The sequence below is a fragment of the Humulus lupulus genome, chromosome 2 (assembly GCF_963169125.1).
Source record: "Humulus lupulus chromosome 2, drHumLupu1.1, whole genome shotgun sequence".
NCBI classification, from domain to species: domain Eukaryota; kingdom Viridiplantae; phylum Streptophyta; class Magnoliopsida; order Rosales; family Cannabaceae; genus Humulus; species Humulus lupulus.
In genome coordinates this window covers 12,549,050-12,609,997 of record NC_084794.1, presented here as the reverse complement: position 1 = coordinate 12,609,997, position 60,948 = coordinate 12,549,050, and the positions used below count along the sequence as shown (strand labels likewise).

Sequence of the window (60,948 nt, the reverse complement as noted above, 5' to 3'; positions counted from 1 at the left end):
AAATTAGAAGATGAGAAAAAAAATAATTAATGAGATATGGAAATGAAGCATAAGAAGAATCAATATCACTATTGAGAATAAGAAGTACAAAAACTACACTCTAACCTCACCAATATTTCTAAAATAATTCACTCATTTTTGTCACCTAAAACAAGCAAAATTAAACTAGAAATAAGAAAAGAAACAAAATAATAAAGTGTATTTTTCCCACTCTACAATCTGATGATTTTTTCTCTACATTTGGTCCTCTATTTATAGTGAAAATAGGACCCAAAATGTGTAAAATCATGTACAATATAGTGGGAAAAAGGCTCAAAAAGCTGATGAAAATGGGAAGTGGCTGCTGGTAAAGTGGGGGACAAGGACTGACGACAGGGACAGGTGGCGACTTCTAGTTGGCTCGTCAGGCGCGTGTGTCAGGCGCGTCAGTCGTGGTCGGGCACGTGGGGAACAGCGGCTGACGAGTGGGACAGGTGGCAAGCTTTGGTTGGCTCCGCAGGCTGGCGCGTCAGGTGGTGTGGGACCGTGGCAGGCGTCAGGCTGGCAGGCATGCGTCAGGTGTGTCACCGGCTTGGATTCGGCGTGGCTTGAATTCGGCGCGGCTCGGCTCGCGACAGGCGGCTGGGTTAATGGCCTGCTGCCACGTGGCAGCGTGGCAGCTTCTGAAAGCTTGGGCTGGGCTCCGTTTTTGGGCCTAGTCACCTTCAAAAATACCACTTTATCATCACTTTCTTTCAATTATTTTTCTTTTTTTCTTCTTTCTTTTTGTTTGTGTCAAAAGTACATTTTATTTCCTGAAAATTAAACACAAATTAATCCATAATTAATATTTTCAAATATGAAATATATGACAATAAATCCATGAAAATGTTATTTAAAACTTAATTAATTTTACACTTTAAGATTAATAAAATCATACTTTTGAACACTAATCAGTCTCCATTGTACCTTGGATAAAATCATCTAGATAGTCTCAATTAATTGATTTAATCATCAATTAGAATTATCAAAGTTGGCCAGGTCAATTTTGGATAGTTTCACAGAGTTATGTAATTTTGAGAAGAAAGGAGAAATTATGGCAGATTTATTAATTAAGATAAATTGGTATCTAAATTAATAAATAAATTTAAATCAAGGTTCAAATTATAAATAATTAATTTGATAAAGGATTTAAATAATTATTTTATTAATTAAATCAATAGAAGATAATACAGGCCTTGATTTTAAGTCCAATGAGCTTATAATCAAATGGGAAATTTCACGGGCCTATAGCCCATGATAATTTCGACCTAGGGCTTCAAAATGACTATTATTTTATTGATTTTTTAATTAAATTAAATGGCCTAATTGAGTCTATAAAATGAGTGCTTAGAGAGAAGTCAAAACTTAAGTCACAAGTCAGATTTTCTTATAGTTTTAGATTCTCTCTAAGCACAAGTCATTTTCTAAGCCTCTTTGTTATTTTCTCTTCTTCTCTCGATATCTATCCCATGTGTTGAGAATTGCCCACACTAGTCTAGGTGGTTCTAAGGATACATTGGAAGATTGTGAAGAAAATAGAAGATCGGTTCAGTTTCTTGATAATACTCTGCGACAGAGAGGATACAAGAGTTAGAGAAACTGAAGGAAGGACTCTTTAATTCCGTTGCGTATACTGTAAGTATTCTATTATTTGTTTCTCTTTGAATTCAATTTTAGAAGCATGTTTTAGGCCATTTCGTATTAATTTGTTTAATATTAGATATACATGAAAATAAATAAAGATCATGTATAAGCTAATCCAACATTTAGCACATCCTGTAAGGTGAGTCTCAAAAAAGACAGATTCAGATATCTCAAAATCGACCCCAAACACAGAACTTCCCTCAACAACATGTCAAACTCTTAATCAATTCCTTTATCATCATCTTCATCATCATGAAAAGACTTCTGCCTCCCAATCATTATAAGCTCAATCAACAACTTCATTATGCCCCAACAGTGGTTGTTGGATGGCACACAAGAAATTTATGAAAAATATCTTGGAAGCTGCCTCACTATACTATAACAAATTGTGAGAATCAGACAATAGAAGTTAGATTCAGAACATAAGTACAACTTTTGAAACTGAAACGATATTTTTGTTGGTAATATCTCCATTTACTTTTTTTATTTAAAAAATAATAATGAATTTATAATTGACACTAATATTATGAAAATTGATACTTCTTTAGTCTTAGAAAGAGGCACTAGTATTAGTATAAAATAACAAACATAGTAATAGACACAAATTGAAGCACACCAGTAGCCAACACAATGACACCACACGATTAATAATATTGAAAGTAAATGAAGAAAATGATGCAAGAATATTCATAATAAGTTGAGAACAAGATCTACAAAAGCACATGAATCCAATTAATTAAATAAAAAGATAACTAGTTTGGTCAAATAGAATTTCATCTTTGTTCTAGGCACAATAGAATCAGAAAGTCCTTGAAAAACAAGATAACAGCCAAAATATAATGAAACCAACCAAGAAATTATATCATATTTTGGTCAATTAAAGATGCAGTTGTCACTCGTAAAATGGGCATATGAATTTAAGTAGAGGGTCTGGAAAAGAATTAAAAAAGTTTACGAAAATAGAGAAGGTAAGAGAATCAGTGTACTGAATAAGAGACTCGTAGAATACTCAAGTAATTTATGACTTTGGGTGTGCTTCAATTGATAGTTTGTTAATTTCAGCATTGTTATCTTTAACAAGATTATGTTCACAGTTGTCACTAGATGGAAGAGATATAGTCATGGTGTACTATGAATGTGTCATCATTGGAAGCTAATTGATGATAAACTGAAATAGATAACTCTGTGAAAATGAGTACAAAAAATAAAATAAAACACCATTGTGGAAAACTAATGGCCATGCATCAGGTCCTAATCACAAGAAAATTAGTTATTGACACTTTATTTGAAAATATTGGATGCTACTTGAGATTAGCTCTAGTGGTGTGTGTGAGATTAAGGGGCAGAGTTAAAGTCTCTATAAATATATCTTATTGAAAAAAGGAGAATAAAAAATTGTTAACCTGTTTTCTGTCACCAACTAAAATGTTAGAAGTAACATATAATTGACTTAATTGGTTTTGGCAACATCACTCAGTGGTAGTTTCAGCAGTTATTGAATATGTGACGCCCCATGTCACTATGGCGGCTTCCTGGAATGACGACTGGCCCTACAAACCAACACGAGTCTTTCCAGCGTGCTTTGTCCTCATTCGCACGCTTCCTGAGAAAACTTCCCAGGAGGTCACCCATCTTGAGATTACTCTAGGTCAAGCACGCTTAACTTTGGAGTTCTCAAGTGATGGGCTACTGAAAAGAAGATGCATCTTATTGATATAGGTAATACCCATCAATCCATTTAAGCCATCTTCAACTGTGTAGTCTCATACCTACACAGTCTTAGAATCATCACACTTGACCTTCCCCAGGCGGTGTGGGATTGCACAGCTTTACTCAGTCTTTCCCCTTACGGATCACGGGATTCTGACTATCACATAATCATTGATAGTTTACTTAGTCACTTCTGTGATAGCTTTTAAACAAATGTAATTAGTTGACCGAAGTATTATTTTTTTCATGTTAAACAACTAATTTTGGAGGAAAATATAATCAACTAAAATGTGTATACACCTTACTTATTGTGTTCAAGTTTTTGAGAAATTGGAGTCGATTATATTTATTTGCCAGGTTGTTGTTGTACTGAAATCTATTTTGTCTAATGCACTACCACTCTATTAACATCTTTGTTTAGAAGTATTTAAAATATAAAAAAATCTAAATGTTAAAGCATGACAACTATTCTTGTAGCACGGAGTATATTAATTATAATACAAGGTAGAATTTATTCCAATCAAATAATTTGATTTTTTATGTGTGGTGCATATCTAGTTAAACTATGTGATAACTTAAAAGGACTCGGGAGTTCCCAAGAGTTGTTTCATTCTAATTACAGAGATGGCTAGGTTGTTTACGTAAGTGCATAGGAATGTTTACTTAGCGTTAGTTTAGTTCAGCCTATAATTTTTCGGTTTATATTATTACCATTTTGATTTGATTTAAGCAACATAGTCACGAGTACAATGTATAGTGAATGTTGGAAGAACGCAGAAGCTATTTGTTTCCTTTGTCATTGGTAAATTTTATGATAGCCGAATGGTATATTTATTTTTATGAGTTTGTAAATCTTAAGTCGTGTTTGAATAATATTTTTCCCTTTTTTATTTGGCAGGTTAGTTTGGACTGATTAAAAGAATTAAAAAATGGCTAAAGAAAATAAATTAGATTATAGATGCTCACCTCGTAGGGTGTTTTCTGTTATTTCCAACCTCAATGGGGATCAAAAGGAGGTAGTGAAAAAAATGGGATTTGGGGCACTTTTGGGGATGAAAGATTGTGTTGTAAGAAGGAATCTAGTGACCTGGTTGTTGTCTAGGTTCAACACCCAGGACGGGTCTTTGGAGGTTCATGGGAAACATTTTAAATTGAACAGTCAAATATTTGGTGCTACGATTGATGTTAAGGACGGTGTTGAAGATTTATTTCATGATAGCAGGAAGAAGCATTCGAAAATGAAGGTTGAAAGCACTGCTGTGCAAGTTCTGGAGGAGAAATTGATAACAGGTCAATCGGCGGACATGTCCTTCGTTCGAGACTTCTTGCTCTTTATTGTCTCTGTATTCTTGATGCTTAATACGTCTATAAATGTTGCCCGCGAAGTGGAGGATCCTATAAAGGCCATAAATGACATTGCAGCGGTTTGTCGTGTTAACTGGGCATCACTGTTGTACAATTATCTATGGAAGGCCCTTCGACGGCATCAGAAAAACAAAGGCATGTTTGTAGGAGGATGCATATATTTTTTACAGGTACATGTTCTTTACACTTAGCAAATGTAATTGTTTTATGAGACACTGTCGTATAACAATTTATGTTTCTGCATGTTGTAGTTATTTTACTGTCATCACGTTGTTTGGAAGGAAGGATACGTTGATAGATCCCTCTGCCCTTTAAATGTGTGGTCTGACGATGATTTCAAGGCTATACTGGATTGGGTACAGGAGCATGGGTGGTTTGAGTCAAATACAGTAAGTATATGATTAAGTAAATAATTATTTCTTGTTTGCCAAATATTTTGTTTGGTTGAATTAATAATATTTTCCCATGTTTTTTAGATTCTAATGATAGAGTTGTAAGACAGTGCTGCAGCATCAAAGATGCCCGCCACGCTCGCCTCTTTGTGTGATAAGGTTGAATCGATTGAGAATAAATTGATTGAAAAGGAAACAGAAATGGTAAAATTTCATGAGGAGTTGCAACTGGCCATGGAATTCAAACAATTACGTAAGAGTTTGAGCGGCGGAATCAGTTCAAGGGTGCGTCGTGGTGGTGTTCCCAAGTATAGTAAGGGAAAGGAGCCTCGGGATTCAACCATGTTAATTAATGACCCTATCCTAGCAAACATGCATATGGATGAGAATAGGATATTGGAGAAGGTTTCGATTAGGAATGACCCAATGTTGTTGGAGTGTGGTATAGGATTTCAGATGAACCTTCTTATGGAAACTACTTGTAACGCCCTGGTTACCCCAGAACAGTTACGGTGAACGGTGGACCGGAAATTTGACTCGCTACCCGAGTCCTTTGGTCAAAAACGTGCTCTAAGTGTAATTAACAGGTTAAGGTATAAAACCAATAAAAAAAGGAAATGGATATTTTCATTACAAACTACTCTGCAGAGCTAATCAAAACATTTACAAGTTGTTCTCAGTACAAAATGGTCATTAATGTTTTAAATTTACAACCCTGCCGACCTAAGCGGAAAAAATAGGGTAAACCCCCTAGTTCCTCTGAGAACTCCTTGGCCGTGGTGGTCAAGCGGCTGCATATGTACACATCACCACCTAAGCTCTCCACTCAAGGCTAGGTGAGTTTTTCTTTTCCTTTACCTGCACCACATAGCACCCATGAGCCAAAGCCCAGCAAGAAAACATAACACTATACATAAGCATAATCAAATGATTATCATCATAATCACACTGAGCATAAAGCTTTCAAACAAATGAGTGAACATCACATGAGGTCCTAATAAACCATACTGAGTGACTGACAAGCAAGTCACTAATTCAAATGGAAGAGTGGATGCTAGGTAAGCCACTAGCCTTCAACAGGTTCTGGCAAACCATACTGAGTGACTGACAAACATGTCACTGTTTCAAGTGGGAGAATGGCTGCTAGGTAAGCCACTAGCCTCCAAGCGCTTATTTCATTCATCGACCCTCGGGGTCGGTCTGGCATTAATGATCTTTGAGTCATTCAATGCTGATAGTCGATTAGATCTAATATTTATTGGCTTGCGTTAACACTCTAAGGCCGTCTTGACTAATGAGTCAGCTCAATGTGACCAGTGCCCAGTACCACCGCCGAACCTGACTAATAAGTCACAGCTTCACAGTTGATACTAGCACATTTTCCAAATCTGACTAATGAGTCAGTACCATGCACAAGTGAGAAACATATGCTAAACATTCTATATTCAATCCAAGTCCATATTTACACAACCAGCATGCCTCATGAATATCCATGCATGTCACACTTGGGGTGCAGTTTTCTTACCTCTGGTTCGAGCTAGAACGAATAAGAGAACGACCCTTGAGAACGATCAACCTTTTGGTCTTTTAGCGGTTACCTGGTCATAACCAATTATGGGATTCCATCAATAAAATGAATAATAAAAGGTTCCCAACCAAAACCTAACCTCCGGGACCCCAAACACTACTCAACCGGGTAGTAGGTTCAACCCCGAGGCCTTAGACTTGAATCCCCAAGATAAAAACACTAATCTGACCAAAATTGCCCTGTTGGGCCGCGACTCTTCCCAGCTGCGCCGCGGCGCGCCCCCAAACAGAGGCGGCCACATCCTGATAGGCACCATGGGCCGCGGCTCACCTATGCCAGTCCGCGGCTCAATATGCAAAATAGCCCAGAATTCAGCACGCACTAGCAAACCTCCTCTTGCGTTTTCCCTTGGAACCAGCCCTTCAAACCAACCCAAAACCTTCTCCAAACACTCAATTTAACCTCTAAACATCACCCATAACTCTCCCTCATCAAAACCCAAACTAAACATCAATTAAAACCTCTTCAAATCCACACTTCCATCAATAAATCAAAAGCTGAAACTCAAAACTAAAACAGGGTATAACCAGAAATTACTGACTAAAACTCACCTTAGACCCAAGTTGAACCTCCTTCAATGGCTGAACTAAGTCCACCAACCCAGCCCTTGGATTTCCTAGCTTGAAACCCCTCTTAAAGCTCAAGAACACCAAAGAAGAAAATGGAGAAGAGTAGTGTACGGGAAGGAAGTTCTTGCTCTGTTTTTGTTCTGTTTCTACAGCCATCTAAAACTTCACATATATCCAAGTCAAATGACCTAAATGCCCCTAGGTCATTTAAGGCTTCTAAAACCATTTCAAGGGTAAAATTGGTACTTTCCACCTATCCCGTTAATCATAATTAACGCTTCCCAATTCCCGCTAATCTCAATATTCTTAAACACCAATAATTCACATCCCGTTACCCTTTAATGCCCGGTAACACTCTAATCATTAAAACACCCCGAGACTCACCCTGAGCTTAAGCCTGTTATGACCAAACCGATAGTTAACATACCATGATCGTCTCATGCCGAATGGCTCGAACAAACCCACATCATAATGTGGTCTCAAAATATATCACCAACATGCATCCAAATAAACAATTTACCCTCAACGGGCCAAATTACCATCACACCCCTGTAATTAGAAATATGGACTCACATGCATGCATTTCACATCATATTATAATATAATCAACATATACATGCATCTTATCAATTAACAACATAATTAAGCAAGTATGGCCCTCCTGGCCTACTATTCACGCCGTTAAACACATCGGAGAATTCGGGGCATTACCCTACTCACCTTCCTTCAACAAAAGCAACTGGGGGGAAGTGAAGCATGACTTCATTCATTTTGAATTAACATTTTCACCACCGAAGGAGTTCTTCAATGAGGTCGCAGCAAACACCGACCCAAATGATTTTCCCTGTGAACCATCTAATTCAGAGAATGAGAAGACCAAGGTTGAAATGGACAAAGATTTGAACGAATCTCTTGCTAAACTTAGACCTCCTGAGAAAGAAAAGAAGGAGGTGGAGAAAGCGAAGGAGAAGGATATTGTAAATGAAGTCACGATTCATGAACCTAGTATCCAGGGGATCACGGTTGATCATGTTGTACATGAAATAGAGGAAGATGATAATGAGAAGATCGATCCTCCCACTCTAAGGAGAGAGAAGGAGCTATGCAAATTGGACAACTTGTTTCAGAATATGATTCATACATATAATGAAAGCAATTACTACCAAATTGGAGCCTTCAAATTGCGAAGGCCCTTGCCCCTGGCCAGTTTCGAAATCGCACTTTTCATTTTTGACTTCAGTTTGTCTTTGAGGTATGTGATACTTTCCCATCTTAAATCAACCATTTTTTATGTCTGCCATAATTTCTACATTTTTTTTATCAATTTGAAAAGCAATCTCTTCGTAACATTTTACTAGTTTTTTTTATACGTCACCGTCTCTTTTAGGAATTTCTTTTGTTTTATCAAAAAAGTCATGACTGAAATTTTCGATCATTTCCGGTTAATGTTGGCCAACTAATTTCATAGATTAATTAATTCGAATTGAGATATCAATCACAGGAGAACAAAGACATGTAACGAGTTATAATATAACCATAATATATAAAATATTGTCCCGTAACTAATATAGTTGGTGATTCAATCATCCTAAATCACACAAATAAAACCTTTGCACGTAAATAAAATAGAATAGTCATACTGAACAATTATAAAGTAGCAGTTTTTATTACGGGGTAAGAGTTATAAGTTACGCACTACAACTTTCAAATTACTTATCAACTCTTACCCGCTAACGTATCTTCCTAATATATGTATCTGACAATTTAAAAAAAAAATTGGTTTTAAAGGCCTCAAAAATCGTAATTTACTTGGCAATTCACTCATTCCATCTCTTATAGTGATGCATTTATAATACATATCTGAGATGATCAATCCTTAACGTATAATATTGGCGTAACATCATGGATCCTCAAAATTACCATATGAGAGGATCAACTAATTATGATCCTCAAATTACCATATGAGAGGATCAACTAATTATTGTAGTACTTATTCTCTTCGGTCAAACAACACAAAAATTTAACCTTATTTGGTATTAACATAGTAATGATTATTCTTATCACAAATCAGCTAGCCTAATCTATTGTACTACTTCTTCTCTTCCTAAATTGATCTATGAATGTAGGTCCATTTTTAGCTGTTGCTTATGTTTGGCCCAAAATCAGCTGGGCTGGACTGATATTCCTGGAAATTGGCCAATTTGTACCCACAAGTTAACCTGTTAAGTGTTTACGAATTTAACCTATGACTCAGTTACCAAAAAACAACGGTACATGCATCACCCACCTATAACACGGTCAAGCAATAAATATACATTTACTTTCCTCGCCAATTGTTGCCTTCTATATCAAATATGAAAATACTTCAATAAATTTTCGTGTACAACGGGATGGAGTTCGTTCACATGCATAGCATGGTATGTGCTTCTCCTTGATCTTCACCAAGAAATAACGAATTCCAGAATAGATTCCTCTCTTCAGTACAGGTAGAAGTTGTCAAAAGTTTCTGCTGATTTGTGACAAACACGACAGAAGTGGTGGATCAATTGATGTTGCTTTCTATGCACAGTAAGTAACTAGTTCATACACCATTTTCATGTTTTATTATGCACAACATCTTTTGAGAACTTCGCAATGTACTCAAGAAATTTTTCCATAGTCAATCATAAAATTAAACACCCAACTCAGTTTAATTATGAATGTCCACAAGTAACGGTACCTATTATTTTCTATACCTCACCACTTGATGTTTGAAAATGGAATTTCCAGGAATATCAGTCCAGCCCAGCTGATTTTGGGCATTCAGTAACGGTATAATATAATAAGGTTTGTGTAGAAAAATTTCAATAGTTTGCTCATTTAGCTTGCTCACTAACTACTTAATGAGTATAATATAAAAATTCAAAATACTAACAATTAACCTTATTATATGCTTGTAGTTTTCCTACGTCATTCCATTAACTGAAAGTTTGAAGGGTGTTTATAATCTCAACCTCTCCTCCCAAATGGCAGAGCCACAAGACATAGAGTTGGAAACAAAAAATATTGAAATAGTTGCCAATATCAAAACTCAGAATTGTGCTTACGACCCACAGAAAAACAAGACCCCAACACATTTGTTACGACATGTTTCTCTTGCAAAGCGTCATATAGAAGCAATACGGCTCCCATTTCCATCAGGGAGATATTCAAAATTTACAAATGCAGATGGAAACCTTGCCATTTTTGTTTTCGACGAAGGACTATGTGGTATATACGATATTCTCACAGGTTCGGTACGTCCTTAAATTCGTAAATTAATCCAAATGATTAATTGAACTTCTAAATTTTTAATACAAATGAACTCCACTCATTTTTACAATGATCGTTACCAAGTTAATTCATTATCGTTTTACTATATGATTAATAACTTATAAATTGTTCACCCTTTTCATGTTGTAAAATATAGTTTATTTCAAGACGGTACTGCACTGGTAAAATTCTTCCCTCTGGAATTTGGAATCAAGTTACGATCACAACAAATTGATATTCAGATCGATATAAACGTGTCACAATGTACACGAACAGTTTCCACAAATTTGGAGGATTTTCCAGCTGGGAATACCATCTGTTTCAATGCCTCTCATCATATGTACACAAAAGCACTAAAGAACAAGAACAACAAGATAATGAAACATATCACTGCCATGTCCCAAGTCATCATCTACTGCTATATGGAAACAACGAAGATAGTTTCATTAAATTGTTTGATCTTACAAATAGGACTATTAAAATGAATTGTGATGTGGGACTTCTCTTACAACCACTTTCAACATCAATTTCCTGAAGTAGCAATGAAGGAGTCATTCTACATCCAACCAAGGGACTAGAACTATGGGATATAGGCCAACCTCAGCCAGTTCAAATGAGCCATCTCCCATCAATGGGAAGGCATGTTAGGGCCTTTACCACTGTAAAAGATTTCAATGACAACCAAGTACAGTGCGAAAACAGGTCATAATTATCTTTTACCCTAGTCTCAAAGATACGTGATCATAATTTCTTCTTAAAATAAATAGCTTCATTCATCATAATTAAACTTAATCATATTTGTACTTTATGAAATATTAAGGGTAGCAATGAATGGTGTCAACGCGGCATACTATACTAGTCAAGGTTTGTTCTTGTTCGACTCTAGAAGTCCGACTGTTAAAGTTATTAACTTACCCCAACAAATTGAAGATGTATTCAGCATTAGCCTCAACGGATATTCAGTCCTCCTTGTCATAAGAGCTTCATCTATGTCAAAAGATATCGGCAACAAGACAAGGTAATGGATACATACTTATCCCAAAATAGTTACAATTAGATACAAGAATTAAGCAAGTGTGGTCGAATGGTGAAAAAGTATTAGCACTAAACCATATGAGTGTATACGTTTTTTATTACTACAACATAGATTACACAAGCATGGTTGGGGACGTTCTACTACCCCCAATACGACTCACTCATACAATCGACACTTCTCAGTTGGTTGAACCAATTTTTCATGCAATTGATAAGAAAATAATAATTTCCTCATCCACTAAGCCACCAATGTGGTCTTCACTTTAAACCTATGTATTAAGAATATTTCAACTAAACTTATGATATTGTATTAAGAATATTTTAACACTTAATTTATGTAAACACTAGTTGCAAGATATTAACATGTTTGTGTCAAACATATATCAATCAAGCAAGTACTGACTCTCCTAATTAATCAACCATCTAAATAACATGTTTCCATACCTAATTGAGTTAGTGATTTATTCATCCCAATATTGAATAAATGAAACTTCTCTAGGGAAAAAACTTTAAAAAATCTTATAAAACACTACAAAATATATATAAGTTTTACTTACGTGGTTATTGTTGCGTCTCACTCAACATAACATATAAATCACTTGGCGGAAGCACAATGCTTACGTTACCAAAATCGTAAATATCTCTCAAATTCATATTAAGTTTATGATAAAGTCCTCAACTATACATATTTTTGGGTAGGGAATTACTTTTTTGCCCCTAATTTTTATACCCATATCACTAGCAACTTTCCAACCGGTTCACACAACCGGTCATTGCAAGTCAAAAACAAATGTGAAAAAAAGACTTACTCCTATAAAATTTGGACAATTGGCAAAAAACTGGACCCCACACTGAAGGACTGAGTCCTGTGAGGGACTGAAGAATTCGCCTTTATATATATACATATATAAATGATGTGCTTACGCATTTTGGTACGAAATATTGTCACCCATTAACAAATCATTTAATTAATCAAAAGAAAAATTAAATTATATAAACTAATTTATTGGAAGAATTGATTTTTTCTTAGGTTTATACTTTTTTGGACCCTGTGTTTTTTCCCATTACCTGTTTGGACTCTGTGTTTTGATAAATTACTTTTTGGACCCTGTGTTTTGTAAAATAGTTAAAATAGAACCCTAAACTCAATTTTGATGAAGAAAACATTGAATATAACAACACAATTTTTAAGCATAATGATTTTATTTTTGTTCTGAATTGTTAGTTTGGTAAATTATTTATGATTTTAGTTGAGAAAACATTAACCAAAATCAGATTTAGGGTTCTATTTTAAGCATTTTACAAAACATAGGGTCCAAAAAGTAATTTGTCAAAATACAGGGTCTAAACAGGTAATGGAAAAAAACACAGGGTCCAAAAAGGTATAAACAATTTTTTCTTTATAGATCTAAAAAAATTAGGGCTTGGTTTCCATTAGTAATGAGGATTCAGAATATCACACATTGATCAATCAAAGAGAGATTCAACAACTAAAAAAAATAGATTCTTTGTGATCCTCTCTTTCTTCAAATGGAACGAAAAAAGATAGAATTAGACTGATTCTCTAAATGTCTTTCTGGATATTCCTTAATGTCACAGCTATTCACGGAACATAAGAAGTAGATGATATTCGATTCTTTATCTCACTTTAGTCAAATCCATGATGGAAAAACAAACTTGAAGAATCTTTTGTTGTCCAAACTCTTGTGTGGGTAGACTTTTTAAACCTAGATATTTTTCACATACATTATTTTTTAGAGGAAAAGGCTAGTCATTGTCCTTTGTTGGTTTGGAAGGCAGCTTCTTAAGAAATGTTTAATTTGGAAAATTGGGAATATTCAATCTATTTCCATTACTAAAGATTGTTGGATTCCCAATTGTCATTTTGTTTCTCTTCTTCCTCATGCTCAGCCTTCTTGTGATAGGGTGTCATCTTTTACTTCTTTTAGGAATTGGGATTTGTCTAGTCTTGATCATTGTTGGATTAATGTTAATGTTAGTGGACTCCTCTTTATTTTATTTGATAGTCTAGATATCACTTGTGTCATTTTTTTTTTGACATTGGGAGGGAGATTTGAACTTGAGACCAGACATACCATTGATATTTAAATTTATGTAATTAATTACTAATATAAATTTATCATTAAAGCCTAAAATGACCCCACTAATGAATTGTTTATCATAAATTACCCCACTATCTTAAATTTCTCCCTTCGTTACTGTTTGTAAAGAGAGGTGTAGCACTACCAAGCTATATACATGACTATATAGTTGTCTCATTCTTGTAATTTTGATCCTTCTTCCTCTTATCATAAATTAATATGAGACTTTTTTAAAACCAAATATGAAAATAGTGTAGTCTCACCCCAAAAAAAATAATATGTTTAATTTAAAACACATGTCAAATTAATATATGCTTTTTATTTATTTTAAAAAAAAAACAAATGTGTATCTAGCATTATTAATTTAGAAAACTCATAGTTGACTCCAAAATTATGGTTAAAAAGAATATTTTGGCGGTTATCTTTATTTATTGATTTTTGTTTACAATTTCACCACATAAGCACTTCCATTTGTCATATTCCTCGGTTTTGTATATGTTACAAAAAAATGATTGACATTGTGCATGTTACAAAAAAATGTCTACTTACAAAAAAATGTCTACTATAGTTTGGAAGAAATTTTAAAATGTAATCTAGAAGTAGAATGAGGTGTATGGTAAGAAGCGCAAGGTTTCATCTCAAAACGAATTAGTGATAGTAACTCATGCTTTTATGTATTGTTGAATGTCCACACACTTTCTATGTAGGATATTTTTCTCTAACATCCCCACTCAAGATGGTGGACGTCTGTGATCGAATTTGGATCGGATATATACTAGGGTGCATGGTAAGAAACATAAGGTTCTATCTCAAAACCAATTGGTAATGAGTGGAGTAAACCATGCTCTTATGTATTGTTAATGTACCCACACATTTTTCATGTGAGATATTTTTCTCTAACAGTGTCCACCATTTAGAATTTAGAAACATAACTTAAAATTATCTGCTTAATCAAATTATGTGCCTAAAACCAATTTATAATGGGGATTAAATTTATTTTCTTAAAAATGATTCCCAAAAAGCATATGAAAGATACAATGGAGTAGCACTAATTAACTTTAAAATTAATAATATTCTTATTCTATTTCACTCTAAATAGGACTATTTGTAGTTTTGAACTTCATCCAAATAAAATAAAATAAACAAACAAGTGTATCAGCATTCAATAAAAAGAATTCGCACCAAATATTGTTATCTGCAAAGACTAATAAAGAAATAAAAGTAAATTACAAAAACAATGGTTCTCAATTGTTATATAGTTGTAGTAGTAATAAAAGTAAAATCACCATATACAACAACTTATGATGAAGAAAAAACAGACCACACACACACTTGACAAATATGGACTGGACTGACTGAGAATTTTGCCACTTTAAATCTTGACACCCTTCTTTTAATTTAAGATAATAACTGTCTGCAAACTTCATGATTCAATATTCCAATTTGGAAGAGAGACCATCCTCCTTTTCTGCACAAAAGTAGAAAATCAATTATAAATGGAAACCCATTTATAGACGATGGTAGAACTTTATTCAAAATCAAAACCATTGATAGGTTACTGCATACCTGTAATAATTGATTTTAAAAAGCTTGTATATATAAAAGCTATAGAGAATCTGACCCTATTGCCCTACTTACTTTAATTGGTTGGTAGATTAAGATGACTTGTAATTTCTAAAAAGCTTAATGAATGAACAATATTTAGTCTTCGGTGTCAAGCTTGAAAAAGATGATCCAGTTCCATTACACTATCATTCAAATAAAATGGTTTCGGAACAAGTTTTTAATAACACTTTTCAGTAATAATGCCATAAGATAACATTTTTTTCGCTAAGTTACCTTGTGTTTATCTTTCAGATGGTCGCAAAACCTCAAAAAGTCCACAGCAGCTTCTCCATGAAGTTGGTTGTAGAGACTCACTTGTCAAAGGCTCAATAGGCTGTCAATAAATTCAAAAAACAAGACACTCTTAGGTAAAGAAAAAGATGACAGAAAAAAAAAACATAAGTTAAGAAAAAGATGAAGCAATTTTAAAATCATAGTTTCAGATCACAAACTATGCAAACAACACTTACTGAATCTGTTGTGTTCTCAGGAATATTTTCATTGGAAGCCTCACAAGCAGGAGGAGCAGCTTCTTCTGTTGACTCTCCTGGATTCTCCTCAGTTCCCTTGGAATGGTCAATAACTTGTTCTGCCATGGCTGAACTATCATCATTATTAGTCTCATTCTTCTGATCTGATAAAGGCAATTCAGGCTCTTCACTCCCCCCTGAAACCACAGAAGTCACAGCCTCAATCTTTGACACCAAATCGTCCAATACTTGAGGAATCTCTTCAGCCTCAACCAAAGAAGTTAAAGCGTTCTCCTCAGCCACCTCTTCTTCCTCAACTTGTTTCAAATCATCTTTATTCTCAGAACTCTCCTCCACTTGAGGACTCTTCTCTTCGGGTTCTGCAGCCTCTATTTCATCGTCGGAGCTACTAGAACTCGAACTAGAATGGTCATCACCATCAAGAAAATCCTCAGCTTTGTCAATAACCTGCTCAAAAATGGAAATCTCCCTCTTGTTTGCAGGCTCAGAATCATCATCTTCGTTATGAATCTCCACATTTTTCACATCCCCAACAACAACCTCTTTATACTCATCTTGAGAAGATTGTATTACCTCAGGGGTCTCCTCTACTATCCCATTTGAGGAATCTTCCATGGCAGAAAATCTCAGCCCCCCTTCTTGAAAATTCAGATCAGAAAGCCCTGTATCCAAGTTGTCATTAAGATTATACAACCACGACAAAAAAATAACAATATTAAAATGCAAAAAGAAAAGACTCTACTTTCCAGGTAGAGAAAGAATATAATAAAGTAAAAAATAAGAGGAAAAGATCAAAGAGAGAAGAGGATCAGGAACAGGAATTTAAAACCTTGGAATTGAATAGTAGGTGAAGATTGGTGGATAAGAGCTGTGGTGGTATGGTTCATAAATTTGGCAGGTTTTGGTTTATTTTTTCTTCTCTTTGCAATAGGCATAACTAGTTGACTAGTTGTTTGAGTTTAATATATTTATGATTATTACGATATACCAATGGTAAAAGGAAAAAAACGTAAGGAAAAATCCTAAGTGATGGGAATATTAAAGAAGGGTAAACGTTATTTTATTTTATTTATTGAGCATATGAGAGGTTTATAATTACGAGTAAGGAGTTTTTGGTATAAATTTTTATTCGGTTTTGAAATTGAAATGGTGGAGGGAGGGAAGGAAGGAGACAAAACGACATAGTATGCTTACGTTACAAGGCTGTCAAGTGTCAATCAAACGACGACGTACGGCAGCCATAAGATAAGAAAAGCACCACTTTAGGAAAACCAAATCAATCTAACGGTAAGTACTACTCAAATGAAATCAAATCAAAGCATTCCATTGCCGTTTGTGTTAAATTTTTTTATTTTTTTTAAATGAAATAAAAATATTTGCACAATTACAGGGTATATAATATTTTGTACATATCTTTTGTCTCGTTATATTGTGTTTTGACAATTTTTTTTAATTTTATATTTTGTAAAATGATTTAAATGAATTTTTTAACTTAATTTTAATAAAGGATAAATTGAATATAACAATACAGTTATTAGGCAAAATAAATTTATTTTTGTTTTCAATTGTTAGTTTGGTGAATTATTTATAATTTTAGCTTGGAAAATTTTGACTAAAATCGAATGTAGGGTTCTATTGGAATCATTTTACAAAATACATGCTCTAAAAAATCATTTATTAAAAAATAGAATCTAAATAAATAATTTGACAAAATACCGAGTACAAATACATATAAACTGTTTTTTATATTATGATTTAATAAAATGAGGGTCCATTTATTATCTGGCTGTTTCCTTTGTTAGCTGTTTATATACTTTCATGACATGACACCCACTAAGGTTCATCCTTCTCTGTCTTTACATTTATTATTATGAGCTTCTCTTTATAAATGTCGATATCTATCTATTTATCTTCTAATTTTTTTAAGGATCTCTAAGTTTAATGTTCCCCAGATTCGAATTTTGTTTTGGTGATGAATCCCATTATATATTCCACATTTGAAACAAAAACAAACAAAAAAAAAGACTTGTTTATTAATCATAATAGAGACTAGATTTATAATTGAGAAAAAGACTCTTTTTAGTGATGATGACTGCTTAATTTCTTGAATTTTTTTTTCTCACATTCTGACTCTTTCGCTCTCGATCAGCTAAAGATCTTGTTCATTGTTTAGTCGAAATTGATTTATCATGTAAAGTGTAAAATCTTTTTTTGGTTAAATTTTAATTTAGACAATATTTTAAAATGTTTAAAGAAAATTAATAGCATATCTCCATGATTTTCGGATTAATTATCAAATTATTCAGCTGATTTTCTAATGTTAAAATATCTTTAAGTGTGAATATATTTGTTGTCTTATTTATCACAAATAATCAATTTTTGGTAAAAATATATTTTGCAATTATCTTGACATTATTTTCAGGGATTATGTGAGATTATGTTTATTTTGGAATAAATAAGGTGTCGAAAATGAACATGGTCAAAAGAAATGGCCATGTTCATTCTGCCAGATAAAACTGATCACGTTGCTGACTCATCAGTTTCTTTTTCTGTCGACACAGAATTCATCTGGCTGGCTGATTTCCTTAATCAAACGAATTCGCAAATTAATTTTAAAAATACTAGAAAATGATGGCCTTGGACGATTTCCTTGTCTATAAATATCTTGCCAAGGCCTTTGGAATTTTCACCTCTTCTATTTTGAATACTTGTAAACTTTATGTTATTTTGAAGAGTGTCTTTATTTGTAGAGATTAAGTTTGTTCACATTAATCTTTGTGAAAGTGCTGAGTGTACTTGTGGATATCTATCTAGTCCATTGTAAACAGATAGTGTCTATTGTGAACGTGTTCATAAGGATCTTCGGGAGAGGATTCTATTTAAGTCTCACTTCGGGAGAAAGTGTACACTCGTTATTCTTTGAAGGGAGTTCAAGAGAATCAGCGTTTCATCAAATCAGATTCGTAGAGAAGAGTACAACAAGATTGCGGCAATAGTTTAAGAGGGGGTATTACAGTGTTTAAGTCAATGCTTTTGTACACATTGTTTCTTTACTAATTGGTTTATTCTCTGGGCGTGGCCCCAAGGAGTAGGTTATCCGAAAGGGTTTCTGAACTTTGTAAAAATTCAGTGTGTTCTTTATTGTTTTGCACTGTCTATTTATTGTGTTCAGTTTCTGTCGTGACAAGTTCGAATTCTGTCCCGACAGAACTGCTATCTGTGTAAAGAGTTAATTACCATTCCACACTTTAATTAATTCACATGATTTAATTAATTTGGTAATTACTAAAAATGGAATTTCATAAAGTTAGGGCTTTCTGGAATGGGGTTGTTCCCTTGTTGCTAATCATGCATTAATGATTTATATACTTTTATTTAGTTAACATCAAAACACTATCATGTTTTTATGAATTAGTGTATAACATTAATTTAAGTTTAATTTTAGCCAAATTTACATTTTAATATGATTAAAATTTCTTTAGTTATTTACATAAGTTCAAAAATAAAATATAGGTAAATAATTTAGCTTTTTAGAAACCTAAAAATAATGAATTATTTCTTTTATTTTCTTGTTAAGTATTTAATAATTGAAATAATAATAACATTTTAAAATGTCTAAAAAATTTTTTTTTTTAAGAAAATCAACTATTTTCACTGTGCCGTCAATTATTTAATTTTCTAAAATTATTAATAATTTTTTTAGATTTTTAAGAATTATTTGTTACGTTAAATTTTTAATTAATTAAAATTATTTACATGTTTTTCTATTAATAAACTTAGATTTTAATTTTTTTAAAATTAATATTAAAATTTGAGTTTTTTAATATATTAGATTTATTATGTAATTTAAATAAGAATATTATGGCCATCTTAATAATACATTTCATTAAAATTGTACTCAAGGGATATTTTTATATTGATTTATCAAATACAATATAGTGTTTCAGTATTAATTAAATAAGAGAAATGTAAATATTATAGTGTTTTGGTATTGAATAAACAAGATAAATGTAAATTGGCACTAAAGTAAATAATTAGGTTGTATAATAGTATAAATGTAACAACCTAATATTTGTGATAAATACATGTGGAATTGTAATCTCTATTAACTAATCATACCACTTAACCATATGAACTACCAGCAATCATATCGGTAGTTAATTTTGTTACAATCTGTTTTTACCCTTGCCTTTATTTAAAGAGGTTTTTCAGCTCAACTCAAGACATGGTTCATTTTCAAGAGATTGTACAGAGAGATTGGGAAACACATTGAGTGAATTGTAAGGGAGAAAGAGAGAGTTGAGAGTCTCGTGAGAGAAAGTCCAAGAACTTGTATTTTAAAAGGTGTCTCGTTTATTGCTGGAAGTTATGCACTTGTATAGGTGTTGAGTCAAGCTTTTGGCTTGTTGGAATAGTAGGTTGTAACAGAGATTAAAATCAGAGTGGAACCTCATTTGGAGGAAACTGGATGTAGGCCAACATATTGTTGTCCGAAGCAGTATAAGACGGGTTGTTTTCTTTTCATTTCAGTTGATTTTGATTGCTTGCTTTCATTTCTTTAATAGTTCTGTTTTTGTTGTTGTTTATGTTTTATTTATTCTTGTATACTTTGAGTTGTGTTGTGTGTTTACAACAGTGGTACTAGAGACATGTTCGGATTGAAGGAGAAACTCAAAGTTTTGAAGTCAAATTCAAGAATCTTTGGAAGAAAACAACATGGGTTCAACATCTGCAAGATTCGACTTGGAGAAATTTGATGGCACCGGGGATTTTAGTCTGTGGAAAGAAAAGATGATGACTATCTTGATTTATCAAAAACTTGATGGTTCTTTAATCAGTGATACAAAGGATGCTAAGGAAGAAGACCCGAGTAAGAAGGAAGAGAAGGATTTGGCAGCAAAACAAGCAAGATCTACCATTGTTATGAACCTTTTAGATAATGTACTTCGGCAGGTCATAGGGGAAAATTCAGCTTCAGGATTATGGGCTAAACTTGAACAACTCTTCATGGCAAAATCTACTGCATCAAAAAATTTCTTGAAACGTAAACTCTATGGTTCAAGATGAATGCAATTACATCTTTAGAACAAAATTTTGATGACATGAATAAGATTGTTCTTGCTCTTGCCAACATGGGAGAGGATATCAAAGAAGAGGATCAAGTTGTGATATTACTCAATGGTTTGCTCAATCAGTTCAAGGAAATGAGGATTGTAATTATGTACAGTCGTGACACATTAACTCTTGAAGGTGTATTGAGTTCTCTACGGTCCAGAGATGCAGAAATGACTTGGGATAAAGCAGCTAAATAGCAAAGAAATGATGAAAGCCTCATTTTTCGAGGGAGACAACCAAGAAGACACTTCTCTAGGGGTCATTCGAAGGAAAAAGGTCATTCCAAGTTTAATCACAGATCTAATTCAAGACCAAAAGAAACCAGAAAATGTCATCATTGTGGAAAAGTTGGGCACTTGATAAGACATTGTTGGGAATTAAAGAAAAATAAAAAGGAAGAAGAAGCTAAGACATCTCAAGTTGAAACTACTGGAGACAACTATTATAGCTCAGATGGAGATCTCTTAGCAGTGACACCAAACCGAAATATTGAGGAATGGATCTTGGACAGTGGTTGCACTTATCACATGTGTCCTGTTAAAGAATGGGATATGGATTTTCAAGATGTTCATGGTGGTAATGTTCTTATGGGAAGTGATCAACAATGCAAGGTCAGTAGAATTGGTTCTATAGATATTAAAGGTTCAGATGGTACTGTAAAAATACTCAACAATGTGAGGTATATTCTAGATTTTAAAAGAAATTTAATATCATTAGGAACTCTTGATGATGAGGGCTATGAATACAAGATTAGCAATGGTATGATGAGGATTACCAAGGGCTCATTAGTGGTCTTTAAAGGTATCAAGAAGCATGGATTATATGTTCTAGAAGGAAACACTGTACCACCACCACAAGCAGCCTTTGTACGACACAATGGTGCAGCTTCTAAGTTGTGGCATCTTCGAATGGGACATATGAGTGAAGTTGGCCTCATAGAACTCTCAAAACAAGGTATATTGTCAAATTATAAACATGTTAACTTACCATTTTGTGAAGTTTGTGTTCAGGGAAAACAACATAGGCTCAAATTCAGTCATAGAAATTACAAAGCTAAAAGGATTTTGGAATATGTTCATTCAAATTTGTGGGGTGCAAGTAGAACAGCCACTCAAGGAGGTAACCAATAATTTCTTTCAATAGTGACTATAGTAGAAAAGTATGGGTTTATTTACTTAAACACAAAAGTAAATGTCTAGAAAAATTTAAAACTTGGAAAACTCTTGTAGAAAACCAAACAGGCTACAAAATCAAAACACTTAGAACATATAATGGACTTGAGTTTATAAACTAGGAATTTGATCATTTATGCATGAAATTTGGTATACAAAGTCATAGAACTATCATTAACACTCATCAAGAAAATGACATTAATGAAAGAATGAATAGAACATTACTAAACAAAGTAAGATGCTTGCTAATTGAATATAGTTTAAAGAAAGTTTATTGGGGTGAAGCTTTGTATACAACTTGTTATTTGACAAATAAAAGTCCAAACAGGGTTATTGACAACAAAACTCCTTAAGAAAAATGGATTGGCAAGCCACCCTCTCTATGTAATGCCCCGAAATCCTTAATGCGGTTTAATGGCTGGATTAGTAGGCCGGGAGGGTCATAACTGTTTAATTACGCCATTAAATGATTATATGCATGTTTATGTGAATTATATTATAATATAATGTTAAATGCATGCATTTAGGTCCACATTTCATAACAGGGGCATTTTGGTAATTTGGCCCATTGAGGGCGTAATGAATTGAAGAGGTAAGGTTTCAATTGAAGAGGGGCATAATATAATGAATTGAAGAGGTTTCAATTCAAGCTTAAGGTAAGGTTCTAGTTCCATTTTATAGTGTTTTGCCCTGTTTTTGTTCTAGTTTTAAATTTTGAAGTTTTGATAATTGAATGGGGAATTTGAGGAAGTTTTGATTGGTGTAAAGCTTGGGTTTTGTTGGTTATATGGTGGATAAGTTGTGGTGATAATTGGTGGCATTACTTGGTGATATTGGGAGAGTTTTTGTAAGGATTTTAAATATGTTTGAAGGGGGAAAAACAGAGGTTCTGGATGAATTTTGGAAGGGGCCGCGACTCTGTTCTAAAGCGTCACGGCCCAAGCTTGTAGAAGAATAAGGTGGTGCTAATGGGGCCGAAGGGCCGCGGCGCTTAAGGCAGGGGCGTGAGGGGATTGTTTCTGTTTTGGGGAAGGGCTGCGGCGCTTGGGGAAGGGTTGTGATGCTTGAAAGTCATTTTGGCCAAAAATGTGTTTTTGACCTAGGGATGCAAACCTTAGGCCTCGGGATCGATCCTACTACCCCGTTTAGTGGGATTCGATGTCCCGGAGGCTAGGTCTTGGTCCGGAAACATTTTATTACTCAATTTATTGATGGAATTCCATAATTGGTTATGACCAGGTGACTATTAAGGAACAAAAAGGTCGATCGTTCTCAAGGGTCGTTCTTATTATATTTCTCGCTCGAACCCGAGGTAAGAAAATTGCACCCTGTGTATGTATGACATGCGTGAGTATTATTGAGGCATGTCGGTTGATAAATGTAAACATGGATTGCATATTAAATGCTAGTGAATGTTGCTTATTTGTATATGGTACTTCCTAGTCAGGGACACTAACCTAAGAGTCAGAACCGGCATAAGCGTCCTGAACGCAGGGCCGAATGAAGGTTAGATCTAATCAATATCAGCGTTGAACAGCCCTAAGGCATTAACGCTGGACCGACCCTAAGGTCGATGAACTTATAAGCGCTTGGCTAGTCTAATACTAGTTACTAGAGCCAGGGCCTAAGGCCTAGGTGACTGTTTGTCACATGGCTAGGGAACGATGTTCCAGGGTTATGACTCTATGGTCATGAGGAGGGTTATGTTGGTGACTAGTCACCATGCACCTATCCTGTTTAAGCTAATAAAAGGTTCACTTATCTGTTAAGCCCCAGTGGCCCTATCGTCACAAGGCTAAAGGGAGCTGTACCCAACTTAGTGACTTTTACGACTATCACCTATTTGTTTGGACTGATAGTCCTGAATGATTATTACGATCATTGTTGATATTATATCATGCTATATTGCGCTTTCTTGCTGGGCCTTGGCTCATGGGTGCTATGTGGTGCAGGTAAAGGAAAAGAGAAGCTCACCCAGCCTTGAGTGGAGAGCTTAGGTGGTGATGTGTACATATGCGGCCGCTTGACCACCACGGCCAAGGAGTTCTCAGAGGAACTAAGGGGTTTACCCTATTTTTGCCGCTTAGGTCGGCGGGTTTGTAATTTTGAAACTATAATGACCTCTTTGAATTGTAAATAACTTGTAAATGTTTCTATGGGCCCATGAGCAGTTTTATGTATTTAATAAAATATATCATTTCCTTTTTATTGATTTTCACCTTAGCTTGTTAATAACACTTAGAACACGTTTTTAACCAAAGGACTCGAGTAACGGTTCAAATTTCTGGTTCACCGTAGCGGTCCCGAGGTAACCGGGGCGTTACACTCTATCTCATTTAAGAGTATTCGGGTGTGCTGCACATGCTCACCATGTTGATGAAAAACTTGGTAAAAGATCAATTAAGTGTGTTTTTCTTGGCTACCCAACTAGTGTTAAAGGATATAGATTGTTCTATTGAAACACATAAGATTATTACTAGTAGAGATGTCATCTTTAATGAATTAAATTTTATTTTTAAAAGAAATGAAGAAGGTATTTCTTGTGATGGTGTAGGTCAGCAGGTTTTAAAAGGAGATACAACTCACTTTGAGGTGGAAATATGTAACGTCCTCCTAATCCTGGACCGTTACACTGTGGAGTTTAAATAGTGCTTAACTCTCTAAACAAGTCATTTGAGTTTAAATCGTGTAATTAAACTAACCACATGTTTAGGTACTAAAAATTTCGGTTAAAAGTCAACTATTTTATTAAAAGTGTTTAACTCCCATGCATGGAATCCCATTGTAGTTAAAAACGGTTACAAACCCAAAAACGAATACAAAAGCCGACCTAGGTGGCAAAATTAGGGTCCAACCCTAGTTCCAACTAACAACCTCGGCCGTGGCGGACAAGCAGGCCGCATATGTACACTCCGCCCCTTAAGATCTCCAACTCATGGCTGGTCCAACCTTTCCTTTCCTTTACCTACACCAACTAGCACCCGTGAGCCGAGGCTCAGCAAAAAAACATAATCATGCTTCTAAGCAGTACATTATCATATCACAGATTCATAATTAACATGCCTAGTAGTAATAATCATACTCATGCATGCAATTAACCTAGATGAGTGGCTATACAGTCACACTAGGGCCTATTGTCCATATTTCATACAACTGGCCTTAGAGTTGGCCAAAAGGGTCTGATGCTTAACATTTCAGGCGACCCTAGGAGCGTTCAAGCGTATATCTCGCTCTGGGTTGGCTTAACCCTATTGGCCAGCGTTTGGCACGTTACTGCCGCCCTCGACTCCTAAGTCGAGCCTTTAAACCCTCGACTAATAAGCCGAGTCCATCAGCCTTTGACTGGTAAGTCGAGTCCTTTAGAGTTCAATTGGTAAGCTGAGTATTTTAACTCTCGACTGATAAGTTTAGTTCTTTACCTTTGACTAATAAGTCAAGTCTTTGTTCTTCGACTGATGAGTCGAGTTCGTAACCTTCAACTGATGAGTCGAGTTCGTAATCTTCGACTGATAAGTAGAGTCCTTTAACTTTTGACTGATAAGTCGAGTCTGTGGTCTTTGACTAATAAGTCGAGTCTGTAATCCACGACTGATAAGTTGAGTTCTTTGAACCTTCAACTGATAATTCAAGTCTTTCAACCTTCAACTGATAAGTCGAGTCCTTTAACCTTTGATTGACAACCTTCGACTGATAAGTCGAGTCTGTAGAACATGTTATACATTTGACTATTAAGCCAAGCCCTTCATTAGATAACACAGATAAATATTAAGCTTATAAGCTGCCATAGGGTTACACGAGTGCGCGTTGCACTCACTTTTATTCATATGGCATCCAAGCTAGTCAAATTCTTAGTGCACTCCAGGGGTGGCCTAGCCATGGTGACCTGTGCTCAATGCACATAATGCCAGACTTGGCTCATAAGTCGAGTCTTACAGATCCTCGACTTATAAGTCGAGCCTCACAGACCCCCGACTTATAAGTCGAGCCTTTAAGACCCTCGACTTATAAGTTGAGCCTTGGAGACCCTCGACTTATAAGTCAAGCTTTGGAGACCCTCGACTTATAAGTCGGTCCCTTTAAACCAAGTATGCCCTCTACTAACAAGTCGCTCTTTAGTTAGATACAACAACAAATCATCGGCTTATAAACCAAGCTTCCTTGCCGTAACAAAAAATCATATAATACATTTATCGTACATACAGATACAATGCATTAAAATATTAAAATAGATATACACAGGCATAACCATAATCATGCGCATTTACATGGCCAACGCCTAAATCAAGACTATGTTCAGCATTTAAGCCAAGCCCTAATCATGTATATCACATACTGGGTGCAGTTTTCTTACCTTAGGTCTGAGTATAGCGTAAAAACAAGAGCGATCCTCGAGCACGATCCTGATTCTGAGCCCCTAGCGATAACCTAGTCACAACCGTAATATAAAATCCCATTAACAATGAGAAAATGAAGGCTTTCAGACCAAGTCCTAGCCTCCGGGACGTCGAAATCTACTAAACCGGGTAGTAGGATCGATCCCGAGCCCTCAGGGTTGAGTTCCTGCACTCAAAAACCCTATCGGGGCTCAAAAATTCTTTAAGTGTCGTGGCCTTAGGCACCTGTGTCGCGGCCCGCCCAAGTTAGAGGCCCCAGCCTCCTTTTTCACAGAACATGCGCTGCGGCACGCCTTCGCGTTAGAACCCTTTGTAACGCCCCACATCACTATGGCTGCTTTCTAGAATGACAACTGGCCCTACAAACCAACACAAGTCTTTCCAGCATGATTTGTCCTCACTCGCACGCTTCCTGGGAAAACTTCCAAGGAGGTCACCCATCTTGAGATTACTCCAGGTCAAGCACGCTTAACTTTGGAGTTCTCAAGTGATGGGCTACCAAAAAGAAAATTCATCTTGTTGGCATAGGTAGTGTTATATTATTATATAATATAATGTAATATTATATTATTTTATAATATAATGTTTTAGATTAAATAAATGTGACATAGAGTGTCACATATTGTAACATATAATAGAGAGTTACATTATTTGGATATATGTGAAATTTCCAAACATGTAACATATTTGGTGTTACAAATTCAACACAAATTTATAACTCCTAAATATCACCCATTATTGTGTAGATTTGTTGTTACACAATATTGAGATGAATTTCTTAAAGTCATATGAGAAATGGCTGATAGAGATGTGATTTTAACTCTCATATTGTGTATGGAAGTTACAAAATCAAGTGGGAATAAATTGGAACATTTTGAAAAAAACTGAAAAAATCGTTGTTGGAACTGACTAAGGGCCGCGGCACCTGGTAGCAAGCGCCGCGGCCCTAGTGCCTGATAGTGTAACGCCCTGGTTACCCCAGAACAGTTACGGTGAACAGTGAACCGGAAATTTGATTCGCTAACCGAGTCCTTTGGTTAAAAAAAACGTGATCTAAGTGTCATTATCAGGTTAAGGTGAAAAACCAGTAAAAGGGAAATGATACATTTCATTAAGTAAATAAACTGCTCATGAGCCATTCAATACGTATACAAGTTGTTTACAATACAAAAGGGTCGCTATTGTTTTAAATTTACAATCCCCGCCGACCTAAGCGGCAAAAATAGGGTAAACCCCTAGTCCCTCTGAGAACTCCCTGACCAAGGTGGTCAAGCAGCCAAATATGTACACAACACCGCCAAGGCTCTCCACTCAAGGTTGGGCGAGTTTCTCTTTCCCTTTACCTGCACCACATAGCACCCATGAGCCAAGGCCCAACAAGAAAACACAATAAAGCATGATATAATATCAACGTTGATCGTAATAATCATTCAGGACCAACAGTCCAAAACAGATAGGTGACAATAGCCAAAAGTCACAAAAGTGGGTACAGCTCCCTCTAGCCATGTGACGATAGGGTCACCTGGGCTGAATTGATAAGTGGTTCTTTCATAAGTTTGATTATGATAGGTGTATGGTGATTGGTCACCAACATAACCTTCCTCCTGACTCTAGAGTCGTAACTAAGGACAGCGTCCCCTAGCCATGTGACAAACAGTCACCGGGGCCATATGCCCTGGCTATAAACATCTAGTCTTAGACCAGGCAAGCGCTTATAAGTTCTTCGACTTTAGGGTCGGTCCAACATTAATGCTATAGAGCCATTCAATGCATGTTCATCGACTTTAGGGTCGGTCCCTGACTAGTCAGTGCCATAAACAAGTAATCAACATTTACTAGCTTTTAATATGCAATCCATGTCCACATATATCAACCAACATGCTTCAATAACAAACCACGCATGTCTTATACATATCCAGGGTGCAACTGTATTTATACACTGTTTTCTTACCTCTGATTCGAGTGAAAGTTATTATAAGAACGACCCCTGAGAACGATCAATCTTTAAATTCCTTGACGGTCACCTCGTCATAACCAAAATATAGGATTCATCAATAAAAATGATAACAGAGGGTTCCCAAACCAAAACCTAGCCTCCGAGACATCAAACACTACTCAACCGGGTACTAGGTTCAACCCCGAGGCCTAAGGCTTGAATCCCCAAGCTAAAAACACCATTGTGGCCAAAATTGCTCTAAGGGTCGCGGCCCTCCCCTGCTGCGCCGCAGCGCGCCCCTCTAACAGAGGCAGCCCTCTCTGCCAGACGCTAAGGGCGACGGCGCACCACAACCGTGCCGCGGCGCCCAGCCCAGACCAGCCAAAATGACAGCACGCAACTCCAATTTTCCCCTGTGTTTTCCCTTGGAACCAAGCCCTCTAACCAGCTCCAAACTTCCTTCAAACACTCAATTTAACCTCTAAACATCACCCATAAATCACCCTCATCAAAACCCAAACTAAATATCAATCAAAACCTCTTCAAATCCAAACTTCCAACAAGAATCCATAGGCTGAAAAAACTAAAGGAAAAACAGAGTACAAACCAGAAACTCGTGGCTAAACTCACCTCAAAACCAGATTTGAACCTCCTTAAATGGTTGAACCAAGTCCACAAACCCAGCCCTTGGATTTCCTAGCTTGAAACCCCACCTTGAGCTCAAAAACTCCAAAGAATAAATGTTGAAGGATGGTGTACGGGTTGGAGAAGAAAACCCCTGTTTTGGCTCTGTTTATTCTATATCCTTCCACAGCCAACTAAAGAGTTATATAAATCCATCCAAATGACTAAAATACCCTTAAGTCATTTAAGGCTTCTAAAACCATTTCAAGGGTAAAATTGGTACTTTCCACTTACACCGTTAATCATAATTAACACTTCCCAATTCCCGCTAATCTCAATATTCTCAAACACCAATAATTCATATCCCGTTACCCTAAAATCCTCGGTAAAGCTCTAATCATTAAAATCACCCCGAGACTCACCCCGAGCCCCGAGCTCAAACCTGTCATGACTAAACCGATAAATCACATTTAAAGATCGTCTCATGCTGAAATACTCGAACCAATCCACATTATAATGTGGTCTCACAATATATCATTGACATGCAAACAAGTATAAAATTATGCCCCCAACGGGCCAAATTACCAAAACACCCCTATAAACAAATGTGGACCCACATGCACGCATTTAACATCATATTATAATATAATTCTCATAGACATGCATAAACACATTTAATGGCGTAATTAAACAGTTATGGCCCTCTCGGCCTACTAATCCAGCCATTAAACCATATTAGGGAATCCAGGGCATTACAACTATCCCCTCCTTACAGAAATTTCGTCCTCGAAATTTACCTGAACAGCTCGGGATAGTGACTCCGCATAACTGACTCCAGCTCCCAGGTTGCCTCCTCGACCTTGCTGTTCCTCCACAATACCTTAATCAAAGGTATTGTCTTGTTCCTGAGGACTTTATCTTTCTTGTTAAGTATCTGAACAGGCTGCTCCTCAAAAGAGAGATCTGGCTCAAGCTCCAGATCTTCATAACTCAAATCATGACTCTCATCAGATACATACCTCCAAAGAGCGGATACATGGAACACATTATGCACGGCCGACAATGCCGGAGGCAAAGCTAGTCTGTAAGTGTAATGCCCCAAATTTCCTAATAAGGTTTAGGACCTTGATTAGGAGGCCGGGAGGGCCATAATTGATTTATTATAGTATTTAATGATTATATGCATGTTTACGTGAATTATATTATTATATGATGGTGAATGCATGCATATGGGAGAATTTATTATTGTGAGGGTATTTTGGTAATTTGGCCACTGTGGGCGTAATTGTATATTTTGGGTGCATGATTATGATTAATTAATATAGCCACATTATAAGGTGGATTTGTTCGAGCTAATCGACATGAGACGATCATGAGATGTAGGTGTTCGGTCTAGTCATAACGAGTTTAAGTTTGGAGTCTCGGGGTGAATTTAATGATTATAGCGTTACCGGGGATTTTAGGGTAACGGGATATGAAATATTGGAGTTTGAAATTATTGAGATTAACGGGTATTGGAAAGCGTTAATTATGATTAACGGGGTAAGTGAAAAGTTCCAATTTTACCCTTGAAATGGTTATAGAGACTTTAAGTGACTTAAGGGCAATTTGGTCATTTGGAGTTTGGATATATATGACTAAGGAGGGCTGTAGAAAGAACAGAGCCAAAACAGGGGTTTTCTTCTTCAACCCGTACATCATCCCTCACCATCTCTTCTTTGGTGTTCTTGAGGCCATCTTGAGGTTTTGAGCTAGGAAATCAAAGGTGGCAGCTAGGGGACTTGTTTCAGCCATTTAAGGGGATTCAAAACTGTGTTTGAGGTGAGTTTTAATCATTGAACTCAAGTGGTACTCTGTTTTCTTCTTTAGTTTTTCAGTTTGGATTTAAAGGGGTTTTGATTGATGGTTAGATTGAGTTTTGATGAGAGGAGGTTATGGGTGATGTATGGAGGTTTAAATGAGTGTTTGGAGAAGGTTTTGAACTAGTTTGAAGGCTTGGTTCTAAGGTATTATGCAGGGGAGGTCGAGCTGGTGCGTTGCTGATTTTTGGCTGATCTGGGTAATGAGTCGCGGCCTGGCTTTTGTGTGCTGCGGCCTAAGGTGGCTTCTGAGGCAATTATGCCTCTGTCAGGGAGATGAGCCGCGGCATGGCTGTGGTGAGCCACGGCCCATCAGGGCAGATTTGACCAAAATTGTGTTTTTAGCCTAGGGATGCTTACCATAGGCCTCGGGGTTGATCCTACTACTTGGTTAAGTGGGGATTGATGTCCCGGAGGCTAGATATTGGTTTGGGAACTTATGTTGATCATTTTTATTGATGATACCTTATATTTGGTTATGACTAGGTGACTGCTAAAGGACTAAAAGTTGATCGTTCTCAAGGGTCGTTCTTTTAATCGTTCTAGCTCGACTTTGAGGTAAGAAAACTGCACCCTGTGTATATGAGACATGCATGGTTATTATGATGCATGTTGGTTGACTAATGAGTATGACATGCATGGTTATTATTGATGCATGTCGGTTGATTATTATGTATGACATGCATGGCTATTCTTGATGCATGTTGATTGACTATTAAACGTGGCATGCATGGCTGTTACTGGTGCATGTTAGATTGCTGGATGTATTGCATATGATGCATGAGAAACATGTGATTAGGACATGCTTTGTATACTGGGTATGATATTGTTCAAAGCTTGAGCCTCTGTGGTTGTGCATGGTCCCAATTGTACTGGTATCTGCTAGTAAGCATGCTAAATACCTTGTTTATGGATATTGGACATGTGATATATGTTTGGTGGCATGGCTTACCTGTGTATGGCGCTGACTTATTAGTCAGAATCGACAATGGTGTCAGATCCGTCTGTGAAGCTGTGACTTATTAGTTAAGTTCACCACGGGCTGAGCACTGGTCGTGTTTTACCGACCTAAGGGTCAGAGGTGGCAGTGCGTTGTGAACGCCGGGCCAAATAAAGATTAGATCTAATCGAGGTCGGCATTGAATGACTCATATGGGGTATTAATGCTGGACCGACCGGAAGGTCAATGAGAACTATAAGTGCTTGCCTGGTCTAAGACCAGATGATTTCAGCCAAGGTATATGACCCCGGTGACCGTTTGTCACATGGCTAAGGGACGTTGTCCATAGTTTTGACTCTAGAGTCGTGAGGAAGGTTATGTTGGTGACTAATCACCTTGAACCTGTCCTAATCAAACTTAAGAAAGAATCACTTATCGGTTAAGCCCTGGTGACCCTATCGTCACATGGCTAGAGGGAGCGATGCTCATTATTGTGACTTTTGGCTATTGTCACCTATTTGCTTGGACTGATAGTCCCGAATGGTTATTATGATCACTGTTGATATTATATCATGCTCTATTATGTTTTCTTGCTGGGCTTTGGCTCACGGGTGCTACGTGGTGCAGGTAAAGGCAAGAGAAAGCTGGACCATCCTTGAGTTGGAGAGCTTAGGTGATGATGTGTACATATGCAGCTGCTCGTCCGCCACGGCCGAGGTTTAAAGTGGAACTGTAATGCCCCAAATTTCCTAATAAGGTTTAGGACCTTGATTAGGAGGCCGGGAGGGCCATAATTGATTTATTATAGTATTTCATGAATATATGCATATTTACGTGGATTATATTATTATATGACGGTGAGTGCATGCGTATGGGAGAATTTATTATTGTGAGGGTATTTTGGTAATTTGGCCACTGTGGGCGTAATTGTATATCTTGGGTGCATGATTGTGATTAATTAATATAGCCACATTATAAGGTGGATTGGTTCGAGCTATCGACATGAGACGATCATGAGATGTAAGTGTTCGGTCTAGTCATAATGGGTTTAAGTCCGGGGCTCGGGGTGAGTCTCGGGGTGAATTTAATGATTAGAGCATTACCGGGAATTAAAGGGTAATGGGATATGGATTATTGGTGTTTGAGGTTATTGAGAATAGCGGGAATTGGAGGGTGTTAAATGTGATTAATGAAATAGGTGCGAAAGGACGGTTTTGCCCTTGGTGGCTATTAAGGTTTTATTTTAGACCTAAGGGTATTTAGGTCTCTTTACCTTAAGAGATATATATCAGCCATTGAGGCTGTTGAAGAGTAACAAAAACAGAGCCTCTCCTCCTTCACTCCCGATAGATTTTCTTACCCTTTTCTCTTTGGATTTTCGAGCTCAGTTTGAGGAATCGAGCCAAGGAACCAAGCTTAGCCAAGCTAGGGTTGTGCTCCACCATTGAAGAGGGTGTGTTGCCAAGATTAAGGTGAGTTTTTAGCCACTAGAACTCTTGGTTTTACTATGTTTTATAAGCTAAGTTTCAGCTGGTTTTTGGGTTGGAAACTTGGGAATTGTTTGGAGTTTTGGCTAGGGTTCTTGGGGTTGTGGTCCTTAGGACATGTGGAGATGGTATTTGGGTTCATTTGGGAGTTAATTTGACGTTTGGAAGCTTTTGGATTGGGTTAGAAATGGTAGAATCGAAGAAGGAAAAAATCTGGGATTTGGCTGGCTGAAGGTAGTGCTACAGCGCACAGTGTAGGGCGCTATAGCGCTACCTGCAGGGTGGCTGGGCGGTTTGTGGTTCTGCCTTGAGCGCTGGGGCACTAGAAGGGCAGCGCTGTAGCGCTACCCTGTTCCTTCAGAACCCTGTTTTGGGTGTTTTTAAGGGTTTTTGACTTGGGGTTTCAATCTTTAAGGCCCGGGATCGAATCTACTCACTGTGTGGGCGTGTTTTGAGGTCCCGAGAGTGGGGTTTAGGTTAAGACCCTGTCTTTGGTAATTTTCATTAATTGGAGATTGTTTTGGTTATGACTAGGTGACCGTTAAAGGATTAAGGATCGATCGTTCTCAGGGGTCGTTCTTACTCTAACTCTCACTCGAACCGGAGGTAAGAAAACTGCACCCTGTGTATATGTGACATGCATGGCTATCATTGATGCATGATGGTTGATTATTGAGTATGACATGCATGGCTATTCTTGATGCATGTTGGTTGACTGTTAAACGTGACATGCATGGCTGCTATTGATGCATGTTGGATTGTTAAGTATGATGCGTGTGATGCATGAGAAACATGTGATTAGGACATGCTTTGTATACTGGGTATGATATTGTTCAAAGCTTGAGTCTCTGTGGTTGTGCATAGTCCTAATTGTACTGGTATCTGTTAGTAAGCATGCTAAATACCTTGTTTGTGGATATTGGACATGTGATATATGTGTAGTGGCATGGCTTACCTGTGTATGGCGCTGACTTATTAGTCAGAATCGACAATGGTGTCAGATCCGTCTGTGAAGCTGTGACTTATTAGTTGAGTTCACCACGGGCTGAGCACTGGTCGTGTTTTACCGACCCAAGGGTCAGAAATGGCAGTGCGTTGTGAGCGCCAGGCCGATTAAAGATTGGATCTAATCAAGGTCGGCATTGAATGACTCATATGGGGTATTAATGCTAGACCGACCGGAAGGTCAATGAGAACTATAAGCGCTTGCCTGGTTTACAACCAGATGACTATAGCCAAGGTATAGAACCCCGGTGACTGTTTGTCACATGGCTAAGGGACGTTGTCCATAGTTTCGACTCTAGAGTCGTGAGGAAGGTTATGTTGGTGACTAATCACCATGCACCTATCCTAACCAATCTTGTAAAGGGAACACTTATCAGTTGAGCCATGGTGACCCTATCGTCACGTGGCTAGAGGGAGCAATGCTCATTATTGTGACTTTTGGCTACTGTCATCTATCTGGAAGGATCATTGGTTCCAAATGGTTACTATGGTTATAGTTTATATTATATCATGTTATATTGTGTTTTCTTGTTGGGCTTCGGCTCACGGGTGCTACGTGGTGCAGGTAAAGGCAAGAGGAAGCTGGACCATCCTTGAGTTGGAGAGCTTAGGTGATGACGTGTACATATGCAGCTGCTCGTCCGCCACGGCCGAGGCTTAAAGTGGAACTAGGGTTGAACCCTGTCTTGCCGCTTAGAACGGCCTGTTGTAAATATTTTCTGTAATAAACTCTGAAACTTTATTTTCGGGATCCCAATGTATAAATTAAACATTCTAGTGAAACGTTACATCTTAACCAAAGTTTTAATCCCTAAACCGCTAATCATACTTAGTTCACGATTTTGGCCAAATGACTCGGTTAGCGAGTTTAGCACTGTTTACAAGGCACACCGTAACGGTCCCTGGGGTTTGGGGCGTTACAGGAACTAGGTTTGAACCCTGTTTTGCCGCTTAGAACGGCCTGTTGTAAATATTTTCTGTAATAAACTCTAAAAATTATATTTTCGGGATCCCAATATATATATTAAACGTTCTAGTGAAACGTTACCTCCTAACCAAAGTTTTTAATCCCTAAACCACTGATCATACTTAGTTCACGATTTTGGCCAAATGACTCGATTACTGAGTTTAGCACTGTTTACAAGGCACACCGTAACAGTCCCTGGAGTTTGGGGCGTTACAGTAAGCCACTTGACCAATCCTCTCCAGGATCTCAAATGGACCTACAAACCTAGGACTCAGCTTGCCTTTCTTCCCAAACCTTCTCACCCCTTTCTTGGCGAGACTCTAAGGAAAACATAGTCTCCCACCTGGAACTCCACGTTCCTGCGTTTGGGATCTGCATAGCTCTTCTGTCTACTCTGAGAAGTAAGCATCCGAGCTCTAATCTTATCAATAGCCTCACTGGTCCTCTGAACTGCCTCAGGACCTAAGTATCTCCTTTCACCTGTCTCATCCCAATGAATGGGAGATCTACACTTCCTACCATACATCATCTCATAAGGTGCAACTCCAATGGTAAATTGATAACTGTTATTATAGGAGAACTCTATCAAAGGTAGATACTTACTCCATGATCCACCAAAGTCCAGCACACATGCTCGCAGCATGTCTTCAAATACCTGGATCGTCCTCTCAGATTTCCCATCTGTCTGAGGATGATAAGCTGTACTGAACTTCAATTGTGTACCCATGGCCTGCTGTAAATTCTTCCAGAACTTGGAAGTAAACGTAGGGTCCCGATCTGACACGATCAACCTAGGAACTCCATGGAGGCGCACGATCTCTCTCACATAGAGATCTGCATACTGGTCAACTGTATAGGTAGTCCTCACTGGCAGAAAGTGAGCTGACTTGGTGTAGCGATCCATTATCACCCAAATAAAATCATGCTGACCAACAGTCCTGGGTAAGCCCACCACAAAGTCCATTGTGATGTCTTCCCACTTCCACTCTGGGATATCCAGAGGCTGCAACAACCCTGCCGGTCTCTGATGCTCAGCCTTGACCTGTTGACATGTCAAGCACTTAGCCACATACTCTACTACATCTCTCTTCATCCCTGGCCACCAGTACAATGATCTCACATCCTGATACATCTTCGTGGTGCCTGGATGCAAAGAGTAAGGTGTAGTATGAGATTCATCCAGAATCTCTCACCTCAATGCAGTGTCTAACGGAACACATATCCGCCCCTTGTGTCTCAACAAGCCTACCTCAGACACTGTATAATCCCTGGATGCTCCAGCCAGAACATCCTCTCTAATCTTGATCAGCTGTGGATCACTCAACTGACCCTCTTTGATCCTCTCTAGCAGCGTAGACTGTAGCGTAATGTTGGCCAATTGGCCCACCAGCAACTCTATACCTGCTCTGGTCATATCATCAGCTAACTCCCTGGCTATCAGCCTAATACCATGAATCTATCCCGGACCCTTCCGGCTTAAAGCATCAGCTACCACGTTGGCTTTCCCTGGGTGATACAAAATCTCACAATCATAATCTTTTACCAACTTCAGCCAACGCCTTTGCCTCATATTCAAGTCCTTCTTGGTGAAGAAGTACTTCAGGCTCTTGTGGTCTGTATAAATCTCACACTTCTCTCCATAGAGATAATGCCTCCATATCTTTAAAGCAAAAACCACCGCTGCCAACTCCAAGTCATGGGTAGGATACCTCTTCTCGTACTCTTTCAACTAACGCGAAGCATAAGCTATCACCTTCTCAGATTGCATCAAAACACAGCCCAAACCCTGATGAGAAGCATCACTGTAAATCACAAACTTCTCCTGGTCTGTCGGAAGACTCAGAATCGGAGCTGTAATCAACCTCTGTTTCAACTCCTGGAAGTTGTTCTCACATTTATCTGACCACACAAACTTCTGACTCTTGCGTGTCAGCTCAGTCAACGAAGTAGCAATCTTTGAGAACCCTTCCACAAAACGCCTGTAATACCCTGCCAATCCAAGGAAACTTCTAACCTCAGAAGCATTCTTTGGCCTTGGCCAATCTCTGACCGCTTCAATCTTTGCTGGATTTACCTTAATCCCCTCCTTATTGACAATATGCCCAAGAAAGGACACCTGAGACAACCAGAACTCACACTTCTTGAACTTTGCAAATAGTCTGTGTTCCCTCAATCTCTGTAGAACCAACCTCAGATACTGCTCATGCTCTAACTCTGTCTGAGAATATACTAGAATATCATCGATGAAGACAATCACAAACTGGTCTAAATAATCCTTGAACACTTTGTTCATCATATCCATGAAAGTAGCAGGGGCATTAGTCAATCCAAATGACATAACTAAAAACTCATAATGCCCATACCTGGTACGAAAAGCGGTCTTCGGTATGTCTCCCTCCTTGACCCTCAACTGATGATAACCAGAACGAAGGTCGATCTTAGAGAATACCGTCTTACCCTGCAATTGATCAAACAGATCGTCTATCCTTGGCAAAGGATACCGGTTCTTAATTGTCAACTTATTCAGTTCTCTGTAATCTATACACATTCTCAGAGAACCATCTTTCGTGTTTACAAACTGAATTGGCGCACCCCAAGGTGAAAAGCTAGGTCTGATAAAACCCAAATTTAACAACTCTTGCAACTGTACTTTTATGTCTTCCAGCTCAGCTGGGGCCATTCTGTATGGTGCTCTAGACACTGGCTCCGTCCCTGGTGCCAGTTCTATAACGAACTCAATCTCTCTGTGTGGTGGCAACCCTGGTAAATCTTCTGGAAACACATCCAGAAACTCACATATAAGTCTAGTATCCTCTGGTCTCACTGGCACGACCTGGGTGGTATCAACCACACTGGCTAAGAATCCAACGCAACCTCCTCGCAATAAATCCCTAACCCTTAATGCAGAAATCATAGGAACACGAGGTCCATGCACAGCACCAACAAACACAAAAGAATCCTCACCCTCAGGCTCGAAGGTGACCATCTTCCTTCTGCAGTCAATGGTTGCCCCATACTTTGCTAACCAGTCCATACCCAGTATCATATCAAAGTCAATCATAACCAACTCTATAAGATCCACTAACAACTCTCTGCCCTCCACTATCACTGGCAAAGATCTGACCCATCTCCTGGATACCACCAACTCCCTAGTGGGTAACAAGGTACCAAACCCCACAGCATAGAAATCCCAAGGCCTACACAATCTATCAATAACACGACTAGCAACAAAAGAATGTGTAGCACCAGAATCGATCAATACATTATAAAGCGGTTCCAGCACTAAGAAGCTGACCTGTAACAACTGAGGGAGAATCCTCAGCTTCTGCTTGAGTCAATGCAAACACTCGAGCTGGGGCCAAGCTGTCTGCATTCTTGGGTTCTTCCTTTCTTGCCTTAGGGCAATCCTTTTTAAGATGACCCACTGCTCCACAAGAGAAGCAGGTCCTTGCCCTACACTCTCCCAAGTGATGCCTCTTGCATTTAGGACACTCAGGATAAGACCTCCAGGCTTCATTACTACCAGGACGACCCATATAAATACCACGGGGCCGTCTGTCAGGACCTGGAACAAGGAAGGTGTCAAGAACCTTCCTCTTCTGATCACTGGGGCCAACACCCCTACTGGAACCCACAAATGGAGGACCTGGCCTCCTGAAATCCCTTCTGGCTGCACTGTCACGCCAGATCTTAATCTCTGCACTCTTAGCTGTGAGTGCCTTCTCCACCACCTGTCCATAAGTAGTAACTCCTGCCACAGTGGTGATACGTACATCTCGGGCTAACCTGGGCTGTAGCCCCTGTAAGAAATGCTCTCTCCTGGTCCCATCAGTGGGCACCAACTCCTTGACAAACTTTGCCAAACGGTCAAACTTTAAGGCATACTCAGTAACTGATAAGCTCCCCTGAAGTAGCCTTATAAATTCATCGGCCTTCACCGCTCTAATAGCGTCATTATAATACTTCTCATTAAACAAGGTCTGAAACTCCTCCCAGCTCAGGGTATTAACATTCTTAGTCTGGGCAATCACTTCCCACCAAATCTGGGCATCGTCCCAAAACATATAGGTAGCACAGGCTACCCTCTCACTACCAACTACCCTCATAAAGTCAAGAATAGTGGTAATCATGCTCATCCATTGTTCAGCCTTGGTAGGATCTGCACTGCCTTTAAACACAGGAGGTTGTTGCTTCCTGAACCGTTCATAAAGAGGTTCCCATTTGTTTCCAACCTCAGGCAGTTGCCCAGTAACTGGCACCGACACAGAAGATGCCTCTGAAACACTGGCCACTACAGGCACTTGCTGCTGTCTCAGGAGACGAAGCTCCTCTCCCTGTTTTAACACTGTTGCCTGCAATTCCTCAAACAAATGCTGCCAGTTTGCAGATGCTAGCTGTGGAATCTGGGATTGGTCATTCTCTTGACCCTGACTGTTATTATTCTGGCCTGGATCACTCTGGCAAGCTGACATGTCTGTCTGCCCTGGGTTCATTCTGTCACTAATACCTTACTGAAACAATAATCAATACGGCCAGTGAGGTAGTAATAACTAAACCTCTTGCCGCCTCACGGTCCAAGAACAAACAGACAATTATCACATTCCACAGTCATTCAATATTCACAAACAGATACATGTTTATAGCATTCAGCACTCAGAATGTATCACATAATAACTTGTAAACAACCATACTAATAAGCAGGTTCCAGCAATCTCAGTACTAATTAGCACACATTTGCTAAAGATATAATATTTCAGGGCACAGGTTCAACATGGTATCTCATGCCCACAGGTGAAGTGTATGTATCACATTTAAGCAATTATACATGTAACCACATAGATAGTTACCAAACCATGAGTCGAGCTTGACTTCGGTGATGTGTGTACATACCCAGCCAGTCTACAGGAACCTTAACCTTGGCATTACTCTAATACCAAGTTGTAACGCCCTGGTTACCCCAGAACAGTTACGGTGAACAGTGAACCAGAAATTTGACTCATTACCCGAGTCCTTTGGTTAAAAAAAACGTGATCTAAGTGTCATTATCAGGTTAAGGTGAAAAACCAGTAAAAAGGAAAGGATACATTTCATTAAGTAAATAAACTGCTCATGAGCCATTCAAAACGTATACAAGTTGTTTACAATACAAAAGGGTCGCTATTGTTTTAAATTTACAATCCTCGCTGACCTAAGCGGCAAAAATAGGGTAAACCCCTAGTCCCTCTGAGAACTCCCTGACCGTGGAGGTCAAGCGGCCAAATATGTACACAACACCGCCAAGGCTCTCCACTCAAGGTTGGGCGAGCTTCTCTTTCCCTTTACCTGCACCACATAGCACCCATGAGCCAAGGCCCAACAAGAAAACACAATAAAGCATGATATAATATCAACGTTGATCGTAATAATCATTCAGGACCAACAGTCCAAAACAGATAGGTGACAACAGCCAAAAGTCACAAAAGTGGGTACAGCTCCCTCTAGCCATGCGACGATAGGGTCACCTAGGCTGAATTGATAAGTGGTTCTTTCATAAGTTTGATTAGGATAGGTGTATGGTAATTGGTCACCAACATAACCTTCCTCCCGACTCTAAAGTCGTAACTAAGGACAACGTCCCCTAGCCATGTGACAAACAGTCACCGGGGCCATATGCCCTGGCTATAAACATTTGGTCTTAGACCAGGCAAGCGCTTATAGGTTCTTCGACTTTAGGGTCGGTCCAGCATTAATGCTATAGAGCCATTCAATGCATGTTCATCGACTTTAGGGTCAGTCCCTGACTAGTCAGTGCCATAAACAAGTAATCAACATTTACTAGCATTTAATATGCAATCCATGTCCACATATATCAACCAACATGCTTCAATAACAAACCACGCATGTCTTATACATATCCAGGGTGCAACTGTATTTATACACTGTTTTCTTACCTCTGATTCGAGTGAAAGTTATTATAAGAACGACCCCTGAGAACGATCAATCTTTAAATTCCTTGACGGTCATCTCGTCATAACCAAAATATAGGATTCATCAATAAAAATGATAACAGAGGGTTCCCAAACCAAAACCTAGCCTCCGAGACATCAAACACTACTCAACCGGGTACTAGGTTCAACCCCGAGGCCTAAGGCTTGAATCCCCAAGCTAAAAACACCATTGTGGCCAAAATTGCTCTAAGGGCCGCGGCCCTCCCCTACTGCGCCGCGGCGCGCCCCTCTAACAGAGGCAGCCTTCTCTGCCAGACGCTAAGGGCCGCGGCGCACCACAGCCGTGCCGCGGCGCCCAGCCCAGACCAACCAAAATGACAGCACGCAACTCCAATTTTCCCCTGCGTTTTCCCTTGGAACCAAGCCCTCTAACCAGCTCCAAACTTCCTCCAAACACTCAATTTAACCTCTAAACATCACCCATAACTCACCCTCATCAAAACCCAAACTAAATATCAATCAAAACCTCTTCAAATCCAAACTTCCAACAAGAATCCATAAGCTGAAAAAACTAAAGGAAAAACAGAGTACAAACCAGAAACTCATGGCTAAACTCACCTCAAAACCATATTTGAACCTCCTTCAATGGTTGAACCAAGTCCACAAACCCAGCCCTTGGATTTCCTAGCTTGAAACCCCACCTTGAGCTCAAAAACTCCAAAGAATAAATGTTGAAGGATGGTGTACGGGTTGGAGAAGAAAACCCCTGTTTTGGCTCTGTTTATCCTATATTCTTCCACAGCCAGCTAAAGAGTTATATAAATCCATCCAAATGACTAAAATACCCTTAAGTCATTTAAGGCTTCTAAAACCATTTCAAGGGTAAAATTATTACTTTCCACTTACACCGTTAATCATAATTAACACTTCCTAATTCCCGCTAATCTCAATATTCTCAAACACCAATAATTCATATCCCGTTACCCTAAAATCCTCGGTAAATCTCTAATCATTAAAATCACCCCAAGACTCACCCTGAGCCCCGAGCTCAAACCTGTCATGACCAAACCGATAAATCACATTTAAAGATCGTCTCATGCCGAAATACTCGAACCAATCCACATTATAATGTGGTCTCACAATATATCATTGACATGCAAACAAGTATACAATTATGCCCCCAACGGGCCAAATTACCAAAACACCCCTATAAACAAATGTGGACCCACATGCACACATTTAACATCATATTATAATATAATTCTCATAGACATGCATAAACACATTTAATGGCGTAATTAAATAGTTATGGCCCTCCCAGCCTACTAATCCAGCCATTAAACCATATTAGGGAATCCAGGGCATTACAGACAGCCTCTTCCAACTTTGGTTTTTTATCCAATTTTGAACGTTTCCAAAAGCCAAGTAACTCCCAAATCTCTATTTTAATTCCATAAAACATCCAATTAATCATTGGTAACATCCATGGGGGTTGGTGGAATTTGAAATTCAAAGGGTGTCTCTAAACTCTATAAATAGGAGCCTAATGCTCACTTGTAAGACACAACATTTCTATCCATTAGAGCACTTGGCTAGAAACACCTTGAGGCTTGATAATTCCAGAAAGCTTTTCCAATATCTGAGAGAGATCCCTCAGTGCTTGAGTTAGGGGGAAATAAGCTTTTGGACAAAGGTTTTAAACCTTGTTCAAGTTGGTGATCCCCAACCCTCTTCACTTAGGTTGTGTAAGTGAGAGTTTACTTGTATTTCTGTTCTTCTCTTTATTCTATTGTTCTTCTTATTATTCTCTTGTTCTATTTACTTGTATATTTTGTTTAAGAGTTGTAATCTTTTCATTTGGTCCAAACACTTTATTTTATTTGTAACCTTTTGCTTTGAGTTGTATTTTACTATTCTCTTCTTCTTCATCATCTTCTTCATTTCCTTTGTTTTATTTGTATTTTCAATTATAGAGTTGTAACACTTTATTTAATCAACCTTGTCCATTGTAATATTTTGCATAGAGTTGTAACATTATCTTACCATTTCCATTGAGGCAATACATATTTTCCTAACATTCAAAAGCTTATCCCTTTTTTGTTTCAATGGAAGGGGAGACAATCAAGATCATGAACCAAGACCTAGTGAGATTGGATAGGTTTGATGGATCCAATTTTACTAGGTGGCAAGACAATGTGAGGTTTATTTTAACCACTCTCAAAATCGCCTACATCCTTTGGCACCTCTAGCCAAAGGAGATATGGGATGCACTTGAGAAAAAGTTTGAGTCTTCTTTGGCACCTCTAGCCGAGCCATCCGACAAAGACACTCCCGAGGAGATGGAGAAGAGAAGGAAGAGGGAGGAGGACAATCTCCTTTGTAGGGGTCATATCCTCAACGCCCTATCCGATAGGCTCTATGACCTATACACCAAGACCAAATCGGCCAAGGAGATATGGGATGCACTTGAGAAAAAGTTTAAGGCGGAAGAGGAAGGTACCAAAAAGTTTTTGATATCTCAATACTTCGATTTCAAATTTTTTGGTGATAAACCTATTCTTCCTCAAATTCATGAATTGCAAATTATTGTTAATAAATTGAAAGTGTTAAAGATTGAGTTTCCCGAGGCCTTTCAAGTTGGTGTTATAGTGGCTAAATTACCACCAACTTGGAAGAGTTATAGGAAAAGAATCCTTCATAAAAATGAGGATTATTCTTTGGAGGAGATCCAAAAGCATATTCGAATCGAAGAGGAATCGATATGTAGAGATAAACTTGTGGAGGGGTCTAATGGAGAGACTTCCAAAGCAAATGCGGTGTTACAATCAAAACATCCCAAAAACAAAGGGAAAAAGGGTAATGAGAAACCTTTGGGTCCAAAAACCAACCCAAACAAGTTTAAGGGCGAGAAAGGTCCTTGCTTTGTGTGTGGGAAAAAGGGTCACTATGCTAGAGAGTGTAGACATAGAAAAGACCAACAAGGACCTAAGGTGAATGCAACTCAAGAGGAAAACATAGTTGCTACCCTTAGTGAGGTGAATGCGGTCCAAGGCAAGGTGAAAGGGTGGTGGTATGACACATGTGCCACTGTCCATGTCACCTATGACAAATCATTGTTCAAGACCTTTGAAGAGTCAAGGGGCAACCATGAGATACAAATGGGCAATGAGGGCAAATCCAAGGTACTTGACAAAGGTACTATTGATGTCTACTTCACCTCCGGCAAGAAAGTTACATTAGTGAATGTACTTTATGTTCACCAATGATGTAACTTTCACTGTTATCAATAAAAATGTTAATTCTGCCTATATTGTTGATTATGATTCATTATTTTTGTGGCATCTTAGACTATCGCATATAGGTTTTTCAACCATGAAAAGAGTAGTAAAATGTGGTATGATTGCATGCAATATTAAAAACTATGGTAAATGTGAAACATGTGTTAAGGCTAAAATGATTAAGAAACCATTTGATAAGTGTAGAAATATCATCTAATTTACTAGATTTAATCCATAGTGATCTTTGTGAATTAAATGGTGTTTTAACTAGAATTGGTAAAAGGTATTTTCTTACTTTTATAGATGATTTTAGTAGATATACCTATGTGTTTCTTTTAAAGCAAAAAGATGAGACTTTTGATGCTTTTAAATTGTATAAATTAGAAGTTGAAAATCAACTAAATAAAAGATTAAGGTGCTAAGAAGTGATAGAGGATGAGAGTACTTCTCTAATGAATTCAATACATTTTGTGAATAAAATGGTATAATTCATGAGTGCACTGCACCTTATACACCACAACACACTGGTGTTGCCGAAAGGAAAAATAGGACTTATCTAGAGATGATAAATTCTATGTTGGTGTTTTCTAAGTTGAACTTCAACTTATGGGGTGAAGCGCTTTTAACCGCTTGTCACATTCTTAATTGAATACCGATGAAGAAAAATGAGATATCTCCATATGAGTTATGGAAAGGAAGAAAACCCAACATAGGGTACTTCAAAGTGTGGGGGTGTCTTGCATATTGCAAGAAAAATGAACCTAATAGAACAAAGTTAGGTTCAAGAGCCATAAAGTGTGCTTTTGTTGGTTATGCCAACAATAGTGAAGCTTATAGGCTATTAGACTTAGAGTCTAATATTATTATTGAATCTAGAGAAGTTGAATTCTTTGAGAATATGTTATGTGACAACAATTCTCAAGCTTCAACATCTCTAAAGGAGAATTTGTTATATGAGAACAATTCTCAAGCTTCTACATCCAAAGTTGATTCTCAAGAGGAGAATTCTCAAAAGGATGTAAAGCAACCCTTTGAACCTAGAAGAAATCAAAGGCTTAAAAATCATAAAAGTCTAGTAGTGGATGAGATAGATTCTCAAAGAATTTCATTCTACATGGTAGAAGGAAATAGAGAGGAAGTCATTAGGAAAATTCCTATTGTACTTCTCGTTGAGGATGATCCTAAGACTTATAGAGAAGTTATGCAATCGAGAGATAGTGCATTTTGGAAAGAAGCCATCAATGATGAGATGGATTCCATTCTTTCCAATAACACTTGGGAATTGGTAGACGTCCCACCGGGGTCTAAGCCAATTGGGTGTAAGTGGGTATTTAGGAGAAAATACCACACTGACGGCACTATCCAAACCTTTAAAGCTAGATTAGTAGCTAAAGGGTTTAGGAAAAAAGAGGGTATCGATTATTTCGATACCTATGCACCTGTTGCAAGAACAACTTCTATAAGAATTTTGTTTGCTTTAGCTTCTATACACAACTTGTATGTTCATCAAATGGATGTCAAAACGACATTCCTTAATGGTGACCTCAATGAGGAGGTCTATATGGAACAACCCGAAGGGTTTGTCCTACCAAAATATGAACATAAAGTTTGTAGACTTGTAAAATCCTTATATGGATTGAAACAAGCTCCTAAGCAATGGCATGAGAAATTTGATCAAGCCATTATGTCTAATGGGTTTAGATATAACAATGGAGACAAGTGTTTGTATTCCAAAACTTGTAAGGGATATGTGATCATTGTTTGCTTATATGTGGATGACATGCTTATTCTAAGTAATATCATGAAAGAGATAGAAGAAACGAAGAGGTTTCTATCATCAACCTTCATGATGAAAGATCTTGGAGAAGTTGAAACCATACTCGGTATCAAAGTAAAGAAACATAGTGGGGGTTTTGCGCTAGGGCAAGCCCACTACGTTGAGAAAGTATTGAACAAATTTAACCATCTCAAGGTTAAAGATGCCAATACTCCATTCGATCATAGTTTAAAACTAGAGAAGAATGAAGGAAGAGCGGTGGCTCAATTGGAGTATGCTAGTGCTATAGGGAGTCTAATGTACGATGCCCAGTGTACTAGACCTGATATAGCATTTGCGGTAAGTAAACTTAGTAGGTTTACAAGTAATCCAAGTGTGGATCACTGGAAGGAAATTGGAAGAGTCCTAGGTTATCTCAAGAAAACCAAAGGACTAAGCCTTCACTACTCCAAATCTCCTTCGATATTAGAAGGATATACAGATGCAAGTTGGATATCCAATCTTGGGGACAACTTGTCCACAACTGGTTGGGTATTTACACTTGGTGGAGGTGCAATTTCTTGGGGTTCCAAGAAACAAACCTGTATATCTCATTCCACTATGGAAGCAGAGTTCATAGCTCTAGCTGCTACCGGCAAAGAGGCCGAATGATTAAGGGATCTGTTGATAGAGATTCCCCTAATCAAAGATAATGTATCTACTATATCGATACATTGTGATAGCCAAGCGACATTGGCTAGAGCATACAGCGGAGTGTATAATGGGAAGTCTAGACATATTAGTCTAAGACATGGATATGTAAGAGAATTGATTCAAAGATGAGTCATCTCAATATCCTATGTGAGAACAAGTGAAAATCTGGCGGATCCTTTCACTAAGCCACTAACGAGGGATTTAGTGGTTGCATCATCTCGAGGGATGGGACTTAAACTCCCTAAAGAGATTCACGATTGATGGTAACCTATCTTAACACTAGTTATTCAACTAGTGTTAGGTTCAATAGGTAATAACAAGTCAATCAAGTGAATATTAGTTGTACTCAAAACAAGTCCCATCTGAGATATTGAGTACTTGTGTGTTACCAAGTGGAGGGTTAAAACCGAAAGGCTTTTTAATAGAATTCAGTCTTGAAAAGACAAGTATTTTTGGTAACAAAATAATGTAAGAATTCTACCTATATGGACCTAGGGGTGGTGCCGCCTCTCATGAGAATTGGGAGTATTCTCAAGAACGTCCATGAATGGAAAGTGCACATGGCCATTAACGGTGCAAAGCGAGACATTAACGGTGCAAAGCGAGACATAGAGGTCTCAAGTGAACATCGCAAAGGTGTGTGTATTATCACCGATTTGCCATCATGAAAAGATGGTTCAATGCCTAATGCAACCAAATTTTCGACAAATTTTGTGATAATTACACTTTAGTAAAGTTCAAGTTGAAAAACACTTTACTTTATGCATCAATGCAATGAATCCTATAAGAGAGAGTTCTTATTTAATCAAGTGGGGGATATGTAATATTTTTAAATATAATGATTGATTAAATAAAGTGTTACAATAGATGACTATTTAATCTAGTGGGGGAATGTTATATTATTTTATAATATAATGTAATAATATATTATTTTATAATATAATGTTTTAGATTAAATAAATGTGACATAGAGTGTCACATATTGTAACATATAATAGAGAGTTACATTATTTGGATATATGTGAAATATCCAAACATGTAACATATTTGGTGTTACAAATTCATCATAAATTTGTAACTCCTAAATATCACCAATTATTGTGTAGATTTGCTGTTACACAATATTGAGATGAATTTCTTAAAGCCATATGAGAAATGGCTGATAGAGATGTGATTTTAACTCCCATATTGTGTATGGAAGTTACAAAATCAAGTGGGAATAAATTGGAACGTTTTGAAAAAAACTGAAAAAATCGTTGCTGGAACTGACTGAGGGTCGCGGCGCCTGGTAGCAAGCGTTGCGACCCTAGTGCCTGACAGCCTCTTCCAACTTTGGTTTTTATCCAATTTTGAACGTTTCCAAAAGCCAAGTAACTCCCAAATCTCTATTTTAATTCCAAAAAACATCCAATTAATCATTGGTAACAGCCATGGGGGTTGGTGGAATTTGAAATTCAAAGGGTGCCTCTAAACTCTATAAATAGGAGCTTAATGCTCACTTGTAAGACACAACATTTCTATCCATTAGAGCACTTGGCTAGAAACACCTTGAGGCTTGATAATTCCAGAAAGCTTTTCCAATATCTGAGAGAGATCCCTTAGTGCTTGAGTTAGGGGGAAATAAGCTTTTGGACAAAGGTTTTAAACCTTGTTCAATTTGGTGATCCCCAACTCTTTTCACTTAGGTTGTGTAAGTGAGAGTTTACTTGTGTTTCTGTTCTTCTCTTTATTCTATTGTTCTTCTTCTTATTCTCTTGTTCTATTTACTTGTATATTTTGTTTAAGAGTTGTAATCTTTTCATTTGTAACCTTTTGCTTTGAGTTGTATTTTACTATTCTCCTCTTCTTCTTCATCATCTTCTTCATTTGCTTTGTTTTATTTGTATTTTCAGTTATAGAGTTGTAACACTTTATTTATTCAACCTTGTCCATTGTAATATTTTGCATAGAGTTGTAACATTGTCTTACCATTTCCATTGAGGCAATACATATTTTCCTAACAGTAGTAACCCACCTGGTCGTGAGGAAGATGGAGTCCGGTCGGACACTACCTCAACTCAAAGGGGGAACTCCAAAACCCCCTCAAGGAGCCACCGATCAGAGACTTCTAGATCAGGAAGTCACAAATCAGGTAGCAAGAAAACTCCACCTGAGCAGGAGCACAAAAGAGCTCCTCGAGGTAAAGAAACTTCTCACTCCAAAGATGGGCATAGGCGTGATGAAGCTGATAGTCATCACACTGACCAGTCGAAGGAGAAGAATGATAACAACCATCAAGGAGGTGATCACCCAGCTCAGACAGGAAGGCCACCACTGCATTCTAATCAGCGCAGTGGCAAGGAGCATGTTCCACACGGCAAGCCTTCCGAAAAGACTCGGAGTACGGTGTTCGATCGGTTAGGGAGACATACCTCCCAAAAGGATTTAAGAGACGACATCGCTGATAGGAGATGGACCGTGCCGGTCGAAGGGCGAGATCCAATCCAACCTACCAGTCAAGTAGTAATACTTGATGATGGTCTGCCGGATAGGAGCGCCCGACCAGGCGGTCCCGAGAATGAGTCCCAGACAGTGGCCCCGGGCATCCAAGCCCAACTTGATGCTCTGACAGCAGCAGTCCAAGGTCTGACGAAACAACCCTCTGCGATCGATCCAATAGACCACAGGAGTGGCAGCCCGTTCTGTGCTCGAATTAGAGCAGCCTAGCCACCAGCGAAGTACAAAGCACCGGTACTGCCAGTTTATACAGAAAAGGCTGACCCAATAAGGCATGTTGGGAAGTTCGAAGACCAGATGGAGCTGCTCGGAGTGAGTGATGACTATCGGTGCAGAGTCTTTCCCACCACATTGTCTGACACTGCCCAGGAGTGGTATTGGAAGTTTAAGCCTAACTCCATCACTTCTTGGGAAAGTTTTAGAAAGGAGTTTTGCAGGCAGTTTAGTGCTACTCGGACCCCTCCTGTTTATGCCAATCACTTGGCGGATATTAAGCAAGGAAAGGATGAGTCTCTCAAGAACTACATACAAAGGTTCATGAGAGAAGCTAACCGAGCTAGTGCAGTTGGAAATGAGGGGAAGATGGTGGCAATTTCTTCCGGCATTATCTATCGGAGTCCTTTGTGGGACAGCATTCATCGCAATCCAATTTCAACATTACAACAATTTTTGGACCGGGCGGACAAATACATGAAGTTGGATGATGCGATTGAGAAGGGAGAGAAGGGCCTGAACAATCCGAACGGATCGACTGATCTCCCCAAGAACGGAGAAAATGGTCAAAATGGCGAAAAGAAACGTGGGAATAACGGGTCTGACCACCATGATGAAAAGAAAGCTAAGTCGAATCCAAACGATAAGCCAACCAAGTATGAGCCCCGATTCACAAACTACACAACTCTTTCAGCAAGCCGGGCAGAAATCTATCTCTCTAGTCACCAAGAAGTTCCCTATAAGAAGCCCCCACCGATGAGGAAAGAGACATCTAAGAGGGACATGAAAAAAATTTGTCGGTTCCATGGAGATTATGGCCATGACACAAACGAATGCAATCACCTCAAAGATGAGATAGAATTTCTTCTCCAGTCGGGCAAGTTGAGGAAGTACCAGGCAGAGACACCCCAAGGAGAAGGGGGTAGCAGCAATCCTGGATTCAAACGACAAAGATCTCCACCCTTGCAGCTCGGACCTGTGGACTTTACCTTAGACACTATATGTGGAGGGCCACACTTGGTTGAGGAAAGCAACGGAGCAAGGGAGAAGCATGCTGAGCGGGAGTGCTAGGATCAAGGAGCCACTGGAGCGGCGAGCATCTATGAATATCTTATTTCTAAATACCGCTTTCAGAGTGGTAGTTTAATTTCAAGTTGTGTAACTTGTTATTTAAATTTGGATTATGAGCTGGTTATTTGTTACCAGCCATCTATTGTTGAACAATTTTTGTTGTTTAAGACTCGTTATTAGACACATTTTGTCCTTTTTAATTTATGAGTAATAAAAGAGACTACGCGCAGCGTGGTCGATTCTTGCTACAAATGTGCATGTGTGTTAATTATCCGAACTGTGTTCAACTGGTCAATAAAATCAGACAGTGTTCAACTGGTCGATACATTCAAGCAGTGTTCAACTACTCGAATATTTTCCATATATTCTATGTGTTTCACGAGTGATAAACTGCTCGAACAGATTCAGTCAATTAGCAAGTGACTAAGGATCTCTCAACCCTCAATCACTTGGGGGGCACATGGGGTATATCGGTATATAATTTAACACAGGCAATAAGAGCACGAGTTAAGATATTTGTTTTTAGGCTGACTTGTAAACTTTCGAAGTCCAAAAAGGCCATTAAGCTAACTTGTTAACTTGTTTGACAAAGCTTAAGTAACTTGGAATTTTTAAAAAAATTTAAGTTAGAAGCAGATATTCGTGTGACAATAAACATTATGCTCATAAAATGTTAGAGCAATAAGAGTGTGAGAAAGTATACTTAGTATCGACTTATGAAATGTCTAGAATTTCTAAGTTAGAAAACTAAGTACTCATGCGAAAATACAAGGCATACATCAGAGTGACTTTGCTATTCACAAAAAACTTATAATATTTTAAGTATAAAAAGACTTAGAATGTTTCAAGTTAACCAAGAAAAAGTAAAGTGCAAGTGCCAAACAGCTCGATCATACGAGCAAAAGTATATAACAAAACACAAAACAAAGTATGATAGAAGGCTGGTAGGACAACAACTTGTCTGGTCAGGCATAAGCTTCTCTGGTAGGATGAGGGATCACTGGTCGGCTCTAGTAGGTTGATCAACCCCCTCCTCGGCATCAACTGCTCCTTCTGGTCGGAATGATAGTGTAGGGGAAGCAGATGTAGTGCCGGCAGGATTAGCAGCTTCCTCAGCAGCCCTGGCCTCACATTTGGCGAGCTCCTCTGCCTTAATCTCCTCGGTGAGAAAGTCGAGGTTGGGAGGCTTGTTTAGCTTCCACACTTGATAAAAATAGTTGAAGCAGATCTCCTCGTAGCGAGTTAGATCAGCTTCCTTCTCCTGCTTCAGCTCCTCATTCTCGCTAATTAGTCCCTCGTTCTCACGAGCTAACCCCTCGTTCTCACGAGTCAGTCTGTCTAGCCGATCAGTCAGTGACTTGTTGGCTTGGGTTAGTTGGTCATTCCCATTAGCCAACCCCTTAAGAGACTCCTCTTGCTCAGCCACAGTCTTCTCTGACCGCTCCAGCTTGGATTGAAGAGCATCAAATTTCACTTGAGCCTCCACTAGTTGATCATTTAAGACCTTGATCAACTCCTTGTAGTCGACTGATCGGTGTTAGGCATGACAGATGGTCATGAGCGTCTGCATGAAAAACAAAAGGTTACTACAAAGTATGAACGTAAATAACAAACTATCTTGTGGTAGAGTACTTACATTCGCCAACTGAGCAATCCCTCTCTGTAAGACGACATCAACACTGAGTCGAGGGAAGGATTCAAAGCCTTGAATCATTGAAGCGTCGTGGAGGTTCGGATCAACTGCCCCCCTCCCAATGGTACTAGCAGTGCGTAGTGCCTCGCTTAGGCCGGTTGGACGGGGGGGGGTAAGGCTCGCGGGATCGTAATTAACCCCTCAGGTTGTCTCCCTTGGCTGGGTGACACTATCCTCGGGACCTTGCTCGAGGGAGTGGAGCCACTTCCTTCTCCAGACTTCCTCTTTGGGGCAGGAGGAGCGTTGTAGTGCCTGAACATCTCTGGATCTGCAAAAGAGGAAAACACAAGATTCGTTAGAAAAAAATATATATAAAGCAATATGTGGATAAGTATATTACTACTACAGTTCTATTAATCTCATATCACCAAGTTATCAAACATATTGCTATGACTACTAGACCTGAGTTGAGTATCTGATCGAGGAAGTCGTCCTCGTCATCGGATGATAAGCTGAGGTCCATCTCAGGCTGGATGGCCTTTCCTTTCCCGGACTGGGCAGGAATAGCAGGACTGCGCTGATACTCAGGCTGAGGCTCACTAATGACAAGATCGCCTGGTTTAAGGGAGTGCGGAGATGGCCCAGGAGAAAACTAGTCAGTCACCACCTCAGTCCCGGCGTTGGACTGATCAGTCACGTTATTCTCCTCAGTGGTACTCTCCACCGTAATGTTTTGGTTACACGGTAGCAGGCCCACCATCTGAAGGTTGTCCACGGTAACCAAAATTTTTACGTCCTTCTCCTCAATACACATGTTAGCCAACTCCTTTGCTCGCTTGAACATCTCTTGGGTGGGCAAGGGTTGCTTGAACGAACCCGCATGTGTAAAAGCCAAATTGTTGGCTTTGATGTCTGATGTGAGGAAATACTCTGTGTAGTATTTCCCGGGGTTCAACTTGTGTGCGATACCACAAAGGTATTTAACCCCCTTTTGCCTGTGAAAGAGGTGGAAAAAACCCATGTTCTTATGGCTTGGGTTAGTCCTGAAGCCGAACAGGTAATGTACCTCATGAGGAGTAGGCTCATCCCAGCCTTGCAGATAGTAGAGAAAGTACAGCGCAAACACGCCTGAATCCCGTTCAGAGCGATCTGGAAAGGGGAGACGTTGAAGTAATCCGCTACAGATCGGAAAAAAGAGTGTAGCGGGATTGTTGCTCCTGCGTAGATATGGTGCCTGGACCAGGAACAGTATGGTCCGCCGGGCATGTTGGCTCTCTAGTGAGGGCGCGGACATATCACGTTCACCCCACTCAAACCCAAAGCTTGGATGTGTTTGTCGAACATCCCGGGATTGAGTTTTGTAGGCTGGACAATGAACCATGAAGGTGTTTCTTCTCCTGCCTTCCGTGGTTTTTGGACGGCCAAGTGCTGGACCTCGGTGGAAAACTCCTGGGTGATTCGTCTCCAAGTCTTGCTTGATTTTTACACCTGAAGAGGTGGTCTCGAAGAAGCTGCAGTGTGGGCCTCACTGTGTTCCACCACCTTTTGCACCACTCTGTGGGCAACTTGTGGATCTTGGTCCTGGGGGAGTCTATTGGACTTCTTCACCCTCATGGTCGACTATTCAGCTTGTTGAAGAAACTGCTCTTCGTGGAGAAAGTACAAAGCTGAATGGGGAAGGATCTGCTTAAAGCGGCAGAGGCGATCCTCAGGAGTGCGACTGGTGGAAGACTTTGATGAGGAATTGCTGCTTTGAGGGGTCTCAATTGACTGTGGGATAGACGTATCGGAGTCTGTGTGGTTGTCACCTCCCCTATAGTCAAAGCGATTCATCTACAAAAATTAAAAAATGGGGAGGTGAGTAACCATACAGATAAAATTCAACAAGAACAAAATTTATTTTTCTACTTAGAAAAATTTGTCTAAGTAGTGAAAATTTAGCATGCATGGAGAAAAAATAAATTTTGTGCCTAAAAAGTGCTTAAAACATTAAAAGTTTTGGACATAGGGAAATTTTTTGGCCTAGGTGGCGTGCCAAGTGCCTATGGCATGGGGCATGCTATGCTTGGTCCGAAAGGTGTGCCTAATGCCGAGGAGCTGGGTTGTGCATCCGATCGGATGCCTAGACACCCAAGGAGATGCGTGCATGGAGCCGTGCGTCCGAGGAGCCCAACGCGCCTTGGCGCGCCTTCATGTGTGTTCGACCGGACACTTAGTGTCCCAGTAGTCGTGCCAGTCCGAGGGGATGTGCTTGGGTTCCATCCGAGCAGCTGCCACCATCCGAGGAGCCATGATGACCGAGGCATGTTCGAGGAGTGCCAAAGGGCCTGGTCCGAGCAGACCGTGCTTGTAATGCCCCGAATTTTCCGATATGTTTAACGGTGTGAATAGTAGGCCGGGAGGGCCATACTTGCTTAATTATGTTATTAATTGATAAAATGCATGTATATGTTGATTATATTAAGATATGATGTGAAATGCATGCATGTGAGTCCATGTTTTTAACTACAGGGGTGTGATGGTAATTTGGCCCATTGAGGGTAAATTGATTATTTGTACGCATGTTGGTGATATATCCTGAGACCACATTATGATGTGGATTCGTTCGAGCTATTAAGCATGAGACGATCTTTAAGTAGTAAAGTAGCGGTTTAGTCATGGTGGGATTAAGTTCGAGGCTCGGGGTGAGTCTCGGGATGTTTTAATGATTAGAACGTTGCCGGGAGTAAAAAGGGTAACGGGATATGAATTATTGGTGTTTGGGAATTTTGAGAATAATGGGAATTGGGGAGCGTTAATTAAGATTAACGAAATAGGTGAAAGATGACGATTTTGCCCTTGGGGAGACATTAGAAGCTTTTGATGACCTAGGGGTATTAAGGTCTTTTTGCTTGGGTTATATATGTTTCAAGTGGCTGTAGAAAGTTGTAGAGCAAAAACAGAGCAACTTCATCACCTTCCCGTACATCCATTTTCTCTCTATCTTTCTTTGAGGTTTTTGGTCCCAAGTTGAGGTAGCAAGCTAGGAATCAAAGCTTGGACGTTGTGGACTTAGTTCATCATCTTAAAAGGGTTCAAAACCAGTTGGAGGTAAGGAATTCTCCATGAATTTCAGGTGTACTCTGTTTTTCCTTTTTGTTTTCAGCTCTAGAATTTGATGTGGAAAGTTGGAATCAAGGGGAGTTTTGGTGTGTGTGTGATTGGGTTTTGGTGAGGAGGTGATGTAGGTGAGGTTTAGGGGTTGAATTAGATGTTTTGGTGAGGTTTGGGATGTGTTTGGAAGGTTGGTTTCAAGAGGAATCGCAGGAGTGGAGTTTCAGTGCAGCTGCTGGTCTGAAGCTGGCGCCCCAGCGCCAGCCCTAGCGCCCCAGCGCTACTCAGGGCAGAGAGCAGCCCTCTCTGTTTTTGGGACAGCGCCCCAGCGCTGGTGGGTGGCGCCTAGGCGCTAGGGCAGTTTCAGGAAGTGTTGATTTTAAGGTTCGGGATGGTTTTTAAGGCTCGGGGGTTGGTTTCTTTGCTCTTTTTGAGTAGTTTGAGAGTCCCGAGAGTGGGGGATTGGTCCCGGGAGTGTGGTTTAGTTTGTAAACCATTCATTGATTTGTTTTATTAATGGTTTCTAATTGGCTATGATTAGGTAACCGCTAAGGAGTTTAAAGGTTGATCGTTCTCAGGGTCGTTCTTTAATTCATTCTAGCTCGAACCGGAGGTAAGAAAACTGCACCCCAGATATAACATGCGTGGACATTCATGAAGCATGTTGATTGTGCGAATATGGACATGGACTGAATGTAGAATGCTTAGCATATGTTGCTCATTTGTGCATAGTACTGACTTATTAGTCAGGTTTGGCAAAGGTGCTAGTATCAACTGTGAAGCTGTGACTTATTAGTCAGGTTCGGCGGTGGTACTGGGCACTGATCATGTTAAGCTGACTTATTAGTCAGGACGGCCTTAGCATGTGTCACGCAAGCCAACAAGATTTGATCAAATCAATTATCAGCATTGAATGGCTCAGAGAGCATTAATGCCAAACCGACCCCGAGGGTCGATGAATGAATTAAGCGCTTGGAGGCTGGTGGCTTACTCAGCAGCCACTCTCCCACCTGAATCAGTGACATGCATGGCAGTCACTCAGTACGGTTACCAGAACCTGTTGAAGGCTAGTGGCTTACCTATCAGCCACTCTTCCATTTGAATTAGTGACTTGCTTGTCAGTCACTCAGTGTGGTTTATCAGGACCTTATGTGGTGTTTGCTCATTTGTTAGAAAGCTTTATGCACAGTGTGATTATAATGATAATCATTTGATAATGTTTATATAAAGTGTTATGTTTTCTTGCTGGGCCTTGGCTCATGGGTGCTATGTGGTGCAGGTAAAGGGAAAGAAAAGCTCACCTAGCCTTGAGTGGGGAGCTGATGTGGTGGTGTGTACATATGCGGCCGCTTGACCGCCACGGTCATGGTAATCTCAGAGGAACTAGGGGGTTTACCCTATTTTTGCCGCTTAGGTCGGCGGGATTGTAAATTTAAAACTATAATGACCATTTTGTACTGAGAACCACTTGTAAATGTTTTGTTTAGCTCTGCAGAGCAGTTTGTAATAAAATATCCATTTCCTTTTTATTGGTTTTATACCTTAACCTGTTAATTACACTTAGAGCACGTTTCTGACCAAAGGACTCAGGTAATGAGTCAAACTTCCGGTCCACCATTCACCGTAACTGTTCTGGGGTAGCCAGGGTGTTACAGTGCTTAGCCAGGGTGCATGCCCGTGTGCGTCCGAGCCGAGGAAAGGCAACGTGGTCCGAGGAGTTAGCCTAAGGCCCGAGGGGTTCAAATGGCCATGTCCGAGCCCAAAGCCAAGGGTCCGATCGGATGCACTTGGGACCGAGGAGCTCACCCATAGTCCAATCAGATCACATTTTTATAAAGGAAAAAAATGCAACAATGGCCGAATAACCCCAAATCTCACTACAAACCCATTCCGAAAAAAGAAAAAAAAAGCAAGAGCCTAAAATCCCTAACACAAACATGTTTTCTCATGTAAAACACACAAATACAAGATCAAAGTGGGAAATTGAAAGGTTTTTCAATGTTCTTGAAACCACATATGCCATCAAAAACCCTAAAACCCATATTCATGATTTAGGTTAAAATGACCTATTTTTCTTTAAATTCCTATGAAATTGAAGATAATATTGGGTTACCCATAGTCTAAACAACATCAAAACAGCCATCACACACATTATATCTCCAAGATTCATAGACAAAATTCAAGAAAAAATGCCCAAGAAGTTTCGGCCACTATATGTGTTTTCATGGAGTTTTTGAAAAAAATTTACAAGAACATGAGGGCATGGAAGAGAAGACTTACCCAATATTGAAGAGACCTTGGAGAATGTTTAAAGAGATGAGAAGCTCCTCCTTGAAAGCTTGTGAACTTTCAGCCAAGGGAAGGAGAGATGAGTTTCGGCCACCAAAGGAAGAAGAGAAAACCAAGAGGTTTCGGCCAAGGGAGAAAAAAGAAGATGAAGGGTTTTTGAAATCTAATTTTCTTGTGTGTGTGGGAATGTGTAAGTATGGGGGCTTATTTAAAGGAAAAAAGTGGGAGTTACCACTTATTTTTGGACCCTTGGAATTCCTGGGATAATTTTTTTTCTCCCCACGATTATGAGCAGTTATTTGCAGTGATTGTGGTCTGTGGAGTTGTGGTCTGCTGCATGACGGGAAGATGAACAGTTATTTTTTTTATATAGTGTCGTCAGTTGTGGAGAAAAAAGTTTATTATGTGAGATATCATATAATAAACTTGGGGGGCAAATGTTATCCCCAAAATTTGAAAATGATGATGTGGCAATAGAAATGACAAGTGGCAAGGAATGGATGGGTGACCTGGCTTAGGAGTAGCCCAGTAGGCCATTGAAGAATTTTGACTGGCTTGAGAAGTGTCATGATCGACCAGGCATGACCTTGTCCGACCAGTCACGTGTTTGTCTGCCCAGGAATGACTTTGTATGCCCAGGCATGACTTTGTCCAACCAGGCATGAACTTGGCCGATCGGTCATGATCATGTCCGACCATCTAAGTGCATGTCTACCCAGCTAAGTGCATGTCTTCCCAGTTAAGTGCATGTTGCCCAGTCAAGTGCATGACTGCCCAATAAAGGTGTGGCCGACCAGACTGAAGGTGATATGGATCAACTAGATAGAGTAGGACTACGTCAAGATTCCCATAAACGGCTTCAACAAGAATCGGTCTTGGCATACGCGAGAATCTCTCATTTATCCCACGAATATGGTGTACTGTTACATTTTGAATATTGTTGTAATTTAGATAAAATGTGAATAATAAAATATCCCGATTATGGGGGATATCATCTGTGCGATCCTAAGCCTATAAATACAAGGCTTATGGCATCAAAAAGGGACTTTTGGAATTTTGAACTTTTGATCTGAATTTTCGAGAGAGAGAGAGAGAGAGAGTACTTGTATTTGAGAGAATTCTTGTATTCTGATAATCTACATTGAAGAAACTCAGTTGACTCAGGTTCATCCGATCTTGAGTGTAGATATATAATCATAACTCTAAGTGGATTAGGCTATTACCATCACATTGGGGCTGAACCACTATAAAATCGTCTGTATCGTTTATTTTCTCTTGAAGGTTTTATCATTTTTTACGTTCTCACGTCGTTGGCCAAAAACGCGGTCAACAACCATTTTACCCTCGAGGATGTTTTTGGGTACCTCGAGCCTCGCGATTTAGTTAGAGTTACTTGAACTCTAAGCAACCTCACATAAACAGAAAAACATGTCCAACTCTCTCTCTCTCTCTCTCTCTCTCTCTCTCTCTCTCAACTCTCTCAATTTCCTTAGGAATTCTTCCGATTTAGGAGGAATCGAGGCTAGCTTAGGCTTGGGATTGCATGGGGAAAAGCTTAGCATCAATTGAACAACAGAGGTAACGATTTCTATCCCCAAAACTCTGGGATTTCCCTGGTTTTAGCTGAATTTTAGAGTTTTAGAAACACAATATGAATTTGGAGAATTGATGAGGTTTTGGCCAAGTTTAAGCTTGGGTTATGTGTGTTTTGAGGTGCTCAGTTGATTGGGAACTTTACTTTTGGGATTTAGCTATGTTTGGATAGGATTTTGGAGGGATTTGGATTAAAGAAAACGAGGAAAATTATTAGTTTTAATGTTGAGTCGCGACCCTGTTCTTGGGGCACCATGACTTTCATCAACATAGGGAGAATGAGGTGTCGAACCTCCATTTGAGTTGCGATGCTAGTAGGGGCACGCCGCGACGCGTGTGGTCAAGAGGAGAGCTCTTAAGCTCTCTAACTTGGGGCGGTTCGTGACTATTTTGTTTTGAGTCACGACGCTTTAAGGGTTTTTGAGCCCCGAGAAGGTTTTGAGTGCGGGAACTCAAACCTAAGGGCTCAGGATTGATTCTACTACTTGGTTTAGTAGAATTCGACGTCCCGGAGGCTAGGACTCAATCCGAAAGCCCTTATTCGCTCATTATTGATGAGATTCTATATTATGGTTGTGACTAGGTTATTGGTAGGGGCTTGGAACCGGGATTGTGCTCGAGGGTCGTTCTTAATATACTTTTCACTCAAACATGAGGTAAGAAAACTGAAATCGGTCGGTGTTTAGGGCTTGGCCCAATTATAGTACAGTGTTAATGTTATGTTGATAATGTTTTATTAAACATATTAAATGCACTGTGTTTACCTATGTTGTGTAATAACTGTTAGTATGTACATCTGATTGGGAAGTCCAGCTTATAAGCTGAAGATTTATCTATGTTATCTTATGGAGGCCTTGGCTTAATAGTCAAGGGTATAGCCACTTGAGAACTAAAGGACTCTACTTATCAGTCGAAGGTTAAAGGACTCAACTTATCAGTTGAAGGTTCAAGATTCGACTTATCAGTCGAAGGTTCAAAGACTCGACTTCTTAGTTGAAGGTTAAGGGACTTGGCTTATGAGTCGAGAGTTTTAAGGCTCGGCTTAGAAGTTGAGGGCAACAATATCGTGCAGAACGCTAACCAATAGGATTAAGCCAACCTGGAAGCGAGATATACACTTGAACGCCTCTAGGGTCGTCTAGAATGTTAAGCATCAAACTTCTTGGCCAACTCTAAGGCTGGTTATATGAAAGACGAGCACTAGGCCCTAGTGTGACTCTATATTCACTTATTTGGGTTAATTGCGTGCATGAGTATGGTTATTACTACTAGGCATGCTAATTATGAATCTGTGATATGATAATGTATTGCTTATGAGCATGATTATGTTTTCTTGCTAAGCCTTGGCTCATGGGTGCTAAATGGTGCAGTTAAAGGAAAGGAAAAGCTGGACCAGTCATGAGCTGGAGAGTTTCAGGGGCAGAGTGTACATATGCGGCCTGATCGTCCGCCAAGGCTGAGGTTATCAGTTGGAACTAGGGTTGGACTCTGATTTTGCCGCCTAGGTTGGCTTTTGTATACATTTTTGGGTTTGTAGTCATTTTAAACTATGTTGGGATCCCATGTATTGAAG

General features: G+C 39.0%; 1 protein-coding gene across 1 annotated transcript; it reads right to left on the bottom strand.

Moving 5' to 3' along the window:
* Window positions 1-14,856: 14,856 nt before the first annotated feature.
* LOC133817300 (uncharacterized) lies at window positions 14,857-16,788 on the bottom strand. Its single transcript, XM_062249781.1, has 4 exons — window positions 16,643-16,788; window positions 15,793-16,475; window positions 15,557-15,656; window positions 14,857-15,185 (listed from the first exon to the last, which is right to left on the bottom strand). Exons 1-3 carry the CDS (start codon window positions 16,746-16,748, stop codon window positions 15,564-15,566), a joined length of 882 nt encoding a protein of 293 aa, XP_062105765.1. The 5' UTR covers window positions 16,749-16,788; the 3' UTR covers window positions 14,857-15,185; window positions 15,557-15,563.
* Window positions 16,789-60,948: the final 44,160 nt, after the last annotated feature.

Coding starts and splice junctions, on each gene's coding strand:
- LOC133817300 (XM_062249781.1), bottom strand. CDS start 16,748: ATGCCTATTGCAAAGAGAAGAAAAAATAAACCAAAACCTGCCAAATTT. Junction 16,476..16,642: donor ACCTACTATTCAATTCCAAG/GTTTTAAATTCC, acceptor ACTTGGATACAG/GGCTTTCTGATCTGAATTTT. Junction 15,657..15,792: donor CTGAGAACACAACAGATTCA/GTAAGTGTTGTT, acceptor ATTTATTGACAG/CCTATTGAGCCTTTGACAAG.